Source organism: Scomber scombrus, chromosome 2 (assembly GCF_963691925.1).
Source record: "Scomber scombrus chromosome 2, fScoSco1.1, whole genome shotgun sequence".
Classification (NCBI taxonomy): domain Eukaryota; kingdom Metazoa; phylum Chordata; class Actinopteri; order Scombriformes; family Scombridae; genus Scomber; species Scomber scombrus.
The window spans coordinates 28,907,182-28,968,129 of NC_084971.1; the positions used below are offsets into that span (position 1 = coordinate 28,907,182).

Genomic DNA, 60,948 nt, shown 5'->3' on the forward strand with positions numbered 1-60,948 from the left:
AGCTGAAAATGCCATGTCTGTCATCTTTAATCATGTATGTTCTCTGAGATAGGAGACATTTAAAGGAAGCCTCTTTTGGAAGCTGACACAGAAGTAATAAGCACTTTTACTGATGAGAACTGGAAGCTGACCGTCAAACCGTCTCTTATATTTTTGAGCAAACCCTGTGAGAAATGCACTCAAAGACTCACCTGAGATAATGTTCCTTTAAGTCTGACTTGTATTTGAAAGACTTTGTTTGAAAGTTTGAATGATTTACTTTAAATGGATAAATAATAAAGAGACTATATGTTGCATAGTAATTTGTTTTGGCCTGATTGTCTTACTGTAAGGTATGGCACTCTTACAAATAGGGATGTCAGGATTAACCGGTTTTATGATTAAGTGCGATTATAGGGCCTCTCTCTCGGGTCCCCTCTTTCTATTTCCACGAAAAATGCTTTATTGGCATGAACAATATCACTTAAGCCAAATGTAATTGTATATCCCCATAGTGATTTTCATCTCACAATAATCGTGACACTAAAATCTGCCATTGTGAAATCCCTACTTACAAATTTGAACAATAAGTTTTAGTATTGATGCACTAAACCTTTCAAGTTCAGTCAAAGCAAAACAAAAGTTGAAGGACTTGGTCACACACACATCAGTCACTGAGTATTGAAAACCCTTTAGTCTCTTTTACAGTCACCATGAAATGACCTCACATGACTTTCTGGTGACATTACCCTGCACTAGTGGGCATAAATACAAATGTCAACCAATAAAACTTTCATAAATATTTGAACATGCTCTCCGGTCCACCTATCCCTTAAATACAATAGTGTTTCTCTCCCAAACTGATTACACTCCCTGCACATTGCCCTGCTCCAACATCCTGTTTGAACAAGAAATACATAAAATCCAGGAAGTGTCATTTCATGTGCTTTTAATAAAGTGCTGTCTGGTAATGCAGGGACATGTCCTCTGACCTGCATATTTGGGGGTTTCGTTCACATCCCTTTCTCTTTTTTTAACATGTTTCCAATTTCAGCATGAACCTCTAATTATTTGCCACTTAGACATAATTGACAGTGTATGAATGATTGACCTGCAATTATGTTTATTTTGACCATATCTGTAAATGTACAAACATTTGAAGGGAGTTTGAAGGCTGAAGCTATACAGTTTCTCTTTTGGACACATGATAGTTTATTTTGGTGTACAGGAGACAGCACGTAACCTAATTGGAACAAGACTTGTAGGGCTTTGCAATGTTGAACGTGTGGACGCCACACTCTGCACACATTACAGAAAGTTAAACATTAACACAGAAAACTAGCCTTGATTGTTGTACAAAAAGTTCAGTTCATAGAAATACCTCTTTTAAAAAAAAAGACAGTGAAGGGATGAATATTATTGGACTGTACATGATTAGGTGAATTTCTTTCTAGAGCAGCTTTCAGTCCAGAAGGTGTCATTTTTACCTCTTTGTGTAAATTATATGAAGACACAATTTTAATTGTATAAGAAAATGTACCGGGGTGAAAGCTCTCAAAAATTGAGCTTTATCTGCTTCTTTATCATCCCGCGAAAAAGATCTTGTAATTTCACGTGGTCTCACCTGGTTACATAACGGTGTAATAAAAATTCGATGGAGACTGCGTTGTTTTGTTGAGTGAGAATGTACAAAATGAAAATTATGCAAAAATGATCAGTTTGGAAACAAGAAAAAAGACGCAACAAAAAGTCTTTCCTGACAAACGTTCCTCACAGGAGGTGGAGCAGTTCATCCAAACAGCAACAAGAGAACAAATCATGTTCAGTTCTTTCAGGGTTTACAGCAAATGAAGATCTGAATGAGCAGGACGGCCAACAGGAAATGACTATTACAGCAGTTTGCAGTTCCTAGAAAGGGAAGAGACAAATTGATTGCATCAGTGCTGCATCTGGGATCTTGCAACATCATATAAAAAACAAAACAACATCTCTGACATTTTTAATTAAAACTTAAGTTAAAAAACTGAAATTCAGTCATTCATTTTATAGTAATGCAGATATAAACCTACCACTGCCAGGGAGGACCTCCACCTCCAATGTAAGGTTTTTCTGTCCATCTACTGAGACGGTGTATTTCCCAGCATGCTTTCTGCTTGAGTGAGTGGGCAGGGACACTACCTGCCCGTCTTTAAACCAAGTGACTAATTTAGGTTTGGGGTTTCCCCTAACCTCACAGCTGAGGGTGCCCCCCTCTATCACCTGCATTTTTTCTGGACAGACGAGGTGTGGACCAACTGAGAGAGAGGGAAAAAAAGAGACAGTTGATGGAGATTGGTATCCAGGAGAGAGAAAAGGTGAAAATGAGAATTATTCAGTAAAAATTGTACACTTTGGGCCTGATTTACTAAGATCCCAAATAAAGGGTACTAAATTGTGTGCACAATGCAATAGATTTCACGTTTCGTTTGCGTGCGTTTTGCGGGTGATCTAAGAATAACTGCGTAAATGAAAACAGGTGCAACAGGGTGGAAACAGCAGAGATGCAAACCTCAGTGCGCTGCGTTAGTAGTTAGCTTGCATATTTTTTGCAGGTGATGTCAAGTTTGCACATGTTTTTACACATTCAAACCTTTAGTAAATCAGACCTTTTGACATATTGTGGTTTTTGTGATTGTTATTTATATGCTGTTATGATGTCGGGATATCTATGCTTAACATGGTAAAAGCTGAGGTCAATGTATGTGAAAATGCTCCCTGAGTGTCAAAAACCAGGACTTCAACCTCCTCTGAACACTTAATTTACAATGTCCTTTTTTTCTATCTTGCCGATGATGCCCATAAATGGATGTTCGCACCATGGCCACTGATCCTAAGATTGTTGCTGAGGTTTTTCCATGTGTTGTTTCATTGCCCACCCACATATTTTGGGTTGGATTCCAGCTCGAATATGTACGGATGTGTTTGAGAGGTTCAAGTAAAGAACAATAAAATGTACTTAAATCATATTACTGTAGTATGTTGCATGGATTCTTGACGTAAACTGCATATAGCTGCTGGAAGTCTGTTGACGGGCAACTTCTTAAAGCTGGCCAATCAGAACTGAGTGGGCTCCTCAGGAGGAGGACCATAAAGAGGCAAGTTAAAATGCCCAGTGTCAGAGAGGCTGAGCTGAGGGGCTGCATAAAGGGTCAGATATTCCAGTAGAGCCCCAGATTAAAAATATAGACCTGTAAATGTGCATAATATGTCCCCGTTTAACATAATAAAAGTGAGTGTATGTTGTTGTTTGACTCACAGAGAACCACTGCAGTGATGTTTTGTGACGTCACCACCGGAGGAGGCTGTGGTCCTTCAGTTCCCAGGTCTAGCTCGGCTTCACACCAGTACAGGCCTCCATCATCTTCTTTACTAGGGTTAATGTCCAGAGTGAATGTCTCATTAACTGGCTCCTTTGTTGTGCTGTTGGACTGTCGTCTCTGTAGTTTTGTCGGTCCTCTGTAGAAGGTCACAGTGAGGTTTCCAATAGGAGCAACCTCCAGAACCGTACACTGCAGAGTGTACTGACGACCCTCAAACATTGGCCCAGTGTGATTTGCAAAAGTGATGGACACACTGTCTGGAGGCTCTGTGGACAGGATAACGGATAAATCATAAAGACAAGGTTTGATGCATGTTCTAACATGAGCAAAACAAAAAAAAGTTTGAAACTCACTGTAGACTATCACAGAGAGATTACGGTGGCACATGTTTATTTCTAGCATTCCAATGCACAAAGGCGTGACGTCCCACTTAGTCATGCTGTTCACACTCCAAACGTTAGGTTGATCGTAAAGAGGTTCACCCTGGAAAAGGTCACAATTTTAAAATGCTGTTTAACTTGTGACTGCAATGAATTGATAGTATATTGGTGTTGCTTATTAATATATACCTGTACACTATAATACAATACAATACAAAACTGTCCTGCAACACATCTGTGTTTAACTTACAATATCAAGTTTTAGTTGACACTTGTCACCATGGATGTAAATACACCAAATATCAGGGCAGTCTGTCCAATAGTTGTTGAGATATTTCAGTCTGGACCAGAGCAGTCGACCAACAGTGACTCTGCTAACATGGATAACAATTCTACACAGTTCTTACATTGAAGAGCACTGATACCTACCTCTGGTGATTCCCATGCAATGTAATGAACAATGAGCGCATTTGTTGTAGAGCAGTTAGCTTTTGCTGGATCTCCAAACCTGTGACAGGAGAGTTTACACACAATTAGTCATCATTTATACAGACACGGGGGAAAAACAAGCCTCCCAAATGGGTTGGTGGTAACACAAATCAAAAAGGACGGAAGTTGTCCAATACAGACATATGAGAAAAGCTCCTAAACAAGAGCCTTTTTGTGTTTGTTTTCCCTCTTAGTGTACAACTCGAACAAATAGATTTATTCTCATTTTTCTACGTCTAATGCCCCTTCTTATTTCGTCACTGGTTTAAATGTGTGTCTAAACAGGCACAGAGGAATCTGAGGGGTCACGAAATGATTGACAGGATAGGAAAGCACATAAAATAAAATAAAATCAGTTTCACTAAATTCTGTTTATTTTCTCAGACATTCCTTTAATCTTGTGTCTTTTGAATTCCTGGATAATTCAACTTTCAGAAATCATTTTATTCAAAGAAGGAAAAACCTCTTTCTAGCTACAGTTTTCTTGCCATACCTGACTACCAGAGGGGAGGGGGATATCGTCAGAGGGCAGTGGTCGTTTTCTGTTGTCTCTGTTGTCTCTGCAGAGTTGCTGTCGAAGGAAGGGGTGGAGGGTGGGGTACTGCGAGAAGGAGACTGTAGAGATGGGATAATTGTCGGAATGGGAGAGGGAGGTGAAATGTGCGATCGAAGAGGCGGAGCGGGCGTGTACATGGAAACAGGAGATGAGGTAGCTGAGGACACAGGAGTGGTCAAAGGGCAGGAGAGGAAAACAGACAAAATCAGTCACGTATACTGTACATGTAAACATATAAATAAATAAATCTGAATAAGTCTTAAGGGCTCCTTCTAAATCATTGTCACTGAATGAGATTCATGACAAATGTTCAGAATAGATGCTAAATGTTATTTTCCACAACAAAAACATTTCAAAACATTTTCTTCTATTTCATCTTTTTAAAGTGTAAACGGTGAAACACAGAATCATAGACTGTTGCTACAGATATGTTTTTACCAAAACATTTTCTAGTATTTGGTTTGTTTGTTCTCTAAAGAACGTACATTTTAAATAATTAAATGCACACATTGTAAATAGTAAAGCTGTTTATTTTTTAAAAACCTGACAAACTAATTTGGATTAAAAGTTCACATATGATGATCAAATTTTAAAAAGCCATACATTGTGTTTCTTTAAATTGAGACTCTTTACATATTTCAATCCTTATATATTAATTATAACATATTTTGTATAGGTTTGGTGTCAGTGATTAGGCAGGTGTCCAAATACAGCATCATTTTAAAACTGATTAGATTTATTACTTAAAGCTGGAGTGCGGGACTTTTGTCTCCTCCTACTGGCAGTGAGAGTAATTACCAAAACACTGTCAATGTGTGCTTGCGTCATAGACCCACCGTAGCTTACTCTATTGCTTTTGTGGCTGTAAAAAGATGGATGAATTGTATTGAAGATCACGCAACACCTGTGAAATGACTCCTTTCACTATCAGAATTTGATCCATTCGGTTCAATAATATTTGGAAAATCTAGAAGAGATTAAATAATTTCCTCCACATTCAAGTTAACTCGCTCAGCTTGCGGACGCCTATAGTACGTATTCATCCAGCCAGCATGGGAATGTTAAACTTGACACCAGATTTAAAAATTCTAGTTTACTGTGAAATACAAATGGATTTACCATTGTGTTTTAATGTATTTAAAGACAAACAAAACCAGGTTTTTGCTTAATTATCAGGGTACCTAGTTTCTAGCTGTACAGTATGTGGGTATTATTATTATTTAAATAACGAAAAGAAAAAAAATTCAATGAAACAAATGAAATGATTTATCTCTTCATTTATTTATCTTTCTGTATGAACTTATGAGTCATTTTCTCTGTCCTTACATAACACAGGCGAGGGTCAAGTGGATTTTGCCATCTCGTGAAATAATACTGTTTTTAGCTGATCTATTGTGAACCATTGTTTCATAGTGCACTGAATACACCCAGTGTGTTCCTCTGAGGAAGGAAGGACACCCTGCCCAAGTCAAAAGAACTCGCTCCTCTTTTCTATGACCATTGTTCCCCTGAATCCTGAGGTTGTTCTCCTGCCTATCAGATGATCTCACTCACAGTAGCCCGTTGGAGTGTGTGTTGATGTGTCTGTGTGTGTTGTATTGGCCTATCAGCTGTCAGAATAATGTTTCTACTCTGCAAAATCAGATCATTAAAGGATAAAGCTGGTAATTTTCTGTAGTTTTTTTATTGTGCAGAGTCAAATCAATGATGAACTGATCTATTTATAGCCTAAGTATTTGGTGCGTATACAAATTATTCCTTCACCAGGACGATTACAGTCACATTAGTTTGTTTAAAAATGCCTCTGAAGATTAATAACAGCGATCACACTTTCAGACTCTGGCAAGTAGTTTTGTGTAAGGCAGACACCACTGCACACATCTAGGAAGCTGTTCTGTTTACAGAGCTTCACCAGCTTGTTGTGTATGACTGAAAGCGTGATCGCTGTCATTAGACGTCACGGAGACGTTTACGAGCTAACTACTGTAACATGACTATAATCTTTGTGGTGAAGGAACAAATCTCCCAGTACAGCCATGAAGCAAACTGACATGTTTTAAATCGTTTTTGAGCAATGATGCTTTACAGCACAGAAGAATAAGATACACCACACTTTGGATACACACACAATACCTAAGTAGTAAGTAAGCACATGAGATTTACTGACAAGACAAAAAATATAGAAAATCACCAGTCAAATCCTTTAAGACCTAATAGACTCTTTCTCTATATATCAATCCTTCTCTTGCTCTTTCTCTGAGAAACAATTTAATATGTTAAATAAAGCTTCGTGGCACTTGAGAGCACTTCTTCTTTAAACTACTGTAGCTCAGAATTATTTGTACATCACTTTAAACAATTTAATGTATGTAAATGTTTAAGATGATCTGCCAGGTTATATCTAATTTGACACAAACCACAACAAATTTGTTAAAAATCAGAGACAACCTACATGATAATGTCATGATTATATAACAGTTTTTTATTCAGCCATATTATTATTTATCAGATATGACACACATATTAATTAAATGCCTTTATGTGCTGTATTTACCTTTGGAGATCATTCATGGTCTCAAAAGTGGGTCAGGATGATTAGAGATGATTTAAGATGGGCAAAAAATTAAGAAATATTTCTGCTATACAAAATTAGTTCTACTTTTTTAATTTATTTTCTACTTTAAATCAATTTTGTGTGAAATAGGCTATTGGATAGTTTAATTTCTAAAATGAAATCAGTCCTTAGATGAACTGCTCACGACTTATTGACATGCGTTACCTGTGATGAGTGACAGCAAGCAAAACAATTTCCATCATTTTTTTCTGTGACTACACATTTATACCATGTTACTACTTCAGATAACCATTCTGTATAATTAAAGCCTGCTTCCTAAGTAATATACAAATGTTATTTCTAGGAGACATCGAGCAGGTTTGCTTGGACTGTTGAGTCTCAGCGTACCTGTCAACAGCACTCATCTAGCTGTCATGTCACTCACCTGAGTCGAACAGGCAAAACAGCAGAAGCGTGATTGGCCATCCAGAGGCAAACATCCTTCGTCAGTTTCCCTGGCTCCAAATTCTGGCTGCTGATATGTGACGTCTCTCTCAAACACCAGGTGCTGGCTGTCTGATGCTGGCAGTGACTCGGTCTGAGACTTCTGAGAAAACACTGGATGCTTCAGGTTTTTATGGGTGTGTGTGTTCTGCTCATGTGCGACTGAAGCCGATGATCAAGCGATTCCTTTACTTTGGCCTCTGAAACCCACCATGGGCGTTCTCTGTTTGCATATCAAGAGAGGAAGGAAGGGAGGGTCAAGAATAATGCTGTGTGGTGCTGCAGCACAGAGGGCAAGAATGAGTACAACTGAGGGTGTGTGTGTGTGTGTGGGGCACACACAACAAATCATGGTCACTTTTGGGGACATTACATATACTTACATTAATTTCCTGGATACTTACCCTACCCATAACCACTAGCCAAACCCTAACCTTACCCAAACCCTGAAGTTCACCACTGAACCAAAAGTCGTCTTATCCCAATTGGGGACACTGGGACACTGCTTTTGTCCCCAATTGGACAAGTTAGCAATTAACTGGTTTTACATCTGCAATTTGTCCTTAAAACCAGCCTATAATAGACCACACACACATTTCAGTTTAAAGCTAAATCTATCCAGTAACCTATTTCACACAAAAACTAAACTGAAAGGAATTAGGAAAAGAAAAAACAAACTAATTTTGACAATGGCTACGCCCAGAAAACTGATGTGTCATCACAACAACAACAAAAAAACAAAAAAAGGAAGAAAGAAAAGAAGAAAAAAAAACTAATTTTGAGAATGGCTACACCCAGAAAAATAATGTGTCATCACAAAAAAAAAACCCAGAATGATCACTACAATGACAGCATTTGTGGAAATGTGTTTTTCAGTGTTACTTCTATATTGCTACAAAATATTAATGTGCCATTGGTTTCCAGTTAAAGCCGTGTACTGTGTCTCCATATGTTGTTATTACGTTTTCAGTTAAACCGAAGGATTGCATGTTCTTTTAAGGTTTGAGAAAACGTCTCTTCATTTCAAGGCAAAATAACATCTAACAAGACTAAGAGTCTACAGCCATGCTAGCAGCTCTGTCACACTATCACCCATTGTAAAGAAAACCAAACTGTTCAACAGATCAAAGATGAGGTCCAAACTTTGTAGTCATCTTTAGCAGTGGTGGTGAAGCAATGTAATATTTGACCAGCAGGTGGCTTTGAATGAAAACAAAAAGTCACAAAAATAATTTATGTTGAATGGCAAAGGCTTTGTTACCCATTGAAACTGGCCGAGCACTTATATTCTTGTATTCTACTAATGCCCCCTTTTACCTCAAAATATAGTTCTTGGTTTTAATAATAAATCGTGAAAGCTTCTATAATCAATATTTTCACTAAGCCACAGAGAACTACCACATGAATCTGCAGTCTCTCTCATTTCAGTGTCTTTCATCATTCATTCATTCATTCATTCATTCATTCCCTTGGCAGTGAAGACATGCACCCATTCTGTATGTGGGTCAGTTACAAATAAGGGTTGGCAAGATGAGCAATATAAAATTTATATATATAAAACATATAAAATTATGTTAAAACTAGTTATAAAAGCAGCATCAGGTTTGTAAAGTAAACTGAATGCTCCTTGATAAAGTGTTTTATTGCGATTTCAGCATTTTTAAGCAAGTTTAATTATTTGGTACAACGTTTGTATGGTTACACCACTTAGACACTTTTGCCATAATCCTCTAATATATTCTCTCAACATGGTTTAAAAGCAGGCATTTTATGCTTGGTCCACACAAAAAACCAAGTCGTGCAAGTTATTCATATGTTTATTTTCAAATTTTAACCCCTTTAAATTTTACTAAACCAAATAGACACAAAAGAACGTCATTGACCCATATACTCCTAGACTTTGAGCCTTCTTTATGAAGCCTTGCGACTAACACCTCCCTCCCAATTTCCTCTGGACCAGTGATTGCACTCCTTCCCCTTATTTCCTCTCCCCACCTCCAATCCACCTGAAACCTTTGCCATATATGGTCATGAATGGGTGTGTGAATGGGTGAATGTGACTTGTTTTGTGAAAGCGCTTTGAGTGGTCGGAAGACTAGAAAAGTGCCATATAAGTGCAGTCCATTTACCATTAATGTAATTTTCAAATGCAGCAAGCAACTGTATTCAATAAAAAAAAAATGTATAAAGCCCCTGTACACTTCCTGCCAAAGACGCAACAGCACACACAAAGTTAGTAACTAGCTGGTGGACATTGTGATATTAAGCTCTGTAGACCAAAAACAGGTTGACACAAACTTAACTTCAAATTTGGTCCATATTTGCTTGATGTGTGACACCTGTTAGCTAATACATTTGCCCAAAGATTGTCTTTGTAATGAGATGTCAGGGTTTACAACTTGTTGCACTGCCCCCTGGTGGCCAAAATTATTACATTCAGTATTTCAGTATGCATGTTAACCTTTGTTCATATTTAATCTGGTAGTTTCACTGAGAACAAGGTCTTATTTTAAAAGAGAGACAAGTGAGATGAGACACAAAACAAAACACAGCCAGTCACACAAATACATACAAACAACATCAGAAATGATCAAAAATATCTCTTAAATGGTCCAAAATTAAACGATTAAAGAAAAAAATAAAGTTTGAATTCATCCAGTGGGGTGAGACTTTAAAGTTTTAATGTTTTTTTATAATTCATGCCATTTATATTCAATGTATTTATCAGCATCCAGTACAACTTTGAGGTTCTGCAATGATGTCTGAAGAACGTTTAAAGCAGACTGTAGTCTAGTTGTGGCTTCAGTTAAAGAAAAGTCATGGGCGTAAAAGATTGTATCAGCTGAATAAAAATGTATTTTAGTCTGTCTTGGAGTAATAATATATTTAGACTGTAAATATTAATCTTTAAATGTTAATGGGTCAAACAAAGGATCTTGTGGTACACCCCATTAAAAGGTCATTAAAAGGGAGTTGTACAGATCGCCTGGGTTTTATCAGACAAATATATGTGAAACCACTTCTAAAAACAGTCATCCAAACCAAGACAGTGTAATTTGTGTAGTAAAATGCAGTGGTTAACAGTATAAAAAACCTTGAAGAACCTTAATAGACAGTGCAGCACAGTATGTAAGTATAGTGGCTGAGATTGTACCATGTCCGTGCCTAAATCCTGGACTGTTTTATGGCATTAGATAAGTGCATATTGACTTCTAACAGAGTGTTCACAAGGTGTGAGGGTTTTTTTTTTAATTGGACAATAATTGCTCATGTTGTCAGTGGTTCATCCCTTATATAGTGGAATAACCAAGGCAATGCAGGTAGTGGTTAGATGGGCATCATGACGCAAGAGCTAAGGATCCAGGATGTTTGCTTCCGTTATTTCCAGTTTTAACGGAAACAATCAGCGTGACATTCCTCTAAACTGATGACAGTCTATCAAATCAAATTCTCAAAAGTAATTCATGGTCTTTATGAATGGGTGATAACATGTCTCTCTCTCTCGCCAACTGAAACTCTCTGTGTAATCAGTTCACGCCCATGTGGACCATCATTGCTGTGCTGTCTAATACTTTCCTGTCAAACCAAAAGGAAGTCTGCAGCCAACAGTATATATAGTCTGCAGGTGTGTTGTAGTTTCTGTCTGCTCTCTGATTGTCAACGTCGTGGTCGGACATTTCGATTAATTGAGCTCACAAAAGACTGACTACTGGTAGGTGCTTTGTGATTGTGTTTTCTATGTCTGTGGTTTCTTCTGCAGTAATTTAAATGGTGATTGTTGAGCAGATACAATATACAACATTGTATTGTATTGTGCTCCTGTCTGATATTTTTAATACTTGAATGATTTCGAAAATGTGTGCTCCTGTAGTATATTAGGCTTATCTACAGAACTATATTTTTATATTTATATGTTTCAATGGTATGCTTTCGTTTAAAGAAGGAGGACTAATTCTGAAAAAAATGTCATGGATGTCCTGTGAAAACAGGTATCTCCAAATTTAGGCAAATATGGTCATTTAGGTTTTTTTTTTTAAAGAAAATGACAGAAAACACAGGGCTGTTTTTTATGTTGGATGTACATAGTTTTTATTTCATTTATTTATTTAATTTTGGAGGGAAAATTAGTCCTGTTGTGTTTTGTGAAATGCTGATGTGTTTAACACCTCAGGGACACCATAAAAATACCATAAAAAGTGGAGCAATGTAAAACATTAACGGCTATGGGCTTGACTCAGTTTCTATTGTCCACAGGACAGTCAGTAAGCAATAAAAGTTAGTCAAAAAATATTCCTCATATATGTGAACAACAAACCTACCTTAATCCAGGCAAGTTACTCAGAATTTAAATGGAGGAACAAGCGATTAAATCTTCAGCCATAGCTGGTGTTAAAAGTTGGTATGGGTTTCAGATCATTTTTGTGACGCCTCTGATTATTATTCAAAGTCTTATGGAATTATATCTTCGAAAGATAGAAGATAATGAAATGGGAGAAGATGATAGTATAAATGGTTGTACAGATTAATGCCCATATGGCTAATTATGGAATATTTATAGTATTTATGTGCACTGTCCCCCATAAATAAATAATAATTGATAGTACAGATTAATGCCCATATGTAAATTGAATTAGTTGGATGTGAAAACACTCAAAATAGACATTTAAGCTCAATAACAATCAGAACTTTATTAATCACACCCCATAAGATGTTCTGTTGATCAACTTATTTCTCCTCCTCCACCACTTCAGTGATCGGAAATGTTGGTTCCACAACTGCTCTTGGAGACTCTGGAGGACTTGACTGGCCGGGATTTAAGCACATTTAAGTGGTTCCTCACTCTGAATGTCTTGATGTGCTGTAATCCGATGGCCAAGAGCTGTCTGGAGAGCCCACATCGGCATGACACTGTGTCTAAGATGATAGAGAGCTACGGGGAAGAAATGGCTGTGAACGTGACTGTTGAGATCCTGAGTAGGATGAAACACAAAAACGCTGCACAGAAGCTAAAGAAGAAATACACAGGTGCTGTAAATCCGTGAGTTTGTAAATGCTCGACATTTGCTCAACTGTGTTTCTTACTGATTTCTGTGTCTTGATCTTTCTTCTCCAGAGGGAGCAGCAGCTGAGCAAAATGTCCTTTGCCAACGTGTACCCTTCTCATCTGCTTTGGGTCGTTCAGCTCGTCAAAACATCTCTGCTGGTGAAGCAAGAGGTGCCACAGGCCAACTAGTAATGGCCAAGAATGGTAATGTGGTTATCAATGGAAACGCCCCGCCATTCATAATGGCCAAAAATGGTAATGTGGTTATCAATGATAGTACTTCTGGTAATGTCAATAGTGGATCAATGACATTAGACTCAACATTTTTCAACCAGTTTTACCATTAAGAGTAAGCAGAAGAAAGGAGGAGGATCAGTCTCTAGAAATTGAAACTGTTAAAGTAATTTCCTGTCATGCATTTTGTGTTGCTTCAATAGATGAGATTTTTTTTTAATCATTCAAAAGTATTCAGCTGAATGTATATAACTCATCCATCTCTGTTCAGTGCCCTTGAACGTGTTCAACTCCAACTTCCTGTGTGTGTGTTAACTTGGTGTTAATTTTTGATTGTTCTATTTCTGAAACTTAAGTTTAAAATGGTTTTATCATATTGATACATATTTTTTATGATGATGGTACTGTAGGCACCTTGAAGTGCTATATAAATAAAGAAGACAGTGACACCGTTTATGTAACTTGTATCTGAATCTTTATCAATCATGAGTAAATAGAAACGTATGATTTAAGATGAGCTGTCAGACCTCATGTGGACCAGTATTCATTTTCATTTCATTAGCAGTATATTAACATTCACAGTTGCAGACTTAATTAGGGCTTTAACTAACAGTGATTTTCATTATCAATTAATATGATGATTTTTAGATCTATGAAAATGTCAGAAAATAGCCATAGTTTCTTATAGGCCAAGTTGAGGCCATCAAATTGATTGTTTTGGCTGAATAACATGCCAAAATCAAAATATATTTAATTTACTATCACATGAGACCAGAAAAGCAGCAAATCGTCAAAAATGACAAGCTGGAACTGGGGAATGTTTTTCAATTTTTGCTTGAAAAAATCTATCAGAGTTGCCAATTAGTCTTCTATCATGTAATGAATGAATAGTTGAAGGATCAAGAAGCTGACTTACATTACAACTAGAATTGTAGATGACCTGCTAATGTTTGTTCATTCCAGCAGTAATAGAGAGAAACCTTTGACCCTTATTAATGACTTGTACGTGACAAACACAAAACCCTTTATTAATGATTTACTGATATTCTATTGCCAACATGATAACATTAGAGAGTGCTATACATATGTTTCTTTATAAACGATTTCCATTTTTAACTACAGATTTATTCCCTCATTGCATGATTCATGCAGCCATTTTTCCAGAAATAAAGTGGTTCAGGAGTCAATTAGATAGGGAGTGGCATTCCTGATCAATTAAACAGCTAAAAAAAAAAATAAGCATGTGCCATATTGAAGGAGGATTTTCCTTAACCTGGTAACCTCAAAGTTGTTCTTACTAAACTGATATGTAAATAAGTGTGGTAAATAAGTAAATGATTCATTAAACACCATTAAACAGTCAAGTGCATGAAATACTTCCAAATTGGTGACAATCTATCAAATCAAGTTCACAGTAGTGATAAAATAATGATTAAAAGCTTTGAGTATTTCACGTTTTACTTTTCTTAAGACCAGTTTCACTCATTATCTGCATACAGTAGGTAGTGAACTAGTCTTCATCAGGATGCTGCGCTACTGTTACATGTATGTTGAACAGGTAGATTTTGACAGATTTAGCTTGCTGTATCATGTTAAGAATTCTGTTTCCTTGTTTTATAACTTGGAGAGTATTTTGAGCACCAGTGGATCTACAAATGAACCGTGCTTTGTCTCGTGATGGGTTTTGGGAGAACCAGGATTTTTACACTTTTGGGATTCTATGAGTTTGATTGGATTGATTGGAGCATGTTTATCAGCAACCTTAGGAGACAAGTTAGAAAATCTGATTACAGGTACATTTAGTAAAAATTGGGATTGTTTAGTTAGATTACAATTTTAAAACACTTTTTACAATAAATAACTTTATACTACCATGCACTGCAAAAGTCCCAAACGTGAGCAGAGCAAAAGCGAGAGGGAAAATGATCTCTTCGATACTCGTACACACTTCACACACACATTCAACTAAAAGTTGGCAGGTATGTTTGTTACACCCTGAGTCACTCCCAAAGACTCGTAGTTTTAAGAGAGCTCGAGTTGATAACAGCTTGATGACAGCTTGTAGCGCACATTACTGCTCTCCACTGATATGACTCCGTGTGTGTGTGTGTGTGTGTGTGTGTGTGTGTGTGTGTGTGTGTGTGTGTGTGTGTGTGTGTGTGTGTGTGTGTGTGTGTGTGTGTGTGTGTGTGTGTGTGTGTGTGTAACATGTTGACCTGGTCACCGAACACTTTCAATACTGAATGACTCAAAGAAAACTCAGACTCAGACTTCACACAGCCAGAGGGCCAGGCGCTGTTTCATCAGAGGTTTTACTTTAGAATGTTACAGCACCGTGAATTGCGGAGTATTTGCACACGTTTTATTTCTACCTAATCTGCGCTAATCTGCAGCTGAGAGCAACACACAAATGAATGTCCCAGCGGGGCTGCAGCTTCATACAGCAGCTGAAACAATACAGTAAGTGCGTCTCCAAACTGAGAAAAGGGCTGTGCGCATTTACGCACAGCAGCGGTAACTTCATTAACACCAGATCATTCCAGATCCCGAGGCAATTAATGTTCTGTTGCACATTTACACAGATCAACTGTTACACACAGACTCAGGTTTATACGTGGGATTGTTTTATTGTTTTATTGTTTTGTTTTTTATGGATGAACCCTGAGCTCCATCAGAGCTGTCAGGACGTTTTTTATTTTTTAGTAACTGAAAGTACACCCAGAGTCTGACTGAAGATTTCGCCCTTGATATCATTAATTATCAATTCGATATCATTCAAGCCGAGAGAGACAGAGACAGACAGGGAACAAAGTTAACACCAACTCTCTGAACACACTACACTAATATCTCTACCCTAACTGAGTGTGGGAAGTTGAGCTGGTTTTTGTCAATCAAATGGATTTTATTTTCATAGAAAGTGGTATTGTATATTTGGTATTGCAGTAGTACTAAAGTAACGGAAAGTAATCAAGTTACATTACTTCAATATTGTGGTACTCGGATTACGTTACTGACTACATTTTTTAACAGGTAACTAGTAACTGTACCGGAATACAATTTTAAAGTAACCCTCCCAACCCTGGCTATATATAAATGCATTCTCTCTCTCTCTCTCTCTCTCTCTCTCTCTCTCTCTCTCTCTCTCTCTCTCTCTCTCTCTCTCTCTCTCTCTCTCTCTCTCTCTCTCTCTCTCTCTCTCTCATCTCTCTCTCTCTCTCTCTCTCTCTCTGTGTAATCAGTTCACGCCCATGTGGACCATCATAGCTGTGCTGTCTAATACTTTCCCGTCAAACCAAAAGGAAGTCTGCAGCCAACAGTATATATAGTCTGCAGGTGTGTTGTAGTTTCTGTCTGCTCTCTGATTGTCAACGTCGTGGTCGGACATTTCGATTAATTGAGCTCACAAAAGACTGACTACTGGTAGGTGCATTTTGATTGTGTTTTCTACATCTGTGGTTTCCTTTGCTGTGATTTTAATGGTGATTGTTGAGCAGATATAATATACAACATTGTATTGTATTATGTTCTTATCTGATATTTTGAATGGTTGAATGATTTGGGAAAGGTGTTCTCATGTAGGATCATAGGTGTATCTACAGGCCTATGTTTTTATATGTATAGGTTTTAATGATACGCTTTCATTTAAAGAACTGTTGGGGGAATCATTCTGAAAAACTTCCCGTGAAAACATGTAAGCTAAATAAACTATTTGTAAAACTGAAAACCTGAAAATGCATTGTAACAAAGTGGAAAACAGGGCTGTTTTTGTTAATTTTGGACATACCAGTAAATGGTTTTCACAAGACAAAAACATTTAATTTGTTTTCTTTCATTTAAAAAAAAACGTTTAGCAGGAAAAACTTGTCCAGTTGTGTATTGTGAAATATTGTTGTGTTTCCTCAGAGATACGTAAAACTAAAATAAACACATTATAACCATATATGTCATATATTGTCAATAAAAGAAAACAATATTTGGCAGAATTTTGCAAGACAAAAATTGAATTTTCAAAAATGTCAAAATTCAAAGAGAGGAACAAGATTTAGTATGGGATTGAGTTAATTTTGTGAAGTCTCTGGTTGTTCTTCATAGTTTTATGGAGCTATATCTTGGCATAATAGAAGATAATGAAGATGGCATAAGCTGATTTTAAATCAGTTTCTCTCCAAGGGAGTCTTCCCAAATGCTCTTAGTTATCTATTTTAGATTTTTCCCCAGATGCCCTTAGATCAATAAAACACACATCATATATTGTTCTGTTGATCAACTTATATCTCATTTCTAACTTACTTTCCTCCTCCACCAGTTCAGTGATCAGAGATGTTGGTTCCAGAGCTGCTCTTGGAGCTTATGGAGGTCTTGGATGACCAGGATTTCAATGAATTTAAGTCCTACCTCCTTCAGAATGTCTTGACGGGCTGTAAACCGATGGCCAAGAGCTCAAGTCGACACGCCGCTGTGACTGAGATGATACAGAGCTACGGTCAAGAAATGGCTGTGAATGTGACTGCTGAGATCCTGAGTAGGATGTACCGCAACAACACTGGAGAGGAGTTAAAGAAAACATACACAGGTGCTGTAGATCTGTGAGTTTGTAAATGCTCAATGTTTGGTCAACTGTGTTTCTTACTGATTTCTGTGTCTTGATCTTTCTTCTCCAGAGGGAGCAGCAGCTGAGCAAAATGTCCCTTGCCAACTTGTACCCTTCTCATCTGCTTTGGGTCGTTCAGCTCGTCAAAACATCTCTGCTGGTGAAGCAAGAGGTGCCACAGGCCACCTAATGGCCAAGAATGGTAATGTGGTTATCAATGGAAACGCCCCGCCATTCATAATGGCCAAAAATGGTAATGTGGTTATCAATGATAGTGCTCCCAAAGTCCTAATAGCCAATAATGGTAATGCGATTATCAATGATAGCGCTCCCATTTTTGTAATAGTCACGAATGGTAGCGTGATTATCAATGGTAGCGCTCCCATAGTCGTCATTGTCAAGAATGGTAAAGCAATTATCAATGATGCCGCTCCATTAGTCCTAAAGATCAAGAATGGTGACATGATTACTAATGGCAGCATACCCAGAGTCTTAGAGATCCGAAACGGTTATCAGTGATAATGCCAAGACAGTCCAAAGGACCAATAATGCAGGCCGGAGTATCAATGGTAGTGCTTGTGGTAATGTGAATATTGGATCAATTAAAGTAGGTTCGACATATTAGAACCACTATTACCATAAAGAGTAGAAGGGCAAGAACTGACTTCCATACTTCAGTCAGACAATGAAAACTGAGGAAAGACTGAAAAAAACTGCAAGATATGATGGACCTGTGTGTGTGTGTGTGTGTGTGTGTGTGTGTGTGTGTGTGTGTGTGTGTGTGTGTGTGTGTGTGTGCGTGCGCGTGTGTGCGCGTGCGTGAGTGCGTGTGTGTGTTTGCGTGTGTTTGTGTGTGCACGTATGTCTGTCTATCATTGAGAGAACCAGTTTCACTTGAAAACCAGCATTGTGAGGACTAAGACCTTCAATTTGAGGGTTAAGACTTGGTTTTAAGATCAGAAATGGGTTTAGGGTAAGGCTTGGGTTTAGACATTCAGCTGTGCTGGTTAAGGTTAGAGTAAGGTGCTAAGGAATGTATTATGTCAATGGGTGTCCTCACAAGGATTAAGGAGAAAACGTGTATGCGTGTTGAATTGATGTATTTCTGTATATTTAAACGTATCTTTAAAATGATTTTATCATGTTTATAAATTGCTTTTATGATGATGTTAACAACCTTGAGGTGCCATATAAATTTTGACAAGTTGTTTTTCTGCAATTTTTTTGTCGTTTTCTGTTCAACATGTCACTTGTTTTAAGTTCAACATATTCTGTGCTGTTTATCAAAATATAATGATAATGATAATATAAAAGATACCGATTAAATGTGTTTTCATTAAAGTCATACAATTCTGATAATGTGTTCTTATGTGGTGAAATAGGACTATAATAGATTATGCTATACCGGCAACATGGTTATCATCAATACATTTAATAACTAAAACAACAACAACAAACAAACAAAAACATAGCCTGCACTATAAAACAAACTTCACGTCTCTCCCTCTCCACTTGAACACCAACTCATGCCGTCTTATCTGTCAGTGGCTGCTGCCCTCTGTGCTTTTGGCACAACTTCCTGAAACTTCTGTCTGAAACTGAAACTAAATCATTTTCTGTACATTATCTTATGTAACTGTATCTGTTGGCTGTCGGTGACACGGTGAGTTGTTTTGGATTATAATGAATGCTCATTAAAGCGCAGTTTTTGGCGCGGTGGTCGTGCCGTGGTGCCTCCTGCTGCGCTCACGCCGCACTTATTGATCAAATTACAAATGTAAAGTTACAGAAGGGTGTTGGCGTTGATCGGCGGCTGGCCGTGTTGAGGCCTGTTAGTGGTGGTTGTTTTCCGCTGAACATTTCTGTATTAATATGTCGTATAAACAGTGTTTGTGCGCACAGCGCGTCATCACACATCTGGCATTTTTAAAAGCTGAGCGGTGATGGCTGCACTCCTGGATTCTTAACTTTTGTGACTTTGTGCAGTTGAACTACCGATGCGATCAGCTCATGAATCCTGTGTGTGTTTATTTAAATCAATATTCATTTCTTCATTACACTAAGGAGATTATTCTGGTCCCGTTTGTTGATCTGCAATCATTTATAAACTATAATTACTTGCTTCATCGATTTTACTAAAACTTAAGCAGATTTATCGTGAGTAAACAGAGAGTAGGTCCAGATGATTTTGGTTGCCAGGTTGTGGGAAATCATCCTCCTACACGGTGCTTACTATTTTTTATTTCATTAAGAATTTATTAACATTTAGAGTTACAGTCTTGATTAGAGCTTTAACTACCTGTTATTTTCATTATTGATTAACATGATGATTTTTTATCTATAAAATGTCAGAAAATAGCCACAGTCTCCTATAGACACAATGTGATGCAATCAAATTACTTGTTTTTGGCCAACTAACACTCCTAAATCCAAATATATTTAATTTACTATTAAGACCAAGAAAAGCAGCAAATTGTCAAAAATGACTCAACTGGAACTGGGGAACGTTTTTCATGTTCAAAATATCACTTCTTGAGTGACTTCCTGGTGTCTCTGCTGGTTGAATGGCAACCTCGCAGTGATGACAAGACTCCAGGAAGTCACTGGTCTTACCCAAGAAATAGACCATATATCCATCTGTAAAACACAGTGTGGACAGACACAGGAGTGGTATTGATTTTCTCATTAAACTCTGTGCAACAAAGCAAATAAGTGTATATCTACAATAATCCCAAACCAATCCCTTAACACTGAAAGATCATCTGAAAACTGAAGACTAATTTACCCTTTTTCTACCTCTTCAGTGAGAAGAAATGCAGGTTCCACAGCTGCTCCTTCGGACTCTGGACGACCTAGTTGATAGTGATTTCAAAACGTTTAATTGGTACCTTACTTCTTGCGCCTCGAAGAGCTACGCACCCATTCCTAAATCCCGTCTAGAGAATGCAGCCCGGAGGGACACTGTGAGTGAAATGATACAGAACTACGGAGAAGAGTCGGCTGTGAACATCACTGTTGAGATCCTGAAGAATATAAACAACAACTTCGCCGCAGAGAAGTTAAAGAAAGAATACGCAGGTGCAGTGGACAGTGACTTTGTTAAATTCACTGATGAGCCAAAGTTGCATTTTTGTTTTCATGTGTCTCTTACTGTTTGATTGCATTTGTCTTTTCTTTTCTTTTTAACTGCAGAGGGAAGAGCTTGAAGGTGGAAGTGAGGTTATTGCCCAGACGGTCAACGGTTCCACATCTGGAACATGGAATATAACCATCAACAAATAAACTCATGAAAAAACCAAACCGTGAAGACCAGAAAGGGAATACACCATGAGGTTGTGGTACAGAGAGAAATATTTCAATTATCAGATGGATTGTCATGAAATTTATAGCAATCAAAGCCCTAAAAAGACACATTGTTATGATTTAATATTCCTCTGACTTTAACTTTAGCGCCACCATCAGGTTGTTTAGCTTTATTTAATATTTCCCAAAAGGATAAGGTGCTCTCCCGCTCTCTCATTATCTGATTAGAATTACATGTTGTCCTGCTAATTATCAAATGTTATCTTGCTAACATGCTAACCCAACAAGGTAAACATGGTCAATATTCAACAAGTCCTTGACCCCGTGAGTCAACATCGACACATAGGAGTGTTTTTTTCTAATCTGGTGTATTGGCAGTAATCGTCAAGACAACCTAATTTGTCTGTGATTTCTAAAACCGTTAAACACTGTGACAACACTACTGCAGCAAAGATTCGCTGTTTTGATTTATTTATTGCACTTCCTTTTTTCTCACTTCCATTTTTTCCTCCCTTCCTTTTCACTAATTGGCTGTTTAGTTCACTCTCTGTCACCTATTAATTGTCCTGATTAAGATCACCTGGTACACTCAAGCCTTATTTAAAGACTGCATTCACCTCCACATGGGGCAGCACATTTGACTTGGAGACCCATGCTTGTGTGTAGTTTTTTTTACCCCCTTCAATTCATTGCTGCACTGAAACAATTCCTGATTATTGAAATAAACTTTTGGTGTGACGTTTCATGGCCTTCCTTTCCACGCATCCTGACCGATGCCCATGATGATAGTCAACCTTTTTTGGAACCTCTTACTTTAAAAAAACCACTTGGTTAGGATTAGGGAAAGTTGATGCTTTGGGCTAAAATGAACATTTTGTTAAAGGGACAGTATGACATATAGTACATTTGGGATGACATCATTTATCTGTGTTTTCCAAAATGTTAACATCACTGTTAAAAAATAATTGTTTTTTAAGATGAGATAAGATAAGATGTGATAAGTGGTTAAAGTCTGTTCAGGCTTAGTCATAAAAAACACTTAAGTTTAGGGTAAGATCACTTTGTTAAGGTCAGAGAAACATGTTATGTGAATTCAAATGACTACTTCCTTAACGTTAAGCAGCCTTCAACATCACGTCTCAATAATAATCATGGGGTTACACTTATGGGACAATCATAGTTATGTGTTTTGGAAATGTGACACTTTTTTACGCTAATTGTGTCCATGTATGACAGCTTCTTGATTACCATGATCTTTTACATCATATCTTCTTATTGTCTGGACAACCATTGACATCTAACCCTGTTTTTAAAGTCTTACAGAATAAGTTTAATGATGACCATGACCATTATTATGATATGCTGCCAAGTATGGCAGAATATAAATTTACTTTTACATCTGTCATTGTAATATTTAATGTCAATGTCAATGTCAACTTTATTTATATAGCACATTTAACACAGCCAATGGCCTACCAAAGTGCTTTACAGCAAAATAAGTAGAAACAATAAAAACAAATAATAAAAACAATTAAAAAAAATAAATAAATAAAAAAACAAAAAAAACAATAAAAAATAAAAAATAAAAAAATTAAAATAATATAGAGAAATAAAACAGATAAAAGACCCAATAAAAGCGTTTAGAGTAAGATCATGTCCTCTCTCAGTACATTTTAATGGGAATTTTACTCCATGTTTGCTACAAAATACTTAATACTTTAAGAAATAAAAAAAAAACAAGCATTACAATTACTTTTTCATCAGTAGTTAAACGTTGGGGTTTTATGACTAAAAAGAGCAAATCTGGGTGGGAAAGTGAAGAAGCCTTATTTTCCCCTCCTTCTTTACTGAGGTACCCTTGAGCAAGGCCCTTAACTCTAACCCGGGATTTCCACGGCTGCACCACAGTTTTGTTCCGTCCTGCCCGGCGTCAAACCCAACCGGGAGCGTTACGGCAACGGAGCAGACCATGCTCCAGGAGAGAAATCTGCTTTTTAAAATTAAGTTGCACTGTTAATAGCCTACAGTTATTTCGGCAGCCCAATTAAATCCAAACGAGTGTCTTAAGGCTACCGTAATTACTGTAGTAGCAGCACAACTAAATGGCCCGATTTTTCAAATTTTGTTGATTTAGTAATTTTCTTTGTCTTAGTCATTTTACGTGTTTGTCACAGGGGCGGTTCTCGAGAGGGGCCAACTCCGGACCCCCCTGTGGCCCCCCGGAACGAAGAGTCTGCATTAATAATAACATGACAGAGTTCTTGTGATTATTTTGTACTAAGGTTGTATGTGCCCCTCTAACAAAAAAGCTGGCCCCGACCTGGCCCTTCCATTAAAACTGGTCTAGAACCGCCATGGTTTGTTGCTGAAATATGATCGGGAGGCTGCACAGGTTGTCTTATTTTGGCAGTGGACCAGATGTTTTATGTTGATTCCTGTCTGACCTCCTGTCTGGTACGATCTGCTCTGTTGAGCTTGACGCGATTAGTCTAAAGACATCAACTACACTGGTGGGCACAGGCTAAGTGGGTGGAAGTCCTTTCCTAATTGTATGTTATTCATTTATACTATTTATTTTTGGTGTATTATTCTTTCACGAGTAGAGATCAAGGAACAAACGTCACTTTGGCCAGCCTCCTCCTGCTGCTGCTGCGCTGCTGCGCTGCTGCGCTCTGAACTTGAAGGAAAACTTCCTGAAACCGAAACTACTTATTGTATACCCCATGTTCTGTACATTTTCTTATGTAACTCGTATCTGTTGGCTGTCGGTGACACGGTAAGTTGTTTTGGATGATAACTAATGCTCATTAAAACGCCGTTTTTGGCACGGTGGTCGTGCCATGGTGCCTCCTGCGCTCATGCCGCACTTATTGATCAAATTACAATTATAAAGTTACATAAGGGTGTTAACATTTTACATGACGGCGGCTGGTCGTATTGTTGAGGCCTGTTAGTTGTGGTTGTTTTCCGCTGGACATTTCTGTATTAATATGTCGTTTTTAAAAGAGTTTGTGCGCGTCGTCACACATCTGGCTATTTTAAAAAGCTGAACGGTGATAGCTGCACTGCTGGATTTTGAACCTTAGTGACTTTTTCTTTGTTCATTACACTGAGATTTTTTCGGTCCCGTTTGTTGATTTGTCTGTTGGCAGAATATTTCCAAACCTGTGAACAGATGTTAAAGTGTAAATTTAGACCATGGACCAAGTAAATCCAGATCAAGAAGTCATGCAGCCCTTTTTTACAGAACTAAAGTGGTTGAAACTATAAACTAAAATATCAGTAAATGATTCATTCAAAATTAATAAGCCATTAGTTACAACTTACAACTGCTTTACAAAGACTAACTCATAAGATAGTGACACTTTATGTTGTGAGACGGGACATCTTTCATCATTTTTGTGAATTTCTTTCATGATTTACAGAAAAAAATCTTCTTTCTAGTCTGTCCAGTGTCAACTTTTCCAGTCATATGTTTGTTGCCAGCATCACGGACACAAAGTGAGGCCTGAATCTGATCATGTTTTTGGTCATATTTAAGGGTTCACAAACTTTCAAGCAGCACTAAAACACAGTATGGACACATATACTGTACATCCATCGACAGCGCTTTACAATCTATTCTCAAGCTAACATGCTTATAAGGAAGTTTTCTATGTGCTCTGACTCTGTGAAGTGTTCCCTGTTCAGAAGCTATATCACTCCATTTTATACTGCCCAATTGTGGTCTAACTATAAAAAAAAAAGAGTATGCAGAGGCTCAAGGTTGCATACAATGATGCAATGAGGCTGCTACTCTGTGTTCCTAGGTGGCATAGTGCCAGCCAATTGTTTGTGTCCTCTAGAGTGCCAACCTGTGAGGCACTCTTAAGACAGTTGATATTTAGTTTTATGTGTCGCCTGGACAAGTCAGAGAACCACATAATGGAAGCCCTAGTCAGCCCTCTGAAAAGTTGTTATAGATACACGTCGAGGCTAAGACGGCATTGGTGCAATAGCTTGTATATTTTATAATATGCATTTTTTTCCTTCTTTGTATTCTTATTGAATCTCTATTTTATATATTTATTTTTTACTGTATGTTGTGTTATATGGACCTGTGTCTGTAATAAAGTGTATACTTATAAAGTGTATTATTATATAGGAGTGGTATCATTTTTGTCATAAAAGCAAATTAGTATATTTCCCAAAATCTCAAACTCAACACTGATAACTCATTTGAAAATTGAAAACTAATTTCCCCTCTTCTGTCTCCTCAGTGAGCAGAAATGCAGGTTAAAGAGCTGCTCCTTCAGACGCTGCTACACATAGGTGATGGTGATTTCGAAACCTTTAAATGGTACCTTACGGAAGGCTCTGACAGCTGGGAAGCAATTCCTGTATCCAGTCTGGAGAAAGCTCCCCGGACAGGAACTGTGAGTCACATGACACAGGCCTACGGTGAGGAGTCAGCTGTGAACATCACTGCTAAGATCCTGGAGAAAATGAAGAAAAAAGATGCTGCAGACATGTTAAAGAAAACATATGCAGGTGCAGTGGATGGTGACTTTGTTAAATTTACTAATAAGTCAAAGTTAAATCTTTGTTTTCATGTCTCTTACTGTTTAACTGTATCTGTCCTTGTTTTTCAACCACAGAGGGAAGAGCTCGTGCCACTGCTCCTGCTGCTCCTCCTGCTGCAGCGGCTGCTGCTCCTGCTGCAGTGTCTGCTCAGGGTGGAAGTGTGGTTTTTGCCCCAACAGTCTCCGGCAGTAGCACTGGAACATGGAATGTAACCATCAACAAATAAACTCATGAAACACAGCCATACCAGGAAGACTAGACGGGAATACACTATAAGGTTGTGGTTCAGAGACAAATATCTTAATCATCAGATGGATTGTCATGAAATTTATCGCAGACCAAGTCTTAAAAGGACACATTATAAATATTTGGTAACCCTCCAATTTTTACTTAAGTGCAAGCCTCACGTTGTTTTCCCCAAAGAAAATGCACTAACCAAAATGACATGTTGTTGCCAACTATATAACATATGTTTCTTCTGCTATGTCCAATTTATCAGAGTTTTGGACTGCAGTATTTGATACAATTGTTACAGCGTTAGGCAAACCAATACATCTTGCCCTCTTCGGGATACCACCCACCCTCATTAAGACCCAAACCGAACAACAGGTAATTGCATTTACCACTGTCCGCGCAAGGAGGCTCATTCTTCTAAAATGGACTCGTTCCTCCACACACAACAATTGGATTGTTGAGGTACTGAAATGTGTTAAGCTTGAAAAAATCAGGTACTCTTTAAGAGGTCCCCTTCAGACCTTTTACAAAATCTGGCAACCCTTCTTAGCTCATATTGACACATTGGATATCAATCAATCAATCAATCAATCAATCTTTATTTATATAGCGCCAAATCACAACAAAAGTCATCGTAAGGCACTTAACACATAGAGCAGGTCTAGGCCGTACTCTTTAATATAAAGAAACCCAACATTCCCACATGAGCAAGCACTTGGCGACAGTGGCAAGAAAAATCTTCCTTTTAAACGGGAAGAAACCTCAGGCAGAACCAGGCTCAAAGTGGGCGGTCATCTGCCTCGATATCAAGAAAGAAACTGATAACTGAGCCCTGAGCTTGTCCTGCTAATTATCAAATGTTATCCTTCCAACATGCTAACCCAAAAAAGGGAACATGGTCAACATACAACAAGAACTGTACTGTGTGAGTCCACATGGACACATAGGAGGGCTTTCTAATCTGGAGCTCTTATTGGCAGTAATCGTCAAGTCAACATAATTTGTCCGTGCTATGTCTGTGTTTCATGTACCTAACTGTTCCTCTGTGGTTGTACTGGGCAGCTTCCAAGTATGAATGTGTGAATATGATCCGAGTGTTCCTGAAAAAGAAAGCATTACTCCTCCAAATAAATACAAGTTTTTAAAAAAGAAGCAGTAGTATTAGTATTCTTTGTGTTTTGAATGTGTTAATCATCCCTTTGTCTGTTCTCAGTGTCTGACTTATAGTAGGAAAAGCACAGACACTACTAATAATAACAATGTCTCAGGTTTGCAATCATTAATATCATTATTTACACTTGTAATTTTCCTACTGTGACACGTCTATATGTGAAAAGGGTCTGTTTATTATCCATACCTTACACCTGTGTCACTGCCAAGAAAAGCCCTTTGTTCTGTTAAAGTGATACTGGGATTTTAACATACCTTGCTGTCATGGTGCCTGTCGTTTCCACCTCTCGCCAGTAGGTGGAGCTGTAGCCACATAAATTGATTAGGCTATTTGTTTAGCAGCAGTTTCCTACAGCCCAAATTGATGCTATCAAATAGCTTGTTTTGGCCGAGTAACACTGCAAACTGCAAATATATATCGCATAAAAGCAGCAAATCCTTCCAGATGTCAAGCAGGAATTGGGGAATGTTCTTCATTTTTACTAAATGTATCAAAGTTGTTGTATGAAAGCTTTACTGCCTCTACCTCTTAATAAGTTGGTCTCTCTCTCTCTCTCTCTCTCTCTCTCTCTCTCTCTCTCTCTCTCTCTCTCTCTCTCTCTCTCTCTCTCTCTCTCTCTCTCTCTCTCTGAAGTAGATGACGAGAGGAGCAAAGTCTCACAGTCGCGGAAACTGTACAGCGACCATCTGGACTGTCTATCTTCTCTGTTGTGGGCTGGATAAAGGACATACTGTACATGTAAGCTTTGAAACTTAGCATATACTGTAAATACTGACCTTTTTATTCATGTATTTTACTTCATTCTGACATACATTGTTACATTTAGTAGTTTGTTTAACTGATTGACTTTGTAACCTTAGCTATTATCAGTGTTGTTCATGCTGATGCTGTTTATTATCTATCTATCTATCTATCTATCTATCTATCTATCTATCTATCTATCTATCTATCTATCTATCTATCTATCTATCTATCTATCTACCTATCTATCTATCTATCTATCTATCTATCTATCTATCTATCTATCTATCTATCTATGTATCTATCTATCTATCTATCTATCTATCTATCTATCTATCTATCTATCTATCTACCTATCTATCTATCTATCTATCTATCTATCTATCTATCTATCTATGTATCTATCTATCTATCTATCTATCTATCTGTGTACTCTAAAACAAAACTAACTTACATTTGTTATATTTGGATTTATGTTAACTTTCCTTATGTGTATTTCAGACCACACGTACACCAATGTTGCAACTCTTGTATGTTTCACTTCTTGGAAACAGACTAACTTCCTAGTACCTCAAGGGGATTATCTGAGAGGAACCATTCCAATTGAGGTTTAACTTCCTCATAGTTGCCAATTATTTAAATGATTCTAGCTATTCTATCTAATGAATGATCTAATAGTTGAAGGATCAGGAGGTTGACTTACATTACAGTTGAAATGAAGATGGCATACTAATGTTTGCTCATTTTAGCAGTAATAGAGAGAAACATGGGACCCTTAGATGAAAGAGGATTTTCCACAACCTGGCAACCCAAAAGTTGTTCTAATTAAAACTGATTTGTAAAACTTTAGTAAGCTTTGACTTATGAGATAGTTTTTCATCATTCTTGTGACCCCCCCCCCCCCTGCAATTTACAGAATAAATAAACCTTCTCTTGGGTGTCAATGTAGTGGTGATAAGTCCTCAACTTGAGGAAAATAAAAAATAAAAATAAATAAATTAAGAAACTCAAATCGAAATGGCCACTGAGGCACCTCAGGAATCTTACGCAGGGGGAAAAAAGTGCAATGTCCAGACAAGCTTGACGTTTCTTCGGTTTATTTTATCATTTTGCGAGCAAACAAAGAACAATGGCATCTCTCAAACAACATATGCCCTCCCCAGTGCCTGCTGGTCCTCTACCTGTCTACCTGTAGAAATAGATTCACCTCTGTGCCCCAAGGCCCTCAAAACAAAAGCATTAATCAGTACTTAAATTAACTAAAATGATACTTATATTATAATCAAATGAATTAAGCTGTATTCTTCAAAACAAACAGCCACAACAAATACATACATTAACATTTCATTTTTAATTTAGCAAGAATAACAAATACATGTGTGTTTGTTGGCAGCAAGCACTGACACAAAGTAGTTTGACATTCTGAGAAATGATTTGCTTTGCTGCTGAGAATTTAATGAGAAGATCGGTAAGACGCTCATGTTTATTTATGTTATTAGCTTAGCTTAGCATAAAAACTACACTTAGCCTGCTCTGCTAATGTAACAAAAACAGCCAGTCAAAGTCAAATTTGCTAATTAACATATTATATCTTGTTTGTTTAAATTGTATGATAATCAAGATCTTAAAATGTCAGGTTGTGGTTGAAATGGAGGTTAGGGTTATGTGCCCAACTTCTTCTTGAGTGACTTCCTGGTGTCTCTGCTGGTTGAATGGCAACCTCACAGTGACGACAAGACTCCAGGAAGTCACTGGTCCTGTCCAAGAAATAGACAAGCACATATTCCCCCTGTAAAGCACAGTGTGGACAGATAGGACTAATGTCAAACCAATCCCTTAATGTTGAAAGAACAAATTTTCCCTCTTCTTCCTCCTCAGTGAGCAGAAATGGCGATTTCACAGAGCCTACTTGGGAACCTGGAAGACCTGCGTGATGATGATTTTGAGAAGTTTAAGTGGTACCTTACGATGAACGTGTTGGACAGCTGCAGACCCATTCCTAAATCCCGTCTAGAGAAAGCGTCCCGGCCGGACACTGTGACTGAGATTATACAGATCTACGGTGAAGAGTGCGCTGTGAAGATCACTGTTGAGATCCTAATGAAAATATACAACAACAACGCCGCAGAGACGTTAAAGCAAGCATACGCAGTGGCAGTGGATGGTAAATTTACTGATGAGTCAACACACACACACCAAGAAAGTGCTATTTTAAAAAATATTTCTTTGCTTTTCCTACCTCTTTGAGGCCATGACAACATAAAACATAGATTTTCTTTCTCATTTACCCTAAATGTAATGTTTTACAGACCTCTATATCTCCAGCAGGATCTCTAATGTCAGCAGTGATTTGTTTTATTCTTCATTTATACACTAGCACAACTTGTTTCTATAGCAACCATTATGCAATCTGATGGTCTTTTGTGTATAACATACCTCATACAAGTAAAGATTGCCCAAAAAGTTAAATGGGTTAAATACATTTTGTTTTTGACCAGATATCATGACACCTCTACCAAACGGTTGAGCAGACCTACAAATGGTTAACGTGTCTCTCTCTCTGTTTATTGTATCTGTATTTTTTTATTATTTTTTTTATCCACAGGAGGAGAAGCTACACCCTCCACCTCCTGCTCTGCTTTGGCACCTCCTGCTGCTCCTCCTGCTCAGAAAGGAATGGTGATCATCAATGGGAGTGTGGTCATCCATGGGAGTGTGGTCATCACAAAGCCTACAGAGTTTAATTCACCTTGATTTACATTACGAGCTTTTAGAAACACCTCAGACAAATCCCTCGATAGAGTCCACTGCTGAGGAGGAATACTACTGTCAACGTCCTGACAGAGACAATAGAGCTCAGTGTAGGAAGTTTTCTTTAAAGACATGACTGATGACTGAGACATGACTGGCCAAGAAAAAGAAACTTCAAAATGTTTTTAACTTCTTCACGGAGACAACAAACGAGCAAGACCTCATAAAAGACATCACAGAATACAAACAGGACCTGGACTACAAACAAACTCAGATGGATGATCAGTGAAAGACCAGCGATGAGATGCAGAGATGCATGCACTGACAGACTTGATACCCTTTTTGCATCATTTTAGCCCATTTTTAGCCTTTTCTAAACACATTCCATGAACTCTTCTGTTACATTGATTGTACTTTAGCATGCAATAAGACAAATGTTCTCTCATTTAAAGGTTGCATGGTAAGACTCAGATGGATTAAACATAGTGGACATTAAACATGATTACATGTACAGTAAGTGAATTCAAACATTAAACAGCATTGAAATATGCTAACTTGATTATTTCCCCCCTAGACTTACATTGTGTAAGAGAAGTCTGTAAATGAGCACATTACTTTTTTTGAGCGTCACAATCCCCCCAATGACTTGTCTCTCTATCAGAAAGTGATCCATCCAGGTCCAATCACATTGAAAAGTCTAGAAGAGCCACATTCAAGTTAGCTGGATGTTAGTCATCTCAGCCGGCGGATGTCTGTAGTGAGCGTGTGCATTATGTTTTCAGGAAGTGGCTTTTTTGGCTTTACGTGCCACAGAGCGACTTTCATTGGAATAAATGATAGAAATATCCAGTTATCTTTATACATCCATGATACTGTTTCATTCTTTATTGAATATGTTCCCAGAGGATGAACTGCTGTCACACTGATCTCCTCACTTCTCATAACCTGGTTAAAATAAATTGTTGTCATGCTAACATGCTACACTAATGAGGTTAATATTCAGTTTGAATGATCTTTAGCTTTAAAAGCTAAATGATTTGAATCATTATTGTTTGTTTATTAACTTTAACACATCAACTAAAATTCAAACTGCAGTGGGTCAGTGGGTGTGATTTTTATTTTTATTTTTAATTTTTATTTTATTTTTTTTTGGGGGGGGGGGGGGGGGGGGGGGGGGGGTTTTGTCAGGGGAGGATGTCTTTCATAATTGCATGTTATTAATGTATATTATTTAACTTTTGGTGTTTTGTTGTTTCCTGAGTAACTTTTTGTTAAGATAAAGGAACACACGTCACTCATTGGCCAGCCTGTAATCTCTCTCTCCACTTAAACATCTGCTCATATCTCGTGGCTGCTGCTGCAGCTGCGCCTCTGAACTTCAAGCGTCTTCAACGTCCCGAAACCGAAACTAAATACTGTACGCCATTTTCTGTACATTTTCTTATGTGACTGGTATATGTAGGCTGTCGAACCACGGTAAGTTGTTTTGGATGATAACTAATGCTCATTAAAGCGCAGTTTTGGCACGTTGGTCGTGCAGTGGTGCAGCCTGCTGTGCTCGCGGCGCACGTATTGGTCAAAATACAGATGTTAAGTAAAGTTAAGTGTGTAAACGTTGAACGGCGCCTGGTCGTATTGTTGAGGCCTGTGAGTTGTTGTTTTCCGATGAACATTTCTGCGATCAGCTCATGAATCATTATTCATTTCCTCATTAAACTGAGGAGATTATTCAAGTTTATTAATTTGTCTGTTGGCAGAGTATCTCCAAAGCTGTGAACAGATGTTACAGTGTGGAAGTTAAGACCATGGACCAAGTAAATGATTTTGGTTGCCAGGTTATGGGAAATCATCCTCCCACAAGTTGCTTACTTTGTCTTTTAGCTCTTAAATTCATCTTGAAGTCAGCTATAATGAGCTGTCTGACCACATCTGGACCAGATAAGGGCTTAAATTAACTGTTATTTTCATTATCAATCAATATGATGACTTTTTGATCTCTAACATGTCAGAAAATAGCCTCAGTCACCTATAGGTTAAGGTGATGCTGGGACTGGGGGATGTTTCTCATTCTTGCTTGCTTTGAATCTATCAAAGTTGCCAATTATTCTTCTATCTTCTAATGAATTATTTGACTAATTGATGGATCAAAAAGCTGACTTGAGCACTAGTTACAACTTACAACTGCTTTACAAAGACTGTCATAGTGACACTGCATTTCTTTATGTTGTGAGACGGGACATCTTTCATCATTTTTGTGATTTTTTTCATGATTTTTTTCATGATTTACAGAAATATGTTTGTTGCCAGCATGCACGGACACCAAGTGTTTTGATATTTTGTGAGATAATTTGCTTTGATGCAAAATGGGGTCACAGTTACTAAAAGGAAGGGTTCGCATACTTTTTAAGGCCTGAATCTCATCATGTTTTTGGTCATATTTAAGGGTTCACAAACTTTCAAGCAGCACTAAAACACAGTATAGACACTATAATACTTTAAGACTGATAACTCATTTGAAAATTGAAAAATAATTTCCCCTCTTCTGCCTCTTCAGTGAGAAGAAATGCAGGTTTCACAGCTGCTCTTTGACTTTCTGGAAGACCAGGGTGATGAGGATTTCCAAACGTTTAAATGGAACCTTATGAATGGCTCTGACAGCTGGGAAGCAATTCCTAAATCCCGTCTGGAGAAAGCTCCCCGGACAGAAACTGTGAGTCAAATGATACAGCGCTACGGTGAGGAGTCAGCTGTGAACATCACTGCTAAGATCCTGAGAACAATGGGGAACAAAAACGATGCAGTGAAGTTAGAGAAAGCATACGCAGGTGCGGTGGACGGTGACTTTGTTAAATTTACCAATAAGTCAAAGTTACATCTTTGTTTTCATTTGTCTCCCACTGTTTAACTGTATCTTCTTTTCTTTTTTTTCAGGGGCAGGGGCAGCTACATCCTCCACCTCCTCCTCTGCTTCCAGACCTCCTGCTGCTCCTACTACAATGTCTGCTCAACAAGGGGGTGTGGTCTTCGCTCCAGTGTTCGATGGTAGTACCGTTGGAGCAGTGACTGTAAACATCAACACTCCAAACCAGGGAAACTAAAATACACCATGAGGCTTTAGTTCAGGGTCAACTATCTCAATTATCAGATGGACTGTCATGAAACTTACATCAGGTAATTAAAGCAATAAAATGACAAATTATAATGATTTAGTAACCCTCTGACTTCTAACCATGTCCCCAAATGATAACGTGTACTAACATTGATCTCCTACTCTCTCTTTATCTGGTTGAGATGTGATTTTGACACTGCGTATCAATCTAAACTAACAATGTGAACATGGTCAACATTCAGCAAGTCCTCCAAATTAAACAAGGCCAAAGACATTATTAGACCAAGTGAGTCCAGATTGACATATATGAGTGTTTTCTAATCTGGAGCCAAAATGATATAGTCTGTCTTTGCTTTCCAAAACTGTAACACATTAGGCTACTAGTTAAGATCTGGTTTGGTTTAGGCACAAATACCACTTACATAGGAATAAGGAAAGATAATGATTTGGGCTAAAATGGTCTCTTTCTTAAAGGGATTGTTTGTATTTTTTAGAAGTGGGGTTGTGAGAGGTAGCTACTGTATACATAGTCATTGTATTACCTGCAGTACATTTGGGTAACCCTTTTTTTTAGGTGGCTAAAGTATCGTCCACAGCTGTACAGCGCTTAGCTAACTTGGTGCATGCCGACCCAAATCTTCTGTAAGTAATACATTGACTGTGAATAACCACAAAAATTCAAACTATCCCTTTAAGGGTACATAAACATGTAGTGTGGGTTAAAGTTATTACCTCCTTAAAGTTAGGTGACTCTTATCATCATGGATACAATAAGAACAACGGGGTAAAGGTTAGGGCATGATCATATAGTTTTATAGTTACATTCTTTGGATTTTTTTCTAATTGTCACCATGACCATTATAATGATGTGACACCAGCTATGGCACAATATAGATGTATTAAACACAGCTGTCATTATAATCTTAACAGTAAGATAATGGGCTCTTTTGGTAAATTTTAATGAGAAATTTTACTACACGTTTGTTACAAAATAAAAACCACCATAATAAATAACAAAACAAGCATTATAACTGCTTTTTCACCACTAGATAGCTGGTTTCCAAATCAGGGTTTGATATGAAAACATGAAGTATTCACTATGTGTATTTTTAATGTATAATGTGTTAAACATTCCTTTGTCTGAACTCAGTGTCTGCCTTTTGCATTTTGACTTGTCACAGTAGGAAAAGCAGATTGAAAATAACGCCATCATTATTATTTTTTATTATTTTTGTCACGTCTGTGACATGCCTCTGTGAAAACGGCCTGCTCGTTATCTTTACCTCAAACCAGCATCACTGCACAGAAAAAGTTTTTTCCCCATTAAATTGTTGATACTGGTATTTAAACAGATTTTACTTTCAGGCTCTTTTCATAGTTACATGTCAGTATGGTGCTTTGCCATCTCTACCTCATGTCAGCAGGTGGAGCTGCAGCCACATCTGAGCAACAAAAACCTCACAGACTAATAACCAAAAATACACTCTGTGCCTATTTTCATTTCACAGTAGAAAAAAAACTCACTGTGGAATAACTGAGGGAACATGTGCTTGGACTTTTCAGACCCTTTTTTAGTCATGCTGCCATTTTTCTAAAAAGAGTTCTGTATTTTTAAAAGTTGTTTCATACCAAAGAAATCAGTGATTATTTTATACATCATGTAAAGGAGTGAATGTGAAGCTGAATGTACACGATTTTGTTAGTTTAGATCAATCAAAGTCCAGAAGATGTTAGCCTAAATAAAAGGGATCTGTATAATGGATTTGGTCTTGTTTTTGTATTTCTTTCATTAAATTGAGTTAAATCCATACTTGTGCCCTTTGAATATATATATAACCGTCTCATGTGTGTTTCTTTATAGAACCTTATTTTAACAAGGCAGAAAGGTCTTTGTAAAGTTTTGCCTGCTGATTTGTCAATCAGCATTTGTCTTTCATACAAAATATTTAACTGCACTCCACAGGAAGCTTAGTTCTTAAAATTCAAAAAATATTCAGTACTATGAGCAATTTGCCTTGGTTTTATAAGTCTATATAAATCCCTGACATGTAAAAACTAATTTAATGTACAAAGAGAAAGTGCATAGTCAGATGATGGGAAAATTCTACTTGTGGTAAAGACACGTGCTTTGTGTCACGTTTTCAGCATTTCTCTGCTTTTCTCGGATATGAACTTGTGCTTATGTTTGGCCGTTCTCAGACTTCCTATTTATTGTTCTAGTTTTGAAACTAAAAGCAGTCTATTAACTGCATGCTACTGCATTTTCAGCATTCTCAGAAGTCTCATCGTTTTCTGAGACTTCTACCTAGTCGCTACGGTAAGACATTTATTAAGATATTTAAGAAAATATTTCTCACAGCTTGTCACAACTGGTCTGACTTCAAATCAAAGTTTTCACAAGGATGATTGAATATCATAACATTTCACAATATCATTATTATGATGTTTACCTATACTTTGAATTCAGTTAGATTTTGACAAATAATCTAGTTTTGTATTTTTAACATAATATAGTGAGATCAATATTTTAAAATGTTGACTTTATACTGATTTATCAAATCATTGATGCAAAATACCAAATACACCAAGCTAAAAAATGTCAGTTCTACAGTGATGTGCATATGTTGCATAAAGTTACATAAAGTTTTTGTAAAAACAATATATGGCTACCTTATAGCACTGTGGTTGTTCAATGAAGAAATAAACCTTTGAAATGTTTATTGTAAATTGATCTTAAGTGTCAAATTATCAAAAATATCAGATTTTTTAAATTCAGGAAGTTCGTCTTCTTCAACATGAATGTGAAAGAAGAAGTCTTAGAACTTGGATAAGTGCACTTTCAGCTAAATATAAAAAGTGGCTTACCATTGCACATCAATCTGCAAACTGAAATCTTATTTTCTTTCCTTTCAGTGATCAAAAATGCAGGTTCCACTTCTGATCTTAGACACTCTGGATGAGCTGAGTGGTAATGAATTCAAAAGGTTTCAGTGGAACCTCACTCAGGAAGTGCTGAGTGAATGTAAGCCCTTTCGTAAGGGCCAGCTAGAGAACCAGGAGAGGGAAGACATCGTGAATAAGATGATCAACAGCTACGGAGAAGAACCGGCTGTGAACGTCACGGCTGAAATCCTGAAGAGGATAAACTACAACAATGCAGCGGACAAGTTAAAGAAGGCATACGCAGGTGCAGCAGATCATGAGTTTCTGTGTTAATCATGCTTCAACTAGTCAAAGCCTTCATATTTCTGCTCAAGCTTTGTATTTTGTATTATTAGAAGTAATTGTTATTCTCTTCCTTTCTCTTTTACTTCACCAGGGGGATCAACAGATGGGAAAAACCCTCCACCTCCCTCCTCCTCCTCCTCCTCCTCCTCCTCCTCCTCTGACGTGGCTCCTGCTGCTGGCGCCTCAGTTTTTGCCCAGGGTGGAAGTGTCATTGTGGCTCCAAATATCCAAGGCGCCAGCTCTGGTGTGTCAATTAATATGAACATAAATACACAGTAACTGTCTTTGTTGTTGATTTTTAGTGGTTTTTACACCTCTTTAAAATGTGAATCAAATTATTCATGTTGCTTAACTTGAAAATGTAGCAAAAGCCTGTGTCAAGCTGAACAGCCTGAACCACCACAGGGGTTTCATTACAGCAAAAAATGTCTTGTGCTAATGTCTGAGATAAACACTTCAGTGGTTCTTAAAACAATCTCCTCAGTAGCTATTACTTAACAACTTAACATGGAAACTCTAGGACTCTGTCTGTGATTTTGGCATGGTGAACATCTAAGATACTACAATTCCCATGAGCCTCAGCAGCCATTTCTATGGGTAAGAAGCCAGTCAGACGGCAAATCAGAGTAGCAATAAATTTAAACCGGTAAATAAATCGTACCGGTTTATAAGACGTAATCTATTTTGGGGCGTGTCATGCTGGGAAAAACACTTTTCTATGATCGACTGGTTTATTTTAATGCATACCAGATCTATATCCAGATCCAACCTCTCTACATTTTTACTGGTGTATAAGATGCACCCCACTTTTAAATAAAAAAAACTGTGTCAAAGTTGTGTCTTATTTACTGGTTTTTATGGTAGCTAGTTGATGAAGTTGCAAACAAAATGCTTTCTGTACATTACTTTGATCCAAGAACCAGATATTATCATTCCAGTCTCAGACCTTGATGAAGGCTGCAAGCCGAAACACGTTGGTCTATTAATAAAGTTTTGCTGGAGGTTCCTTCGGACTTCATCTTAGGCTCTGTGGAAGGGGACCTGCTCCCTATGTAGATATAAACAGCTCATTCTAAGCTAAGGAAAACACAATGATTCTTATTTTCAGATGATTACACACTTATCAAATTAAACTTGTGAATATCATATTCATATTTTGTTCTACTAGATGCCACTAAATTCTCCACACTGCACCTTTAAAGTAACCTTCCAGTCAATAAGGTGTTTTTCCTTGTTGTTCCTGTTACTGACACCCTTCAGTAGCATTACTAAAAAACAATACTTGACTCGACACACTTCTGTGCTTAAACTGTACAGTACTAAAAACATGAATAACAGCTCTTGTACAGACTTGCTGCCCTCGACACATCCCATACTTACTGATGTACATACTGAACACCGCCTCGGGGTCGGTGGGCTTGCCAGATTTGTTCATGTTTCAGAGTCAGATAGTATTTTCCAGTCTGTTAGCTTGGAGATAGAAGACTCAGTTCTTGTTAGCCTGTTAGCTTGTTAGCCTGTGGACACTTTGCTGCTTTAGTTTGGTTAATAATATAATTAGACCGCTTTAGTGCCTGTTAATAACTTATACATTTTGATAGAAATGTCTTCATTTTATCCAGGGTATTTCTTATTTTGTCTTGATAAAACATGACGAGTTGTGCAGCAGATCATGGGTTACTGTGTTAATTATGCTTCAACTAGTCAAATAATTCATATTTTTTGCTCAAGCTTTGTTTTGAATAGAAGAGGTAATTGTTATTTTCTTTCTTTTCTTTCTCTTTTACTTCACAAGGGGGATCAGCAGCTGGGAAAAACCCTCCAACTCCCTCCTCCTCCTCTTCCTCTTCCTCCTCTGACGTGGCTCCTGCTGTTGGCGCCTCAGTTTGTGCCCAGGGTGGAAGTCGCATTGTGGCTCCAAATTACCATGACCCCAGCTCTGGTGTGTCAATGAATATTAACATAAATACACAGTAACTGCCTCTGTTGTTGATTTTTTTAGTGGTTTTACACGTTTTTAAAATGTGAATCAAATTATTCACGTTGCTTTAACTTGAAAATGTAACCACAAGCTGAACAACCAAACCATGACACGTCATTACAGCAAAAATTATGAATTTCTGCAGACATTTTTGAAATTGTTAGATTTATAAGTAATAACAAACATGAGTTAGCTGAACTTTGTGACAAACAAACAACTTTTCTATTAAAGACTGGTTTATTGGAATGCATACCAGATCTATATCCAAAAATGTGTCTTATTTACTGTTTTTTACGGTAGTTGTCTTGAAATGTCTTAATTTTACGGAACCTCTCTAGAGCCATTGTTTGGTTTCTCTACTGGGCTAATGTAGAAACATGGTGGTACAACATGCATGAATTATTAATACTAATATTAAGTGTAAGAATGTTAATCTGTTCTGGATTTGGGTTTTGTTTTTGTTTATTTTTTAATGGCTCCTTTTTTAAATATTTTGAGAATTGCTCTGTCTTCTGCCAGAAGCAATTAGGGGCTGGTGTATAGGAGCCATGTATTTGATTTGATTAAATGGTAATGTTCCTCCCAAACACTAGGGGGGACATGGTAAAGGCCCGCTGTGCACAGGTTTACTTAAGTTCATGCAAGTCATCACAGGTGCACCTAAGGTCAAAGGCTAAACTTTGTTTGTTTTTTTACTGTGCTCAGGAGTGAAGGGATATTTTTAATTTTTGTTGTATTGTTTAATTTATGTAAAAGGCTTACCAGAGGTGCAGACATTGCGCACTATGACATATGGTGAGAAAATAAATACATCATTTCATCAACTGGACCGGAAAAGACTGAATAGCCTTTTGTTTATTCATGAGTACATATGTAAACAATCAGAGCCAGTAGAAGCCAGTAGCTTCTAAAGTTTAGGGCATAGTCACTACAGATTTAAATCAAAAATACAGACTCTATCAGTATCTTTCTGTCGGAGATGATAAAACATCTCTCTAATCTAAAAAATAACATCACTTCCACGTGTCAAACATGTTAAACATCATATGTGCGGACATGGCAACCTGCAGGATTTTCATCCGACGTGGAGGGTCAATCACGTGAGTGTGTGCAGCCGGAAGCTCTCTGTCAACGCTGCACCACGTGACTCAAATCAAGGACTAGTAGCACAAGGTACAGACAGACTTCTAGACAGGCGTCTAAAAGTCACAGTTTTAGTGCATGGTATCACCTCTTGTTATTGTAATAACAGTGGAATAAGCAACATCACATCATGCATACAGTCTATACGGTTCAAAAGTTAGTTACACACATCAGGAAATAAAGAGTGTCATAATTGTTTTTACTGTAAACATAACATAATAAAAAACAATTAAAAGAAAGGTAAAAGAAATATATATAAGTACATACAATTTAAATTAATAAATACAAATTTGGGGTGTTTACATATATATTTTAGTCAGAGGTTTCAGGGAACATCCCCAGAAAAACTTCCTCTGGGTAGAATTCACACTTTTAACGATATAAATCCGCGTAGAAGAGAGTGGCCTGTTCCCTTTATATAATAATAATAATAATAATGATAATAATAATAATAATAATGATTTGGGTTTTTTTACTATATGTTTTTATGTTTCCAATTCTTCCTGTTAAATGTTTGTTTTTATGTAAAGCACATTGAGTTGCCCCTGTGTATGAAATGCGCTATATAAAGCTGCTTTATTAACAATAATGATAATGATGATAATAATAATAATACTAATAATACTAATAATACTAATATTATTAATATTTATAATAATAATAATACATTTTATTCATAAAGCAGTTTACATTTGAAAAACAAAACTCAAAGTGCTACAAAACAGATAAAAAACAAACAAAAACAAAACAAAAACAAAACTTACAATAATAAGAAGAAGTGTGGTGAAAATACTACACGATATCTATCAACCAAATTTGTATCTTTCTACATTTTTCTTTAGAAACAGATAATAAATAATGCTCTTTGTGTAAATAAACTTGAAGCAGAGGAATGTGTCGTGTTACCGGAAGTAAACTCTCCCGGCTGATGATGCATGTGTCCTCACCTTGGTTAATGTTTGACTTCCTTGTTTCAACACCCGGAAGTGGGCTCTTACCGTTTACCACAAGCTAGCTGTTACCCGTAAGCGATGAAAGCAGAAAAGAATCGGTAAAACGTCACATAAATGGATATAATTTGACGTTAGGACGCGATTAAAGAGCCGATACGCTGTTTTTTAAAGGTTAGCGTCGCTGTAAGTCGCCATCCGTCACGGTTTTACTCAGTTAGCTTTCTATTATTGAACCATCTGGTGAAGCTTGCTAACATTAGCAGGTCGGTTACTGCCTGGTTGGTTACTGCCTGGTGATGGCTGTGGCACACAGAGGTTGTGTCGTGGCTGGATTTTTATTCCTTTTTCTGCTGGCTGGATGCAATGCGAGGATACACAAGCTCAGCCTGAAGGTAAGAAAGCTGTCTGTGTCTACCTGGAGATAAACACCGAGAAGACGTTTTATTAGCATGTTTATGCAAAGGAAGAACATTAACGCCAATGTGATGAAAAAGATTATAAAGTCATTATAAAGAGAAACTATCTCTACGTTATGACTTAGTATCTCAAAATAATGACTTAGAAACTCAAAATAAAGACCAAGTAAGTCAAAATAATGGGAAACTATCTCAAAATAATTAGAAACTATCTCAAAATAGTGACTTATAAACTCAAAATAGTGAGTTGGTAAATCTCAGGAATCTCTCTTTGCAGTTCTGTTTAATTAAAGTCTTGCATGACATTTTATTCCTTTAAAAAAAAGAACTATTATTCATTTTATTCTTTTTTTATTCAGCTCATATATGTAATTGTGGTAATTTTACATCATTTTCACCCCTGAGTATTTTTGTATGTAAAGCGTTTTGTAAACACTATTTGAAGAAAAGCGCTTTACAAATAAAGTTTACTGTCATTATTATTATTACTATTTTGACCAAATGTTTTATTCGCACATGTAAATTCTTCAGCTTAGAGCAAAACTTGAGAGTTTACAAACATTATCAAACATTAGGTTAGAGTACATTTCCTCTACAGGTTTTCTGAATGTATGAATAAAAACATCTGTTAAAACATATAACCCCTGTACGCTTTAAAAATTCACTAAAAAAACTTTTAAATAACTTAACATTGTGTTTGGCTCTGACACACTACACATTATGTTTGTTTTGGCTTCGACACACTACACATTATGTTTGTTTAATGATACTGAAGCTTGTTAAATTTAAATTAAGGCAGTTTTATTGATGCGTTTACCACACCTTGTGTGTACAGCTTCTCTCAACCAACATGCCAATTATGATTATTAAATTATTACTTTTTCTTTTATGACACCCTTAGGCCCTCTGGTGTGTTTGTACAAACAATGTGCTGTGAACATGTTCTGTACCTGTTTAAATAAAGCAGTTAAAACAGTTTATTAGCTTTGGTGTCAAAGAGGTGATGATTAAACAAACATGGAGTGAAGTGTTGTTGTAGAATAGACTATATAGAATAGTCTTTATTGTCATTGTACACGTGCATCCTTATGATATCGTAAGTTTAAAAAAAAAGATAGAAGGTGCTTGTAAAGGAATAAAATAAATGAGTAATTAGTAGTAAAACTAACTTAAAGACATATCACACACACACAAGATATTCCACTCACTGCCATTAATATTGCACAATTCCCCTTAATATTACACTCAAATTTGCTGTGGCAGTTATTACAGGATCAGGTTTTTGGAGCATTTAGAGCAGTTAGAATCTCTAGAATAACCTGCTGGTCCTGTAATGTCAAATTTATTTACTGACAAAAGAATGAAGACACAATGTTAACAACTATTGGAGATTAAATTGAGTTGCACATTTTACCTGACTGAACAGGTTTTTATTTGTTCGTTTGTTTGTTTTTCCCCTCAGAATGAAACTCGGTTCGTCGTCCACCTCAACACCTTCGGTTTCTACACTAACGGGACTCTAGATGTCAACCTGCTTTCTCTGCGCCTCCCAGAACAGCTGGTGAACTACAGCAAGTACCCTGTAAGAAGTGTGTGTGTGTGTGTGTGTGTGTGTGTGTGTGTGTGTGTGTGTGTGTGTGTGTGTGTGTGTGTGTGTGTGTGTGTGTGTGTGTGTGTGTGTGTGTGGTCACAGTAAACGATTTAATTGCACGATTCATCCCAATGTATCACATCCTCAATTTTCTATGTCACTGCACATGGGTATTTTTGAATTGAATGGCTTCCTCCAATACTTTAAAAATACAAACAATACACACCATATCATAAGGATATTACAAACATACACCAACACTACACAACATGAAAAAAACACCAACATACAACTGACAATTGTGCAAAGGGGCAGGAAAACAGCAGCAGCCGTTGTAATAAATATGATTTTTCATCAGCTTATACAAGAAAATGCTTTAAACAAGAGTCTATAATATAAAATTCTGCATATTTTTAGTACCAGTATTTGTGTGAACCACGTGTAACGGCTACTCGGCTAGATTTACTCATTGACTCTGTCACCTGGGTTTTGGGTTGTTTTCTTCTCCCCAGACTTGGTTTCAGTTGTTAAAGCGGTGCAGTGTGTTTGTTACTGCTGGAGTTCGCTGCTCTGCTAACATTAGTCTTTGAGAGAGTAGAAAAGAAGAAGAAGTAGAAACTTTATTTTGGACACATCTACAGGTCCATATTAATACAAATTTAAAAAAAGACAATACATTACAAATCTATACAGGGTTAAAACGGATAGACGTGTGCTCCAATGCTTCTAAAACCAAGAGGAGTATTTTGTGTCATTTAGCGGAGGTTGGGCTAATGCCGAACCATGAATCTCTACATTAGCATCCTCAACACAGCATGAAAGGCAGAGGACATTGTTAGAAACAAACATGTGACTAGCACTCCTCCATCTTGGAAGCTTCAGCACGTTTCTAAATGCGTCAGTGAATGCAACCTGAAGCTTTTTAATTGTCGCTTTGCTATAATTGCATCATAGAGTTCACAATTATACTCCAGGTTTGTGTCATAAGGGTAATTATTTAGTCATTAAAACACTGATAATGGATAACTAGCTCATACAACCCCACTTCAAAAACCATCCATTTAATCCAGTAAATCTTCAGACTGTGAACATGCATGTTTCTGATCATGCTGATGTCCCCTCTAATGTTCCTCTAATGCCTTCAGTTTCTCTCTAACCTGAGAGAGGCCCTTGAAACCTTTGTCCCATTACTTCAGAGACCATTGAGAGTTTCTGTAACACCTCTCAGGCTTCTCAGCAGCTTAAGGCTTAAGCCTCTAGATTCCTCATATTCTGTAGAAGAGCTGGATACTAGATTCATGCAATAATCTGTTGCCACACTGGATACCGTAGCTCCTTTTTCTAAAAGTCTTTACCCTGTTCCGCTTTAACAAAACCACCACTGTGGATCAATGACCGTGTCAGGTGGGGCCTGACACGGTCAGCTGATAATCTTTTATATATGCTGAATGAATGCATGTTTGCAATGATCCTTCAAATGTGGCCACAAACTTAAACTTGAATTAAGAAAAAGGATCAGATATTCATAAAATGCTGTCGAGAGATAAATGAGGAAAGATCAGAATACTATTCATTTGTGTCTCTTTTTCTTTTTCTTGAACGCATTAAAATTATTATTACTTCTTCACATCAACATGTTTTTTAAGCCCCAGCTACACATATACTTAAAGAGTTGAGAGCTTTCTAGGTTAATATTCTTTTTGCTTTATGCCAAGTATTAGAACTTACGTTTTGGATACTTGGGATAGCTTCTCTTTAATATGTTGACTGTTTTGCTTTGAGTTGTCAAAGTGCTCTATTGTTGGTCCTCCTGCCCCTGAGCTAATTCATTATTAGTGATTAAGTGTTTCCAGCAGCAATGTCGTGGCAGCTGAACACGAGACTCGTCAACTAGTAAACAGCAAAAAACTTCTTTGCATTCTAGCTCATGAGCTTGTGAAGTTAGTGGAAAACATTGAGTTGTTTAAATGGTGACAGAGTTTTGTTGTATGTGTACTTGGTTGTGAACTGGCCACACAGACTGAAATATGCTGTGTACTGGAAGTCACGCGCTTCGTAACACGTTCATTCTGCTTTCTTTTAGGTTGGTTTCAGCCTCTCCAGATCACGTGTGAGTGGAGTCCTCTCCTACACAGTGAGTACCTCTTATCATGAATAAACAATGTACCGTTACCAAAGGGTTATCCTCACACTTGTTTAAATTAGACTCACTACTATGCTTTAAAGAAGGACCTTCACGTCACATGTCCTGTAAAAAAATGTGATTAATGTAAAAGAGACACTTGTGGAGCTCTGTAAGGGCCAGTGACAAATAAGGGTTGGCAAGATGAGCAATTCATTAATATCTTTATTGATATTTTCACAAACCCACAGAGAGTTACCACCTGAATCTGCAGTCCCTCATTTTAGTGTCTTTCATCATTCATTCATTTAACCAAAAGTAAGACTGAATGCTCCTGAAAATGTCAAATGATAAATATTTTATTCACCTACAGTGTATTTAAGTGTACTTATACAATAATTACTTTATTGTTTTTAAAAATGTAAATGGTTCCTGATTTACATGATTCCCCATTAGGTATTCCATTACCTTTATTTAATATAAAAAGTTATAATGTAAGATCATGTTTAACTAGCTTAGGTGTTTTATTGAGAATTTAGCATTTTTAAGCAAGTTGAATAATTTGGTACAAAGTTTTTATGGTTACACCACTTAAACATTTTTGCCATAATCCTCTAATATATTCTCTCAAAATGGATTAAAAGTACAAATGTTATACTGGGTCCACAAAAAAAGAATGTGTGCAAGTTATTCATGTGCTTATTTTCACATTTTAACCCCTTTAATTTGACTAAACCACATTGACACAAAAAAATCGTCATTGACCCATAAATGTGTTTGTTTCATGACTGTTTTTTTCTCTCTAGGCGCAGGAGACGGAGACGTGCCAGCTCTCTGTGAATCAGTCGCCCAACAACGAGCCGCTCATTCTTTTTCTTATTGATATCAACACCCTCAGGTTTGTCGTTTTCAGAGCAAGTGTTTTTTAGAAGTGTGTACGATCGTGCTCTAACGGTCCGATGTGAAGGCTAAGGCTGTACTGACTGTGTTGTGTGTTTGTGTAGCGTCAGTGTAAAAGTGTTCGGTGACCAAGACAACACCTTGTCCGCAAAACTGAAGCAGGAGACGGCGCCTTCTAAAGACAAAGGTCAGTGTTGCTCAATTTAAAAACTGACACTAAATCCTTTTAAAGCATCAGAATAATGACGGCATTGTTTTAAATCACTGTTTATACCGTGAGAATTTAAAAATAGCTCAAGTTCACAACCACACCTTTAAGGCCAAAAAAACATGACATGGAGTTTGTTGTCTGTTTCCTTTTAGGTCAGAGGAAAAGAAGGGAAGACGGTGAACCCCCTAAGAAACCAAGTGAGAATGAACTTGAGCCACCAAATGAGATTAGAGATGTTGTGGACAAACCTGCCATCAAAGAAGAAAAGACGAGTAAAGAGATTGAAGATGAGAAGAACGAAGCAGATAAGACAGAAGAAAAGGCGGCAGAGCTTCCAGTAGAAGCTAAGAAAGTGGAGGACAATAAAATCCTGGTAAGAGTTTGTTTGTTTTTTAAAATCTTTTTCTTTCGCGTGCATGATTTATGTATGAAATCAACTCCTAATCTGTATTTGCCTCCAGCTTAAGAAGAGCACACAGCTACTCTTGGAGTTGGGTAAAGTTAACGGCTCCTACAACTTCAGCGTAAGTGCATCTTTCTTTCTTCTTCTCTTTTTTTTTTTTTTTGTACATCTCAAACAATGTTCAATTTGAATTACACATGAAACGCATGAAACTTTCTGTTCCTCCCCGACAGTTCCACATGGAGTTCGGGGCTCTGGCCGAGGGTCTGTACAATTTCAACTTCCACTACTGTCAGAACATGGAGCCTGGAATCGACAGGCCGTACTCGTTCGCTGTAAGTCGAGCGTCTTTCTAGCCGTGCATGCGTACTCAGGTGTGTGCAGAGCATGTGTCATAAATGAAATGTTTCCTCTGCAGCTGGAGATGACAGAGAAGAATCCAGGAGGCTTCTTATCTGCTGCAGAAATCCCCCTCTCTCGCCTTTACATTTGTATGGCCGGAGTCTTCTTCACCGCTGCCATGGTCTGGGTGTACACACTCATGAAGCACAGGTACACACACGCATGTCGACTCAAAGGCTTATATGACACGTCCTTATCCAAACATGGCAAAACACCTCCGCTTAACACACGTGGCGTGCAGTGTGCTCTTTTGCAAAGTCATGTTCTCTTTTTTTGTGTGCATTTCCTGTTAAGCTGTTAAAAATGCAACTTCCCCCTCCAAATTTAGAGCTTAACCGAAGACAAGAACGTCTGTCAAAAATCTCATTAGCTAAACCAACATCATGAATCTTCTCTACTAAGAGAACAGTTCTCATAATAGTTTAGTCGGCTGTGAAATGGGACGAAAGAAAAAGCAAAAATCATCTACTTTGCCACACTTTACTTAAACCACCCTATTCAACATTTACAAGCAGTATATACGCATTTAATAGATGGTTTATAACACTCTGTAATGCAGTTGTAATCAGCTATAAGTCCTTATTAATTGATTTGACAGCAGTTATAACTCCGTAAGTGGAGGCTGGTGAATAAACAGACAATAAATTGATAAGTATAGTAACACACAGTTGTAGTAATAGTTAATTTGACTTCCAGGGAGAAGTTCATTGACAAATACTGTGCATAAACATTTAAAATGTTCCTAAAACTGCATGAAAATATACTATTGTCTGTAATAAGCATGACTTTAATGTTTATATACTGCTTATAAATGCTTATTAGGGATTTAATTGTTTAAGTATTTAAGTTACCATATGTTTTTTATTCTTTTTTGAGTAGCTTTTAACTGAGTAGTATTTTTGCTTGATCTAAGTTAAGCAATAACATAGAGATCATTTTTTAAACAAAAGAAGTTGTTATGCTTAAGTCAGAAATATACAGGATGTAGGCTGAACACATGTTTCAGTGACACAACTAATGAGGATTTTCAATGCCTGCTCAAAATTGAGGTTTTCTGCTTCTCAGTCATTCAGATCGTCGTTATACGTTCTTCATCTTGACATCCCGTGACTTATGTAATTCTTGGGAGTCGACAGATGATGAAACATGTTACACAAACCACCAACAGTCTCTTAATGTAATGTTATGTAACCAAGAGCGCTATACCAGCTCCATTCAAAGAGAGCATCTGATGTTAATATGAAAAATGTATAGTCTTAGAATATAATGAGACGCCCACGTTTTCAAACATAATATCTAGAAAATCCAATGTAGTACTCAGCCTCAGACCCAAGGATTTATATTAAGTTCATACCAGTATCAATCCAAGAACCCTTAAAGTGATACCGATACTAATTGAGTACTTTATTCGATGACCATCATGTGAAAAGAAGCATTAAATTGCATAAAATGCCACCACTCCTCTACATCAGATTTGATTTTTACACACATGCATTTTAATGTCTTCAAATTATTGTATTATTGTATTAATCAAACAACGCTTGCATTGATTGGTTGTGAGGAAGTCCTCAGTACCAATGATCATATTTTCTAGCTCTGGGTGCAAAAAAGGATCAATTGCAGGTATCGTTTGATGGGAGATGTTTCGATACTACTTGGTATTGATTTATTTTGGTCGATACCTTAAAGCTATTGAGTACTGATACCCAGACCTAACAAAGACATAATTATCAACATCATCATATTTATATATATGGACTTGTCTTACGATACATGGATAATTTTTTGACCTCAGCATTGCCACACTTCACATTAGCAGCTAAGAGGCTTTTCATGTCACATTGGCTAAGTGAGTAGACAGAGGAATTAAAGGTAAATAACTCTGTCCCCAACCATAATGGCAGTCTGTGTTTTTACATAAGCATAACGCCCACTCTCCAATCCCAACCCCGCCCCCCCCTGCTTTATTATTCTATTATCTTATTATATCAGTGGTATAAAATGATATTCAAATGACAATATTATCCTTTATCGTGATTATTTCTGAGACAGTATATCGTCCAACAGAATTAGTTATCGTGACCGGCTTAGTTAAGCACACCAATAATTACCTCCATTATCCTAAAAGGCACCAATACGCTGGAAAAGAAACAGTTATAACATTTAATTGTGCTCTTGTTTAACAGGTACAGTGTGTTTAAGATCCACTGGCTGATGGCGGCGCTGGCCTTCACAAAGTCCACTTCACTGGTTTTCCACAGTGTAAGTGCAGCATCACCACGGATCAAACTAGTCTATTCTATAATATTTCATGTTTGTATCAGGTTTTTATTTATTTTATGTCTTTTTTTTTCTGCAACTTCTCTCAGATCAACTATCACTTCATCAACACTGAAGGACATCCTATTGAAGGCTGGGCTGTCATGTACTATATCACACATCTGTAAGTACAATTTCTGAGGAAAATTAAGTTATTTAAGATTTTTTTTATTTGTTTTTATCTTCACACGAGTTTGTGTTGATATACTTTCCAGGCTGAAGGGGGCTCTCCTGTTCATCACACTGGCACTGATTGGAACCGGCTGGGCTTTCGTCAAATACATCCTGTCTGACAAGGAAAAGAAGATCTTCATGATTGTTATCCCTCTGCAGGTGTGTGCGCATGAAAAAGTTGTCGTGTGTGTGTGTGATTATTTATAGTCGTGGAGCTCAGTTTTGCTGACTCAGTCACCTGTTCACCTGCAGGTCCTGGCTAATGTCGCTTTCATCATCATCGAGTCTACAGAGGAAGGCTCTAGTGAATACGCCCTGTGGAAGGAGATCCTCTTCCTGGTCGACCTCATCTGCTGCGGAGCCATCCTTTTCCCTGTCGTCTGGTCAGTGTGTGTGTGTGTGTGTGTGTGTGTGGTCTGTCTTAAATGTATCAGCCATATTTTCAATTTAAAAGATCAATAACTAGTCTTGAGTTGAGTTTAGAGGATTTTTATGGCAAACATGTCAGTGTATTTTGTTGAAGGGGGGGGGAAATTGAAAATATTGACAGCAGTAGAAAAGTTGTATGATTACTTGGAGACCAAAATGAATGCAAGAAAACACAATGTTGTGTGATGATGGGCTGAAAGAGAGACGTAATCGCTGGGTTAGGTTCACCTCATCTCAGCCAACCCACACAACAGTGGACAGTAATGAATACAACATCAATTTGCAGGATGCCACATAAACACAACATCCCCAGTTCACTTCCAGCAGCAGACCTTTGTTGCTTGTCATTTCCTGTCTGTATCTCCCCTCATTTCCTGTTTACCTCTCAACTATTATTATCTTTTTTTTTTTTGTAAATGTGTTTCATTGGTTTTTAGATGTTTCCATCTAAAGTGAGAGAAGTGTACAAGGCATATTTATGACTTCAATCCACCCAACCATCTCCCGAATACAAAAGTGCATTATCATGTTTGCTCAATGCTGTAATAAGACATTTCACCCGAGTCTTTATCAAGGGGTTCTTGAAGAGAGTCATAGAAGTCTAGAAAAGGGCCTCCATATATTAGCAAATGTTTGAAAGGATCCTTTAAGTGTATATTTAATTTGTTCTAGCTTTGATAAGTACATCTCATCCTTGATCAACTATTTTTATCTAATAAAGGCAACAAAAAAAAAACACAAAAAATGCTGCAAAAGAAAAAGAAAATCACCAAAAAAATTGACAAAACGAGTCAATAATAGATTTTTTTTATCTGCAAATTTAACCTGGTAACATGTTATGCAAGTCATGCATGATGGTACATATACTTGTGAATGTGTTTGCACTTCTCAAATAAGATTAGATTAGATTCTTTATTGTCATTGTATAAAACCTATAATAAAAATGTAGGTGCACTCAAGCATCAAAAAGTAAATAGAGATAGATACAAATGAATAAATGCATCCATTCATTCACTCTCAAACATTACTGTCTTTTATAGGTCTATCCGTCATCTACAAGAGGCCTCTAGCACCGATGGCAAAGGTAAGAATTCTGATGAGTCGCAGCCAAAAAAGTTTAATATGTTGATTTTATGAATTTATGAATTTATAATAAATGCACGTTAGACAGGCCTCTTCTCTTTCTGTTTTAAAATCTCTTCTTAAATCCCATCTTTTCTCCTTGGCCTTTGACACCTTATAAGACATTGACTTTATTTATTTGATTTGATTGTTTTTATTGTATGGCTGTTATTTTTACTTATGTTTAATATCTTTAAATTTATTTTATTTGTATTTTATATGTAATGTTATGCCTCATGTGAGCTGTTATGTCTTTATTTATTCTTCTGTACAGCACTTTGGTCTACTGTGGTTGTTTTAAAGTGCTCAACAAATAAAGTTGGATTGGATTTATAATTTGGTCTTTGTCTCTTTCAGCCGCCATGAACTTGGAGAAGCTGAAGCTCTTCCGGCATTATTATGTGATGGTAAGAAGGAGTTCAGCTCAACTGTACTTTTTTTATATCGTCAACCCCTCATTCATTCATTCATCTGCACAATATAACAATCATTAGATTACCAGCGAAATTGAAATTCCCAACAACAATATTAATATCTTTATTACCTCCGACTGAATTGAATACCGATGTAGCCATTGATCATGATGTTGCTGATATATCACTTGTATATATATTGTTTTTGTTTTTAAAGAGACACGTTTTATTATCTGGCATCAAGCATAGATTATACTGAGTCACAGTTTTTGGCAACACAGCAAGCTTTTCATTCAGCAGAGTCATTGCAGCAGAGCCAGAACAAAAGCCTCGTAAACAACCCCCCCCCCCCCACACACACACACACACACACACACACACACACACACACACACACACACACACACTGTTTGACCTTTTTATTTTTTTGGCCAAAGCATATCATTGAAGCACACAAAGGCCTTTTCATTGAGCGTTGGCAACAAGATGGCAAAGGGAAGATTCACTTTCAGCACCTCATCAGATCAAACATCAAATCGCTAACTTGGAGTCATTATTTTTCCCTCTTTTCAGATTGTGTGTTATATCTACTTTACGAGGATCATAGCCATTCTGCTCAAAGTCACCATGCCTTTCGAGTGGCAGTGGTGCTACGAGGTAAGACGACATTTATGTTTTTTTTTATTTCATTTTCAAAGTGGAGGCTACACATACAGCCGGCTAGTACACTCACAACAAGAATAGAATACATAATCAATAAAGTAAAGATGTACATATAATTTAATACATGTGTTGATACAATCTGCAGCCAAGAACAATCCCCTCTACTGTCTCATAGGTCCTCACCAATATACATCATCACTCCCCTCCAGAAATTAAACAATCAAACCCATCTTATGAACTTTATAGATAATAATGAATCAATATTGAATCAGACGACATTTATGTTTATAAAAATTCAAAGTCATCCTGTACCTGGTCAACGATACAATTCATCACCCCAGAGGTTTGAATAGATATTAGCATTACAGGAGGAGGTGACACTTGTATAACTCATGTATATTTCAAGTCAAGTCAAACTTTATTTATATAGCACATTTAAAACAACCTCAGTTGACCAAAGTGCTGTACAAGCTGAAGACACAAGATAAAATAAAAAAACAATTATGAGTAAGATAAACTATGAAAACACAATAAATAAAACTATAAAAACACAATAAATAAAAGCTAATATAGTTACACAATAAAATTCAGGATGTGAAGCTCAACTAGGATTAAAAGCCGATGCGAAGAGGAGAGTTTTAAGCAATGATTTAAAACTTTCTAGGGTCTGAGCAGTTCGGATATTGTATAGTAGGCTGTTCTACAAGTTTGGAGCAGCCACCACAAAGGCTCTGTCACCTCTGGTTTGAGCCTTGACCTCGCAGCACACAGAAGTTTATGTTCAGTTGACCTCAGTGCTCTGACTGGAGCGTGATGGTGCAACAACATATTTTGTATATTCTAAGAGGTTTAAGAATAAGTAACTGCACACAGAGGCAGAATTAAACCTTTTTAATGTCTCTTTACCTCTTACAAGTAGAAAAATATTCAACTTCTGTGGTGAAGGAAAATCTGCCCAACAGTTTAGAGTATTTAGTTAATTCTCAGTGGGATTAGGAGTGCTTATTAGCAATTATCTTTAGCTTGTGGATAATAAGCTGACCTATATCTTGTAGAGAGACTCTTAGCTTTGCAGGCTGTGAGGGAAAAATTCATTCATTTCGTTCAGTTGTTCATTTTCTTTTGGCAGCTGCGGAGCTACTAGCTAACTGGGAGCATTAACAGTTAGCGCACATGTCTGAATAATCTTTCTTCTCCCTCTTTCGCTCCTCCACTCCTTCAGTTTCTGGTGGAGGTGTCTACTCTGATCTTTTTCGTGTTGACGGGCTACAAGTTCAGACCGGCGTCCAATAACCCCTACCTCCAACTCCCCCTGGACGAGGAGGACGTAGAGATGGATGAAGTGTAAGCTCACACAGTTAATAGTGTAATTATACGTTATTTTTCATGGATTTTGTCACTCAGTTCTGTTTTTCTTTTTTTAAATTTCTAAATGAATATTTTTTGGGGTTTATTGGATTATCCCATCACTGTTTTTGGCTGTAATAAACAAGAAGTGTAGCATTGCCACTTGTCTTGGCTAGATCATAAAAGATTTCCTCCATGAAACCACACCTTGACATTTTTACACTTCTGTTTTTTCACGGATTAAACAAACATGATTTAGGAGGTTAATTATTTTCCAGTCTTTGTGAGAAGCTAAAGCTAAGTGGCTGCTTGCTGTAGCTTCATATTTACTGTGAAGACTCTGAGTGTGTGTCTTCTCGTCCTGCTTTTAGCAAGAGAGCAAATTAGTATATGTCTTAAATTTTAGAAGCATTTCCAAAAGTTTTAAGTAGCATATTCTTGATATATGATTTTTTCCTTACTTTTGCTCTTCTGTGTTTCTCCCCGTGTTCAGAGTGACTGAGTCAGGTGCACTGGAGGGTATTTCCAAAGTGAAGAAGACGTCTAACGGACGCGATCGCCAGAAAGAGTCCACCTTGTGAGTGAGAGGCTGCATCTTCGGGAGGGACCCACTAAAACATCCCCCAGGGCCAGCTGGTACAGAGGGGGTACACATGGACCAAGGCTTCCCACCCCCACCCCCCCTCCACTACCCCCAGTGACAGCTTTCCTTTTGAAACTCTTTAAGTGGTTGCAGTGGTCATGCCCACTGTCTGGCTATGCAAAAAAAAAAAAAAAACACACACTAACTTTTGTTGGACGCTCTTCATTTCCTCGGAACAATTCACCCAGAAACTCGGAAAGGTTTCAGGATGAGACGGGCTCCTGCCACAAGGAAGGGTGGTGGAATGGAAGAGAGCTCTGATGTTTCTTTCTTTTTCTTTATCGCACTCTCTCTCTCTTTCTCTCTCTCTCTCTCTCTCTCTTCCTCTTCCTCTCTCTAACTCTCTCTCTCTCTGTCGCTCTCCAAAGATAATTATCATTTTAGAGAAAGACTTGCTTTTGGGTGTGTTTATCGGCTATTTAAAATGGTACTTCTTCGAGATTCTTAGCTGTACCTTTTTGTGTGTGGTGTGAGTACACGTGTGTGTGGATGTAAGGCGACATAAAATTTGGACACGTTGTATTTTTCTTTTCTTTTTTGGAGACAATAGCCCATACTCAGGTAAAAGGCTAATCAGTATATTTAAAAAAACATTTAAGCAACACATCGATTCTGTTTCCCACCATTCAGGGGTCAGTAATGTCCTTTTTGGTCATTATACAGTACAACTTCATCACCACACAGTACAATATATGTTACTTTTTCTGATATAACTGATATGTATATTGAAATATATGGATGTTTAGAGGTTGTATATTTCAATATATTTACTTATTACATATTGAAATATGTTATATTTCAGTATTATTGTTTATGTTGGAGAGGTGTAATAGTTCCTCCCAGTTTGTCACATGGACCGCTGCTGTAATTTAGTGCTTTAGTGGTTGAGGTCAGTGAATTCAGCCCAGATGGCAACATGTGGACCTCTTAATGGATAAACCGGTTTTGGATCATTCTCTCAAATAACCAGACCAGTGTCCCTGATTGTGTTCAACGACTGCCTTTTTCTTTTTGTTTTTTTTCCTCCTTTTGGCCATTATGTGCCAATCTGGGCAGAGAAGTGACCTAACTGATCATATTTGCATTCGTCTGCTTTTGGTTTTACCTTTCTGCTCTTGATGTGAAGCTTATTTTATTAATTATTGAAGACTTATTGGTTATGAAAGATGAGAAATATGTGCAGCCGGGGCAGGTAGACGGCCATTTGTAAATAATTTAAGAGGGGGAGGCACATACCACTTTCATCAGAACTGTGTAGAGGCTTCATAGACGGCGTTTTTTCAGACAGTAATGACACAAGTTCAGTTTTCATTGAAATTTTTTGATTCCTTTTTTTTGACAGGTGGAGCGTAAATGTAAGGAATCAAGGAAAGACTACTGAGATTTAACCGCAGACACTCCTGTACAGTGACGGCAGAGCTTACACGGTGTTTACGGACTGTTAATGTGTTGACGAGAGTATAAACGGTCAGTAAAGTAGTGGAGAAGGTTTCCTGCTTGTTACAGAGGGCTGTTTGATGTCTGTGCGAACTGTCACAATAAAGCTGGTGTTCTGGAAAGGTCTCAAATGAAGGAGTTATGTACATATGTGTGCGTGTGTATCCTGCAGTATTGTTTTTTCAGCTTTATGTAATGAAGTAAGCCAACATTTTGGGTTTATTGGCATTCCTTGCACTAGTCTGCTGGTTGCTTGGCAACATCACAATGACGACAAGACTAGGAAGTTGCTGCGCCCAGCCAAGAAAAAAAAAAGCCCTGCACATAGAAATCCTGTAAAACCAAAACATGTTTTTAGACTTAGTTTTTTAGTAGTAGAGGAAGAATAGGAACTGGGAGTTTCTGGTGCAGCTTCACCTTCTTCCAAAGAGCACAGAGGAGTGAAAACAGTCTTAATGTTAAAACTCCAGCAACTGTTGTAGTATGTAGAGCAACTTTATTGTTACTATAAAGTTGTGTTGCTGGAGTTTTGACCTCTTGAGAAATATTTTTTTAACAGATTAAACAAATGCTAAACTCATCTATCCTTTTGTGTCAGCTGGCTGTAGCTTCATATTTAACCCTTACATACTGTTCAGGGTCACATTTGACCCAATTTTACAACTGACAAATAAACTGTAAAATCGGTTCAATGTTATCAACTCTGATTTCATACTCACCCCCCAAAAAAACAACTTAAGAAGCCATAAATGATTCCTTTCCTTTCCTTTGGTCAATTCTTTTTTACCTCTATATTTGCCTTATGATTAAAAAGAATAAAAATAATGCTGTTGTTCAATGTAAACCATGATATTTTGTGATTTCACTCCTTTAAAGGGACAAATATTACAGACTGCTTCTGTATCTGAGAGTATTTGTTTTAACTGCAGAGTCGCATCTAATTTACATCATGACTAATCATTTTATGAACCATCAGGAGTTTTAATATCTGATTGTTTTCATTTCGGTGCAAACCTGCTTGAGCTGATCCATCACAGCCGAGCATCAAGTCTGCATTAATGTTTGGCAGACAGCTTAAAATGACCAGGATGCACAAAGATAATGCATCATTGACAAAAGCAAACTGTCAATCTAATTTGATGTAATTTAATTTCAATAATATGTGAATACACAGAATTTAAAGGAAAAGCTGCCAGCATGGAGAGTAAGAACATTTAAAAAATATATAGAAATTGCAGGTTTTTTAAAATGGTCTGCAAAAATGTAGATGAGCCTACATGATTTTTTATTTAAAGAGCTAGAAGATCATTTCATTTTGATTTGAACATTTTATTTCAAATGTGTGAAAGAGAAAAACAAACGAATGAGAAATGGTCATTCTGAAAACAATAGACTTACACATAACAGTAAGCATGATGTAATGCAAGATTGTCAACCACATCCGAAAAGGAGGGGGAAGAAGTGAACACTCATTAAATCCCTTCTTCATAAATCAATGGTCGCCAGTATAACAGTGTGATGTAGTGTAGCTCAAGTGACAAGGAAGGTGGTAGGCAGGCAGACTCATGCTGTCGTTTGAATGAGTAAAAACTGATTTATTCAGTCCGGCGTGACAACAAAAAGAACGTGTGTCCAAAAATGAAAAAAATATACACTCAAAATGAACTGGCTTAACTCAAGAGACTCAGCTAAGGCATGAACATGTGCACACAGCTACACCCCCATCCTCTGAGCTCCTCTAAACCTACATCTCTCCCCTTAAATAGGCCCTCCACTCAATTAGGCAGAACCATTACTGCAGGGGTGTTCTCTCCCCCTTACCAATTGGCACTTCACAATGCTACTTGTATCAGTCTACACTGTTTACCACCCATTATTCCCATCATTCCCAACATTTCCATAAGCCAAAACAAGAATAAATCAAAGACATGAAATCAGCCCTTTAACTGAGTGAAATAAATCCCCTACCATGCTTAGTCCAACCCGCTGGCATCACCTGTGTATAAATACAGGAAGTAGTTGGGCGGTTCGTTTGGTAAGCACATGGTGGGTATGGTAAGTAACAAAGAAAGACAATGCATAACTTATGAACTCAGAACTAAACCCAATAGGGATTAACCTTATACGTGTCTGTTTTACTTTGACCAAAAGTTTCTTGAATGTAAATTGTAACCAAATATAATGCAAAAACAAACAAGGGATAGTCACATTAATAAGTTAGCTGGTGTTGATGGTGAAAGACAAAAGGTGACAAGTGTTGGGTTTCACCCACTTTGTCACAAACAGCTTCCTCATATATATGAATATATAATGTATATAATAATAATTTCCTATACCAATGCAAATCATTTAATTACTAATTCATACCATCATACAATAAACACATTTCTTACTAATGTATATTATATGTAATGTCACTATATACATCTATATTTAAATGTAAAATATTGTTTTTTCCCTTTAAATCAAATCTAATAAACAGTATCCATTCAGAATTCATAAATAGTATATTTAGCTGTGATTTGTCTTAATTATTGAAATATACCATAAAACAGACAGCACCAGGAGTCCTTGAGGAATAATTAATTTTGTATGACTGATGTATGACTTTTGGTCATGGGTTTCATACATTTTCTGTAATAAAAAAAAAGCAAAAATCTTATGATGGGGGACCCCTGCGACAGAATCTTCCCAAATGTGGGTCAGTGTGGTCTATTGTGTCAGTCTAGCAGTCCTTTGTATGTGAACAAGTTTATGAATCACTGCAGTGGGCTGTTCATTCCTCATCTTCATCCTCTCATGGTTTGCTGATGCATTAGTGAGGGCGGATTCTCTCGCTCAGACTTTTTCTCCTCACTCTGCTGCAGCGGCGCTTTGGATGAAACTCACACCAACAACAGGCTCAGTATCACCTGTCCAAGTGTCGGTCCAGTAGTTTGCAGCCTGGTGGCAGCTCGGCCCCGCCCTCCTCCTCCTCCTCCTCCTCCGAGCAGCAGAACAGGCGGACTGGTTGCTGGAGCTCACTGCAGTCCGTCAGTGTGCAGCAGCCTGCAGTCTCCATCACACTCCTCCCTGCTCTCCCCTGGCAGGTGGAAAGGACGCACACCAGACACACGCGCACGCACACACACAAACAAAAACGCACGCAAGGAGCCGGGACAATGTGAGTATGATATTATTATTTAGATTTATATCAGAAGTAGGTTATTAGACAGATTTAAAGGAATGTTAAATTTTGGCTGATTATTTTTGCGACTTTTCTGCAGCGTCATGGGCAGGTAAAGTTAATGTTTGCGTCATTTTCCATCGTTTTTACGTGCATGAAAGGAAATCTGACCTTTTTGCGCAATATGTTTAAAAGCTGCAGCAATATAAAACAGCTACATTTTTTTTAAAGGGATTGTGATGCATCAGTTTTAAATAGGCTAATCTGTGTTTTTTCCCCTCAGTCTTAAATCGGCTGTTTGGTTTTAAGTTGCAATGTGAAAAAGATTATGATGAGGATGTAATGGGTTATTGAACGCTGCTGTTTCATGACCTCAAAACGCCTTTGCTTTTTTGAGAAGACAGAGCTTCATGATGCAGCACATCTCTCTCTCTCTCTCTCTCTCTCTCTCTCTCTCTCTCTCTCTCTCTCTCTCCCTCTCTCTCTCTTTCTCTCTCTCTCTCTCTCTCTCCCCTCCTGTGCGTGTCCCATTTCATCTCTGCAGTGCAATGCACCACAGTGAGGCGCATACTGGCACATACACACTCAGAGCTTTTTAAATCTATGAAGTAGACAAGACTAAACATTTTAAATCCGTTTTTTTAATGTACTATATCAACAAAAATGTTTTATATGTAATTATATGTTCTATTTTGTGCGTAAACTCTCAAAACACTCGCCTATACAATACTGAAGAATAGGAACCTTGTAGCTTGATCAGCCTAATTTATTCTCTTGTTTCTCATTAATTTGGATATTTTTGGCTGTTTATTCTGTTTGCAATGTGACAATCCTAAGTAGTTTAAATGAGAAGGCATTTTCTTTGTGTGTGTGTCCTTCCTCAGGGCTTTCATCACAGTCTTGGCGATGCTGGCCTTAGTGGTTTCAGTTGAAGGAAGCGTTGGGTAAGTTGGTCACCTCTGCTGCTAGATAAATAAAAATTTCGAGAATCCAAATCAGTGCACATCCTTAAAAAGCATCTTAAGTCAAATGTTCTCCTTTTTCTTGATATAACTTTTACTCAGTGGGTTACACAATTATGTTTTAATAAATTCTTTTTTTGTATTTTTTAAAATCTCCATCTTGCATTTTGTTAAATTAAGTTTATTATTTTAGCTTTAGCCAAAACCATGAAAAACTGCCACCACCAAAAAAATCCTGTCCACTTACCTTTGGTCATATACTGAATTAAAAATCACTGTTATAGGCCGAGTACCAACAACAGCTTCTGCACAGAGTCAAGAGAGTGTCTCGAGTATGAGCTGGTCTGCAAAACAGATGAATATGAGGTGAGTGAAACTGTCAAGTAGCACACAAATACACTTTACCTGTCCGCCAAGCTTTTACTTCTCACACATTTTGGCTCTTTCTCAATGTGTGTGTGTGTGTGTGTGTTTAGGTGCGACACTACAGCCCCACTCGCTGGGTTTCCACAGATGCTGAAGCCTATTTCATGGGAGTGGGAGCAGCAATGGCCTTCAGGAGACTTTTCCAGTACATCACAGGAACCAATGACGGAGGTAAGGACGGGACAGAGGTGGACACTCATTTCATTTTATATGTGTGTGTGTGTTATTCTGTATCTGTGTGTCCTCTGCAGGCATCCAGATGGAGATGACTGCACCTGTCCTGGTCAAAATCCCCGAAGAGACAAAGATGTGGGAGCCAGCTATCTACACACTCAACTTCCCGCTGCCTGCAGCCTATCAGGACAAGCCGCCCGCACCCACCAATGACAAGGTGAGCTGTCCTTGTCTGTCACGAGGTCAAATGCTTTTATCTCCCCGGTGTCTGTGTGTAATTTGATTCTGGCTTCAAGATCAATAAAGACCATTAATGGATATAAAGTTGGCTATTAAGTGCAGCTGGCTCCGCAGTTTAGAAAGCTATTGCTGGCTCATGTAAAGGTATCAGCGTTCTCAGTTTCAGTTTATGACCCGATGATCCAAAGTCTGAGCAAAGCTACATTTTTAATCTGTTAAATTCAAAATGGTCTATAAATATCTGCAAAATCAATATCTTGAATATATTAAGTCTAGTTTTAGCAGCAGGTCTACTGGAGTTTTATGTTTTAATCATGTGTGCCAAATTTACTTCCCTATTACACTTGTCTGTGTCCAACAATGACTCAATAATTTCTTTTTTGTCCAGTCATGTTTCAGCATTGTGCTTCCATTACGGGCTGTGACTGACTAACCATTCATCAGTTTAAATAGCTATGGCCAAATACAGCAGACTACATGTTACATATTCATCTTTTACTTATTTATTTGACATTGGTTTA

The 60,948-nt window shown here is 37.5% G+C and overlaps 6 protein-coding genes and 1 long non-coding RNA gene across 8 annotated transcripts; 6 read left to right on the top strand and 1 right to left on the bottom strand.

Annotated features, from left to right (window-relative positions):
- Positions 1-1,085: 1,085 nt before the first annotated feature.
- On the bottom strand, positions 1,086-7,959 carry LOC133996640 (intercellular adhesion molecule 3-like). The gene is made up of 7 exons (XM_062436247.1): positions 7,763-7,959; positions 4,701-4,920; positions 4,148-4,226; positions 3,692-3,821; positions 3,275-3,604; positions 2,049-2,273; positions 1,086-1,887 (listed from the first exon to the last, which is right to left on the bottom strand). The coding sequence occupies exons 1-7, from the start codon at positions 7,815-7,817 to the stop codon at positions 1,811-1,813; spliced, it is 1,116 nt and encodes a 371-aa protein (XP_062292231.1). The 5' UTR covers positions 7,818-7,959; the 3' UTR covers positions 1,086-1,810.
- An 8,511-nt stretch (positions 7,960-16,470) lies between these two features.
- On the top strand, positions 16,471-18,209 carry LOC133986547 (uncharacterized). The gene is made up of 3 exons (XM_062426325.1): positions 16,471-16,519; positions 17,406-17,672; positions 17,761-18,209. Exons 2-3 carry the CDS (start codon positions 17,420-17,422, stop codon positions 18,207-18,209), a joined length of 702 nt encoding a protein of 233 aa, XP_062282309.1. The 5' UTR covers positions 16,471-16,519; positions 17,406-17,419.
- A 1,021-nt stretch (positions 18,210-19,230) lies between these two features.
- Positions 19,231-26,942, top strand: LOC133998996 (uncharacterized). Of its 2 annotated transcripts, XR_009927365.1 has the most exons (4): positions 19,231-19,353; positions 20,495-20,768; positions 20,883-21,028; positions 25,846-26,942. It is a non-coding gene; the product is annotated as an uncharacterized LOC133998996 (long non-coding RNA). The 2 variants fall into 2 exon arrangements; XR_009927364.1 differs by lacking the exon at positions 25,846-26,942 and having other exon boundaries at positions 20,883-22,009.
- A 2,644-nt stretch (positions 26,943-29,586) lies between these two features.
- On the top strand, positions 29,587-30,845 carry LOC134000690 (pyrin-like). The gene is made up of 2 exons (XM_062440144.1): positions 29,587-29,866; positions 30,308-30,845. Exons 1-2 carry the CDS (start codon positions 29,590-29,592, stop codon positions 30,454-30,456), a joined length of 426 nt encoding a protein of 141 aa, XP_062296128.1. The 5' UTR covers positions 29,587-29,589; the 3' UTR covers positions 30,457-30,845.
- A 1,028-nt stretch (positions 30,846-31,873) lies between these two features.
- LOC133999002 (pyrin-like) lies at positions 31,874-35,361 on the top strand. Its single transcript, XM_062438095.1, has 3 exons — positions 31,874-31,929; positions 33,008-33,278; positions 33,385-35,361. The coding sequence occupies exons 2-3, from the start codon at positions 33,017-33,019 to the stop codon at positions 33,549-33,551; spliced, it is 429 nt and encodes a 142-aa protein (XP_062294079.1). The 5' UTR covers positions 31,874-31,929; positions 33,008-33,016; the 3' UTR covers positions 33,552-35,361.
- A 466-nt stretch (positions 35,362-35,827) lies between these two features.
- Positions 35,828-38,767, top strand: LOC133986563 (putative uncharacterized protein DDB_G0277255). The gene is made up of 4 exons (XM_062426326.1): positions 35,828-35,879; positions 36,476-36,749; positions 36,882-37,034; positions 38,586-38,767. Exons 2-4 carry the CDS (start codon positions 36,485-36,487, stop codon positions 38,765-38,767), a joined length of 600 nt encoding a protein of 199 aa, XP_062282310.1. The 5' UTR covers positions 35,828-35,879; positions 36,476-36,484.
- A 2,140-nt stretch (positions 38,768-40,907) lies between these two features.
- Positions 40,908-55,594, top strand: LOC133995755 (protein GPR108-like). The gene is made up of 18 exons (XM_062435231.1): positions 40,908-41,259; positions 42,746-42,865; positions 44,958-45,008; positions 45,803-45,894; positions 46,001-46,083; positions 46,260-46,480; positions 46,569-46,631; positions 46,744-46,845; positions 46,929-47,062; positions 49,099-49,174; positions 49,282-49,355; positions 49,447-49,564; positions 49,658-49,788; positions 50,875-50,918; positions 51,314-51,363; positions 51,943-52,026; positions 53,255-53,376; positions 53,873-55,594. The coding sequence occupies exons 1-18, from the start codon at positions 41,164-41,166 to the stop codon at positions 53,958-53,960; spliced, it is 1,749 nt and encodes a 582-aa protein (XP_062291215.1). The 5' UTR covers positions 40,908-41,163; the 3' UTR covers positions 53,961-55,594.
- The last annotated feature ends 5,354 nt before the right edge of the window (positions 55,595-60,948 follow it).

What these genes read in the sequence shown, in the direction of transcription:
- LOC133995755 (XM_062435231.1), top strand. Translation starts at nt 41,164, where the DNA reads ATGGCTGTGGCACACAGAGGTTGTGTCGTGGCTGGATTTTTATTCCTT. An exon ending in TGGAGGACAATAAAATCCTG is followed by an intron (nt 46,481 to 46,568) that starts GTAAGAGTTTGT and finishes ATTTGCCTCCAG; the next exon opens with CTTAAGAAGAGCACACAGCT. An exon ending in ACAGGCCGTACTCGTTCGCT is followed by an intron (nt 46,846 to 46,928) that starts GTAAGTCGAGCG and finishes TTTCCTCTGCAG; the next exon opens with CTGGAGATGACAGAGAAGAA.
- LOC133996640 (XM_062436247.1), bottom strand. Translation starts at nt 7,817, where the DNA reads ATGTTTGCCTCTGGATGGCCAATCACGCTTCTGCTGTTTTGCCTGTTC. An exon ending in CCCTCCCCTCTGGTAGTCAG is followed by an intron (nt 4,227 to 4,700) that starts GTATGGCAAGAA and finishes CTCCTGTCACAG; the next exon opens with GTTTGGAGATCCAGCAAAAG. An exon ending in CATCACTGCAGTGGTTCTCT is followed by an intron (nt 2,274 to 3,274) that starts GTGAGTCAAACA and finishes CCTCTCTCTCAG; the next exon opens with TTGGTCCACACCTCGTCTGT.
- LOC133986547 (XM_062426325.1), top strand. Translation starts at nt 17,420, where the DNA reads ATGTTGGTTCCAGAGCTGCTCTTGGAGCTTATGGAGGTCTTGGATGAC. An exon ending in GTTAAAGAAAACATACACAG is followed by an intron (nt 17,673 to 17,760) that starts GTGCTGTAGATC and finishes TTTCTTCTCCAG; the next exon opens with AGGGAGCAGCAGCTGAGCAA.
- LOC134000690 (XM_062440144.1), top strand. Translation starts at nt 29,590, where the DNA reads ATGGCGATTTCACAGAGCCTACTTGGGAACCTGGAAGACCTGCGTGAT. An exon ending in ATACGCAGTGGCAGTGGATG is followed by an intron (nt 29,867 to 30,307) that starts GTAAATTTACTG and finishes TTTTATCCACAG; the next exon opens with GAGGAGAAGCTACACCCTCC.
- LOC133999002 (XM_062438095.1), top strand. Translation starts at nt 33,017, where the DNA reads ATGCAGGTTTCACAGCTGCTCTTTGACTTTCTGGAAGACCAGGGTGAT. An exon ending in GTTAGAGAAAGCATACGCAG is followed by an intron (nt 33,279 to 33,384) that starts GTGCGGTGGACG and finishes CTTTTTTTTCAG; the next exon opens with GGGCAGGGGCAGCTACATCC.
- LOC133986563 (XM_062426326.1), top strand. Translation starts at nt 36,485, where the DNA reads ATGCAGGTTCCACTTCTGATCTTAGACACTCTGGATGAGCTGAGTGGT. An exon ending in GTTAAAGAAGGCATACGCAG is followed by an intron (nt 36,750 to 36,881) that starts GTGCAGCAGATC and finishes TTACTTCACCAG; the next exon opens with GGGGATCAACAGATGGGAAA. An exon ending in TATCCAAGGCGCCAGCTCTG is followed by an intron (nt 37,035 to 38,585) that starts GTGTGTCAATTA and finishes TTACTTCACAAG; the next exon opens with GGGGATCAGCAGCTGGGAAA.